This window comes from Convolutriloba macropyga, chromosome 5 (genome assembly GCF_964194025.1).
Source record: "Convolutriloba macropyga chromosome 5, txConMacr16.3, whole genome shotgun sequence".
Lineage (NCBI taxonomy): Eukaryota > Metazoa > Xenacoelomorpha > Acoela > Convolutidae > Convolutriloba > Convolutriloba macropyga.
The window spans coordinates 43,708,348-43,774,567 of NC_134472.1; the positions used below are offsets into that span (position 1 = coordinate 43,708,348).

The 66,220-nt window shown below is 33.9% G+C and overlaps 1 protein-coding gene across 2 annotated transcripts; it reads left to right on the forward strand.

Moving 5' to 3' along the window:
- The first annotated feature begins 42,075 nt into the window (after positions 1 to 42,075).
- On the forward strand, positions 42,076 to 54,879 carry LOC142340021 (neuronal acetylcholine receptor subunit beta-3-like). 2 transcript variants are annotated; one of them, XM_075390419.1, is made up of 5 exons: positions 42,076 to 42,229; positions 42,860 to 43,206; positions 49,395 to 49,595; positions 50,035 to 50,457; positions 54,296 to 54,879. In XM_075390419.1, the coding sequence occupies exons 2-5, from the start codon at positions 42,873 to 42,875 to the stop codon at positions 54,688 to 54,690; spliced, it is 1,353 nt and encodes a 450-aa protein (XP_075246534.1). In that variant the 5' UTR covers positions 42,076 to 42,229; positions 42,860 to 42,872; the 3' UTR covers positions 54,691 to 54,879. The 2 variants fall into 2 exon arrangements, with proteins under 2 accessions (XP_075246534.1, XP_075246533.1); XM_075390418.1 differs by lacking the exon at positions 42,076 to 42,229 and having other exon boundaries at positions 42,369 to 43,206.
- Positions 54,880 to 66,220: the final 11,341 nt, after the last annotated feature.

The window sequence follows — 66,220 nt, forward strand, 5'->3', positions numbered from 1 at the left end:
ATATAACCAATGCTTGTTGCAAGTCGTTGAACTCATAATGGGTAACAACACATATTTTTGTTTCTTTTGTGAAAATGGTATTCTAAAAAAATTGGTTTTACATTTTTTTAAACAAGTAAATTGAAAATATAACCCAGGGGTTAAATATTACAAGTTTAAAATTATATAAACAAAATCAGTACAATTTTAAAAATCTAAATTAGTGGTTCCGTTTTCTAAAGGTAAAGATAACTTTTGAAGCCACCAACGTTCCTTTCCAACGGTACAAGTTTGAATTGTTGGAGCAGATGCTTTTTAAACATGCTTTTAAATTTTGATTTTGATCCGATAGTCCGGACATCACGCGGAAGTTTATTCGTCTTTTGGATGCTTCTTTTTTGTATTGATCGACTGCTCGACCTTAAGAGAATTAGCTGTTCAGTTCTGTTGTTTTTTCTTACTAAGACATTACCACTTAGACAAAAACTCTCAGTGCCGTGTGTTTTCAATAAAGAAATATCATTCCTAAGTTTTGAAACACTCAACTGGCTTATTAAAAGTTCTGCAGGCAAAATGTCAGATTTTACTAAGAGATCTGTAGATCTCTCAAACTTTTTTCTCATATAGCAAACTTTAATACCCCAATTGATTTCTCGATTAATTCGCTGCATTGCAAAGAAATTCAAGTTCTGAAAAAATAGAGCACTGAAAGTTAAATGAGTAAGGACTAGGGATTTGAATAGCATCAATCGTGCTTCCAGAGGTAACTGATAACGTAAAAGGTATATGGATCTAATCTCTGTGGCCATATTTGATAGGACGTTGTTGAGCTGTACATGAAAATTTAGTATAGAATCAATTATTATACCCAAGTATCTGCAGTGACTTTGTGGTTTAATTTCTTGTCCCCGAAAAACTATTGGATCAAAATTTTCATGTTCCTTCGAGACGCAAAGAAGTTCAGTTTTACCTGTATTCATGGTTAATTTGTTGTGCTTTAGATAATTATCTGTTTTCTCCAGTATTTCAGAAACACATTTTTCCAGTTCGCTGACATTGTTTCTGCTAAAATGGAAACTTGTGTCATCAGCAAATTGAATTATGTCGAAGTTTCCTTGTACCTTTTCTCGAAAATCATTAATATAGAGAAGAAAAACTAGTGGACCTAAAACCGTTCCCTGTGGAACACCATGATCTGTTTCCAACCATTCTGAGTAAACATCATTTATCTTAACAAACTGCTGTCTGTTTTTAAGAAATGAAGCAAATAATTCAACTGCACTCTCTGAAAAACCGTAAGCTTCAATTTTTTTGAGAAAAATTTCGTGCGATCTTGAATTAAATGCTTTAGCTAGATAAAAAAAACAGCAACTGAAATTTTTAAGATATCATAGTTTTCTTGTAATGCTTCGATTAAGTGTAAAACAGCATCTGTAGAAGACTTATGTTTTTGAAATCCAAACTGTGTACCGTTCAAAATTTTTTCGTTTTGTATAAGTTCGTTAACCTGATTGAGAAGTATACGCTCAAAGAGTTTTGCAAACATTGGAGTAATTGAGATAGGCCTATAGTTCTCGCAAATTTTTACGTCCCCTTTTTTGTAGACCGGACTAATGAAAACAGTTTTTAAATTTTCCGGGAAAATATTTTGACTAATGCATGTGTTAAAAACAAATTGCAAATGGATTCCGATTGGAAGCTTTGCTGCCTTGATTGCCCAAGCATTAAAAACTCCTGGACCCGGAGACTTATTGTTGTCCAGTGAATCGATGGCATCATATAGTTCCTTTAGTGTAACTGTTCTGAAGCAAAACTTTTCCCTAACTTCTATGCGAGAAATTTTTGGAGCGCTCACATATTGTCCATTGTATAAGCCTTGTTTTTGAAAATTTCTATTGAGACAATTTGCAATATCAAGTTAATTTTCTACTTCTGTTTCGCCGTCGACTAGTTTGTCTATAACGAGACACTCCTTTTCTTTGCCAATTCTTTTTTTGATGAAACTCCATTGTTCTTTACTTGTTGGTAGTTCTTTGAAAAATTGTTTGCAAAATTTGTTTTGGGCTGTTTTTAAACGCCTATTAACTCAATTTCTCTGATATTTGAAAATGGTATGCACTTGCTCGGATGTGTTATTTTTCCAGATATTAAAATGTCTATGTTTTTTGGCGATTTCTTCTCTCAACACTTTTGTCAGCCAAGGTTTTTCAGCAATTTTTCTTTCCGGTTGAAAGCTTTTTATAAGTGGGGTGTGGAACTCTAGAGTAGTACTGAAAACGTTTATGAAAGCATTGTACAGGCTATTTCCATCTTCACATTGATATAAGTTAATCCAGTCCTGATTTGAAAGATCAAGACTAAATTTATTTGCATCGAACTTTCTTTTATTTCTACTGATAAAACTTTGCTTCCTGTTTTTAGGTTCAACAGGAAAATTGGTAGTGTATGAAACAATCAAGTGATCCATTTCAACTGATGGCGAAAAAATCTGAACATCTTGAATTTGGTTTTTGCTGGAAAACCCATGATCGATTAGTGTTACGCCTTGGCTGGTGGCTCGTGTTGGTTTTTCTGTGTTTGACAAGGTAAGGCTGGAATTACTCGCAAATTCATCCAATAAAGTGGATTCCATTTTGTTGAAATAATTGAGATTATAATCGCCAAAAAGCAAAACTTCGTCAGTGATTGAGTACGCCGAGGAAGTCTCTGATGTTAATTCGTCAATGAAATAGTTTCCCAAGTTTTTATTTGGACAATACGAAGCATTAATTAGGATTTTGCTAACCGATAGCCCAGATATTTCTACCCATAAGGACTCAAAAAAGCTTTCATTGAGTACATTTACATCATTTCGCTGTTTTGAAGATATGTCCCTAGGAACCCAGATGGCAACACCCCCACCCTTGTTTACTCCTGTCTTTGATGACCTCTATTTTGAATAAAATTTGTGTTTCGGACTCAAAAAATTCTCTGGATAAATATCTGTTTCATTCAACCAAGTTTCAGTTAAGACCACTATTGTGTTTTGAGTCAAATTTGTCAAAAAGTCAGTGAAAAAGTCATATTTGTTTTTTAAACTGCGTGCATTGAAAAGACAAATGTTTAGATTTTTGCAATCTTTTGTAACTATTTCTATCAGCATGTCCGATTCACGAATGTGAGAAAAAGGACCCGGATTTAGATGAATATCACCGCTTAGGAGCAAGCGCATGAAGGGTAAAAAAACTATTTTGCAAATACTCAAATACTCATTTAGTTACGATCCCAGTATTAGTTATTGTTCCGACCCTCATAATTATTTGTGTTCAATCATTTCGACCGATCGATATATTTGACATCGAAAGAGAGGAGTGCTATCACTAGAAGGCCCATGAAACGTAGATTATTTTCGATTAGAGGACTTTTCGAATTCAATTTCTTTCGAGCAGTAATCGAGTTTTGGGACTTTTGTGAACAGTGTTTGATTTTCCAGGGATTTTCCACGGCTTGATCTTTCAAGTTTTTTATTACCGTATTTTGTTTACATTTAATGCTTATATATTGACTGCCTATCTGCAACTGCAGTTGCTGCAGTTGGAATTTGTGTGAATGTTCAGTTGATTTCAATTTTTTCCCATTTCGCAGTTATTTTCAATCAGGCGATATTGCTTAAATTGTAAACTTATTAACCAAAGTTGTATTGGTTGCACTCGGATGAAAAACTTTTTTTGAATGGTTTATTAAAACGATTCGGGCTTCAATAAAACATTTTTTCTTACTGGCTATTTGACTTCAATTTGGTCTCAAATTTTTGCCTTTCTAACAGTCAATTTCCTACCGGAAAAATTTTCTCGAACTTATTACAATATGGAAGTATAATATATTAAAAATTTACTCCATGTTTAGTCTGTCGCATCAATCTATTAATTTATTTGAAGGGCAAAAGAATCAACTTCTATTCAACCAATAAATTGTTTTGGAAGATAGGGCGTCAGTTAAGAGAAATTTTCGACTAACGGTTCATTTGATTTTATTTCTAAAACAAATAAATTAGGCTGTGCAATCTTTTTTGGCATGTAGATCAAACGTTAAATTTAATTGTTCCGACCCCTCTTGAGTGGGGAGGAACCATATACTCAAATGGGAGTAGTGGATAAAACAAGGATACCAACCACCAGTAAAATTTGACCCTTTCTCCTAACGCTAATCGCGCATGTCGAATCGGGCCAAATTTTACTGCTTGTTGCTATCTGTGATATATATGATTACCTATATTTATCGAAATCTCTATGTGTTCTAATTTATCAGTTATCCTCCATTTTGATATTCATATCATACAATTTATAACTAAGGTTATGACTTCTTATTATTCACGTATAAATATATTCCCGCTAGTCTATTAAATTATTTCATATTTTGTTCACAGTATTTTATTATAAGTAATCATAATCTCGATAAGCATTCTGAATACAAGTTATCATTGTAAACGCTCTTTGTTCTCAGAGACAATTTCTAGATTGGATTCGCACCGCGATTCCACTAAATAAAAGCAATAAGTTCCGCGTAAATTCGGATTCGCTCCGCGATTCCATTATAATTCTAAGGCAACGCATTCGTAGCGCTAAGACAACTCTAATTGCTAAACGCAGCTAAAACATGGCGCAGTCAGCAATAAAGGACAGCGGCAAATCCCCACTCGGAATTCAACCCTTCTGGGAAAAGGCAACTCTAGAGCCCCAACATCGATGGGAATACTGGAGGACGCAACTCAAACTCGCAATTCTTGCCCGTGAAGGCAGTGTAGTGGACATTCTCTTGGCTGACCCTCCAGAACATGTCATTTTGCCCCCCGAACCGCCATATGAAGATGCAGTCGAAAATCCTACAGCACAATCCGAACAAGATCGACGCACTCATAACGAACAGGCAAAGACTTCGTGGAAAAATCACTGCCAACGTGTTGCGGCGGTAGGCATCCTATGCGGAGATAAACCATGGCAACTTTGCGATCAAAAAGCATCTTCATTGATGTATTTGAGTTTGGGAACGGAAGGGCGACGAGTATTCAACTCTAAAAACTCGACTGTTAATCTTGACGAAATTTCAACACGGAATCTTTGGGATGTCCTGAATAAAACATTTATTCGAATCCATAAAATAACGTTTGACCGATATCTCTTTCTTACACGGAAACAGCAAAAGGGGGAACCGATCGAAAAACTCTACGGTCACCTTAAAGAACTCTCTGAGAATTGTGATCTCGGTGAAAAAGGGGATACAATTATCAGAAACGTTTTCATCGCAAATATGCAAAATGAAGACATCCAAAAAGAACTTCTCAAAGAAACGGTAGAACCTGATAAAGCTTTAGCAATAGCAATCAATATTGAAATGGGTACTCTTAATCAACTTAAAATGAACGCAAACAAAACTGAACTCAATTCAACAGTTAATCAAGTACAACGGATGCGCATCGCGAACACTACTCTTTTTTCTTCTATGAATACGGAAAAAGCCCACAACGTGTCACTTCTGTGGAATGAGTCGGACCCCAGAACACCGTAATAGATGTCCAGCACGCGGGAAGAAATACAACAACTGTGGTATTGAAAACCATTTCGCAAAGGTCTGCCGAAAACCTAAAGATCCCAACTCTTACCCAAAACCGAAGCCAAGAGTTAATAATGATGAAAAAGATGATCAAACTGAAGATGGTAATCAAATGTCGGCTGCTTTTGATCCTGATTTGGAATCAAACTACTCATCGGATGAAGATAATTGTGTAGCTTCAATATCTTCGGCAGACTCTACATTTTCTGTAGAAGCAATTAATCTCCCTGTAGTGTTTGGAAACACAGCAACAAACGTTCTGGTGGATTCGGGTAGTGTATGTACACTAATAAATGAATCAGTGGCGGATTCAATCATCTCCCAAGATCTAAATTCAAAGTGGATACGCGAAGCGAATCCCAAACAATTGAAAACCTTCTCTAACGAGCCCATTCAAACGCTAGGCATCCTTCAAACGTCTTTTCGAAGCAACAATTGGTATGCGAATCCTATAGAAAATCAAGTATTGACCAATGTTCATCGTCCTCTATTGGGTAGAGATCTCTTCCCTGCTCTTGGCCTTTCTATCCTACAATCTAATAATCAAAAGACAGTTAATCAGGTAGATGACGAATACTGCCCAATCAAAAAGCAAATCGCAACTGATTTTTCTGACCTAATCTCCCGAATTGGTAAGTCCAAAGTGCATACAGTTCGTTCAAAATTTCATCGAAATTATACCCCATCACACCAAAAAGGCCGTCGTGTCCCCATAAATTTATTAGACAAAGTATCTGATGAATTGTAAAAACTTTCAGAACACGGACATATCGAGAAATTGCAGGAATGCTCTGACAAGAACTTTATTTCTCCAATTGTAATCACAGTTAAAAAAAGACCAGTCAGTAAAGCTAGCTCTTGATTCTAAAGTTCTGAACAAAGCTATCCATAGAAATAATTACCAAATGCCCAACATAGATAGTCTTATTGATTCGATTTCACAACATATTAACGATTCTAATCATGGTGATAATGTTTATTTTTCGACGATTGATTTAAAATATGCATATAGTCAATTAAATTTGCATCCGGATACCGTACGCCATTGTAATTTTAATATTATTTGTGGCGACGCAACAGGTACGTATCGCTTTAAAACGGGATTTTATGGTCTTACGGATATGCCAGCAGAATTCGAGAAAGCGATGGATTACACACTAGTTGGTTTGTCTAATACTTACTGTTTTCTCGATGACATAATTGTAGTCAGCAAAGGCACTCAGGAATCTCACCTCAAATACGTTTACAAATGTTTGCAGAAACTCGATGCTGATAATCTCAGAATTAATTTAAGCAAATGTCACTTCGCAAAACACCAGATAAACTGGCTTGGTTTCACATTTTCGCAAAATGGTGTTGAACCTATAGAATCAAAGACAGCAGCAATTGCAGACATTAAAGCTCCCAAAACATTGAAACAATTAAGATCATTCCGTGGTAGCGTTCATCATTTAAGCAAATTCATTCCTAATCTTGCTAAAAATATGTCACCCCCTCCGGCCCTTACTAAAGAAAAATGAAAAATTTATTTGGACTGATAATCACCAAAAACATTTCGAGCTTATTAAAACCGTAATTTCAAATGCTACAGAAAACACTCATTTTAACCCAACACTGGAAACGCGAATCAAATGCGACGCATCTCGCCAAGGCTTAGGCGCTGCGCTTGAGCAATTGGATTGTGAAGGGTGGAAAACGGTGGCTTTTGCGTCTCGCTTTCTTAATAATAATGAAGAACGTTACAGTATAAATGAACTCGAATTGCTCGGTGTGGTTTGGGCCATCGAATATTTTAAATATTATCTTTTTGGAAAAAATTTAACAGTCTTGACAAATCATAGAGCACTTCTTTCGGTTTAAAATCTCCTCGTTCAAATAAATCCTATAATAGCCGATTAACACGATGGATGATCGTTTGTTACCTTTCGACTTTAATATAGAACATATTCCCGGTACTAGAATAGGTTTAGTTGATTATATTTCGCGCCAACCAAATAAAAGAGCAAAAAGCATCACTCAATATGATGAGGAATTCAGGGTAGCAACAATTTCCCGCATTCGCGACGCAATTACATCACTTTTCTGGCACCCACATAAAATTCCTCTCCATAAGCGGCACACTACCAGCATGCAAAAATTACAAGTAAACACGCCGCGCGTCCACTCTTGCAAACCCGCTAAAAGTAGCACGCATATTTCAAATGCCTCAAATAATTCATTCACTACACAAGCAACAGTAAACAATTACAATTCTAAATTCATTTCCGCTTTTAATTGTCACGCAAATTACTTGCTTCAAAATAATACTGCACCCGCAGCGCAAATCCACTCGCAAAATTTAAATTGTAATTCAACCACAAATCCCGATCAGAAAATACATCACATCACAATGTCTGCAAATGAGTCGCCGCAAAACAGCCCCACAGCATCCCCACAGACTCCCCGAGTGACGTTCCGCACTCATTCAACTCCCACAGCAACTACTACTACAAGTCGCAGTAACACCCAGGCCTCATCATCACCCGACAATCATGATATCGAACTTTCTCGGTAGGAGATTTTCGAAAACAACCTTAATCAGTTGTTTACCAAGTCTTTCCTTGCAGTCCTCACTAGCAATGATGCGGTGTTGAAAGAGATCCGGGATTGTGTCATTCAAGACGACGAGGCTCGATGTAAGGAAGTCAGTCCTTATGTCTACTCCTTTTGGAAAGACCTTCATGTAAAGTCTGGCTGTTTGTGTGTCGACCAACGCGTTGCCATTCTCAACTCCATTAAAGAAGCTGTATTGGAGTCAATACATATGACACATCTCGGTAGTTGGGGAATGATTTCTCTCTCTCAATATGCATGGTGGCCATACATGCACAGGGAAACTTTGGCCAAAACTTTAGATTGTGTTCCGTGTACGGATATTGGTAAGAATCTCAAACCTATTATCCCAAAGTCTAAATGGTATCCGCATAAGGCTTGTCAACAACCTAATGAAGAAACTGAGATTGACTTTGGGGGTCCAATACTAAACGATCAAGATAAAGATATATATTTCCTAACATGTATCGACCGTTATTCAAAGTATCCGACAGTTAGAACTTTTGAAAAAGCTAATGGCGCAAATGTAGTGAAATTCCTTCGAGACTATGCATATACTCACGGCATTCCACGAACCATAAACTTAGATCAAGCAACTTGCCTTGTTGGTAAACAAGTTACGAATTACTGTAATGAAAATAATTTTACCATTATTGATGCTCCGGTCGGCGACCATAGAGCTATTGGATTAGTGGAGCGAATGATTCCAACAATAAAACGCCGTTTATCTTGCATGAAAGCTGAAAATAAAGACACATTTTCAACGTCCCAAGCCATTAAACAAATAATTTCCGCTTTACGTTTAACAAGGCAGAAAACTACACAGATAACACCGTTTGAAGCTCATTTCGGTCGTCCTGCAAATACTCCCTTACGGAATATTAGTACTAATCCGTCAAGTCTTAATCTAACATATGAAAAAATAATTAATCACTATTTTGATGCTGATACAGCTCCCGCCGACGAATTCCTGGACGCAGCTAGATGGGTCAACTCGAACCAAAGTGACACCGAGATTGAAAAGAAAATGTGTCAGGCATCACTAGACGCGGGCTCTCGTTATCGAGATTCAGATGATAAGGAATCCCGATTCATTACCCACCCAAAACTCACAGACCCCATTCCCCGGACAGAGAAGTCTCTCAGCGTCAAATTAGCTCGGAAACTCCCGAACAAAAAGAGAGCAAAGAGCCAATTAGCTGGTCTCTATGAGGTCCTTAAACCAGGATCATTCGTAACGAAATAATCACCCACGACGACGATAATTAACGAACCTGGACGATCTCCAGTAAAAGTTCGCGATAGCGATTTAGCCAAATTTGGAACCAAAGCAGAGCGATCAACCAATCTCTGGATGTACGCGCAACGACGTCCCGCGCCGTATGAACAGACGAATGAAACAAAGATCGCGAAACACAGTAACGATTTGAAACGACAGAAGAGAGGAGAGATAAAGATTCGCCACCGCCAACGTGATACTACTTCTGTAGTCTCTTAAGTAAATTCAAATGTTTCGCGCGGCCTGACAGTCCGAAAACCCGTTAAGCCTCAACCTAAACGTCGTCGTCAAACAAACTTAACTGAGCCAAACGATACTGCAATGACCTCTCCACAACGATTAATTTTCATTGTACCTGCTCCGCCGGAGCCTTCTACACAAGACCATCAGGAACCACTCGAGTCTTCCACTTCTCAAGATCAGACTGAAGGTCGTAAAAGAAAACGGACTCAATTTTACGGCTTCACAGACGCAGATATCTCCCCGACAATTTCTTTGGCTTCAACTAGTTTGGCAAAACCAAAAAAAACGCAAAACCAAAAAGGAGAAGAAGACTGAAAATTCTGTAGTAGCTCTAATTCAGGATGCCGAACACTCAAGAGTCCCATCACCACCACGGCCGGATATCCAAATCGGACAGGCTTCACCACCAGATCCCCGAATCAGGTACTACGAGTATGAGCAGGAACGCGAGTTATCAGTCTGGGACGCTGAAAATGAAATTTAGCGAAACAATTAAAACTTTGCAAACTCTTTTAAACTCCTTCATGTCAATTTTATTATGTATTCGGTTTGCGAATCCAATGTTCAATGTGTATGTTAAACTTAATTTATTTCATTTGTTACTCATTTTCTCATTTCAATTTGTTCCTGTATTCTCTCCCCGAATCCACTTTCTAATGTGTGTGCTGTTAATGTATTTAATCCATTTCGGTTCATTTGCATGTTACAATTATATACTGTATTCGCTTTGCAAATCCACTGTTATTAGCTTTTTTGTTCATTTAATTTAACATTTGCGGCACCTTTCCATACATTGTTTTTCATTTCATCTCTTATTTATGTTGATTCTCAAATTGTAATAAATTTTCAATTCTTTCTGTCATGCGGGAAATGTGATACATATGATTACCTATATTTATCGAAATCTCTATGTGTACTAATTCATCAGTTATCCTCTATTTTAATATTCATATCATACAATTCATAACTAAGGTTATGACTTCTTATTATTCACGTATAAATATATTCCCGCCAGTCTACTAAATTATTTCATATTTTATTCACAGTATTTTATTATAAGTAATCATAATCTCGATAAGCATTCTGAATTCAAGTTATCATTGTAAACGCTCTTTATTCTCAGAGAAATATTCTAGATTGGATTCGCACCGCTATTCCACTAAATAAAAGTAATAAGTTCCGCGTAAATTCGGATTCGCTCCGCGATTCCGTTATAATTCTAAGGCAACGCATTCGTAGCGCTAAGACAACTCTAATTGCTAAACGCAGCTATAACACTATCCCTGTTTTATCCACTACTACATATTCACTCTAAAATTCATTCTAAAATAATAATAAGCTCGTTCACTCTAACATATTCACTCTAAGTCTAAAATTCATTCTAAAATAATAATAAGCTCGTTTGCAAATTCACTTATGTACATCACAAAATATTATTTCTTGTCTATACTACACTTTTATTTTAAGCCATTCAACATGTTCCTTGAATCTATCTTTGGTATGAGTATATCTATATCTATTAAGGTAGATGCACAATCTGCATCCTCCATTTCTAAACCTAAAGAAAGAAATATGCTCATAAACTTTACACATATTACAATCTAGATATTGATTTGGATTGGCATAATGGTCTCCCAAATGTTTAATATAATTTTTTACTTTAACTATATTTTTACATATATAACAACAATATTATAATTCTTTGCAATCATTACAACATTCTTTCCAAAGCTTATTTTTACATTTACCACACTTCATTTTTTCACTTTCAAAAAATTATTTTTCCAAAATTTTCCCTAATAAAATACACCATGTCTCACTCAACAAACAGTAATGTCACAAATGTGAACTTCTGCGACGTCTTTAATTTATCCTTTGAAACAAATAAGGGTTTATACAGACATCAATCATACGATCCCAAACATGAAGAACTATTGGAGAAAATGTTTGATTCTGATTCGGATGAGAATATAACTGACACTGAAACCTCAACTAAAACTGAAGCCTCCATTAAATATATAGAGAAAACGTATGATTCGGATGAAGACTTTATCTATGTCAAACCTTCTACTAAAACTGAAACTAAAGATATTATTAAAACTAAAACTAAACCCGACGACAATATCTACACAAGAATTAAGTTTGAATGTAAAGAATGTCATGAAGAATTTAGAAGTAAAGTAGCTCTAACTACTCATTCATATAGTCACAATCGCATGTATCTAGAAAACACAGAAGACTTTGATATAAACTCAAGTCAGGACTTGAGAGAATTTTATATTAAGGATAAAGGTGGGAATTACATTGAAGATAAAGACGAAGCAACTAATAGCTCAATAAAGGAAATTAAAATTTTTTATCAGTTTTGAAAAGTTAAGAGTTTTAAAAAAAGGCCACGGCCGAGTGTGAGTACAAGAAGAGAACCAAAGAAGAAGTTAAAATTACAAAAATAGTCTTCAACACCGACTATATTATTATTAAGGCTATATATGATTACGGTGACTTCAAACAATGGCTAGATTTCCAAAAGGAAATATATGAAGGTTATGGCTACGACTTCGAATTTCTGGGATTGAGAAGTATTCAGATAAATATTGAACCAACTAAAGCATCTATTGGTAGTTATATAGATTTACCCCCTGATCTCAAAAACTCTAAATCGATATCAAATGTACGTAGTTTGCTTACATTTGCTTACATACAACTGCTTGCTACTAACTATTACTGCTTGGCTACATCCTGCTATAGACCACGCAACACGCGAGAGTAAATATGAAAATAATCTTATTGAAGCACGACAACGAGATGAAGATGATTTTGCTTAAATAATAAGAATGCAGAAATTGTACAATATTAATATTTGGGTATACACACCTTGTGGTGGGGGCAAAGTAGAATTGTCTAAACCAGTGAATGATTTTGATAAAGATAGAAAAGATGTCAGAACATTGGTTTGGGGAGATGGTACTACAGAACACTGTGCTCTAATTAAAAAAATAGAAACCTTGTTAGATCGACCAAACAGAATGAATCACAAATTATATTACTGTGATAGATGTACATATTGGCATAAATGGCTAAAATGTATCATTGTAAAATTAAAATACTATATCCATATGAATACTTCGGTTTAGTCTCTAATAATAACGTTATAGGTAATCTAAATACAGAAGACTTCAAACTCTCACTATCTAATAAATTGCCAACACAAGAAGAAGTCGATAACTTTAATAAAGACAACAGGCATAAAACTGGTAAAGATCTAACTATAGAGTATTTACAGAATGATGTAGAAATATTAGACTACTGCATGAATGAAAATGTTAAATTAAGTATGAGAAAATTCGGACTCAACCCACTACATTACGTTAGTCTCCGGGGTTATAGTTTTGATCGTTGGTTAATGTCAAGCGGTGTTTCATTAGATACATTACAAGATAAACAAATGCTAGATGATTTTGTTGAAGCAAAGAGAGGTAGCATATTCGGTATAATGGGTGATAGGATAGTCAACAATAGTAATGGAAGTAAAATGGCGAAGCATCGGCGAAGCCGTTTCACGGATGACCAGAGGTCAATCAGGGAACCTGCTTCGCAGATCTGGTACATAGACGCGAATAACCTGTACGGCTATGCAATGATGCAAAAGCTACCTTTTTAAGGATTTCGAGTTTACTACTACATCTCTAGATTATATTTTAAATACTCCAGATGATAGTGATCACGGTTACTATATAATTTGTGATATTGATTATAATAATAGTTGTAAAGTTAGAACAGAGCAACTAGCACTAATGCCCAATAAGGGAAATAATAAATGATAGTGAATTGGGATACCGAGAAAGAGAGAAAAGTAAAACAAAAACAGAGAAATTAATCTTAGACCAAAACAACAAAACAGAATACATGGTCCGTTATAGGATGTTAAAGTTCTATGTTAAGATGGGAGTAAAAGTAACAAAAATACTTAGAGTAATTAAATTTAAACAAGATTATATATGTTCAGATTATATACAAAACAATACAAATAAAAGACCACAGCTAAAACTGAGATAGAGAAGGATTTAAGGAAATTAATGAACAATTCCCTATAGGGAAGAACGTGCATGAATCCTCTACACTTTTTTCAAAGTAAGTTCTTACATGATGAAGAAAAGATAATGAAAAGTATAAGTAAACCAACATTTAAGAATATAACTAGATATAAGGATTATAGCCAAATTGAATATATAAAGAAAAAAATAGAATATGATTCTCCAGTATATGTAGGTGTAACTATCTTAGAATTAAGTAAATTACACATGTATGATGTATTCTATAATATTCTTTATCCATCTCTCAAAGATCTACAAATCCATTATATGGATACTGATAGTTTTGTATTAAGTTTTAGCTAGGGTAATGTCGACAATGAACCTATGGACCTATCCAATCTCGAACCTCCAATCAAAACTAATAATAAAGTCCCTGGTAAATTCAAACATGAAATGGGAAGTAGAATAATAGAAGAGTTTGTGGCCCTAACACCAAAGACATATAGTTTCAAAGACTAACCAAATAAAACTAAAGAGAAAGGAATAAAGAATTATAACAAGGCTAAACTTGAAGAATATTATAATGCACTAATGTATAATCCAGAGAGAACTGTAGATGAATGTAGAATACAAAAAGTTGGTGATAACATGACAACAACAAAACCAAGTAAGATTAGTCTAAACACATTTGCTGATAAAAAATTTTATGTAAATAACATTAAAAGCTATCCTCATGATGAAAATCTATATCTATTCAAAAGAGATCTGGTAAATAACAAAGACCTACTTATAAATAATATTAAAGAGCTTAGCATTTAATAATGATGATAGAAAGTTAATCCTTGCTAAAATTACACTATATAATGATTTATTATAATTATAAAAAATGAATGAGCTAGAAACACTTATAAAATTAAATAATCTAGAAAAACAAAACAGAAAAAATAGACTAGAAGAAAAATTAAGACAACAAGAACATTATGGTGACATGGAAGATTTATTTGATCCTTTAATTAAAACTTTAAATACAAACAGCTAAGCATGGCAGACTCATCAAAACCAAACATTAGAAGCATTAGCCTATAACACAAATGTTTTAAAAAATTTTGACCCCCAACAACAAAACAACTCTCTTGATGATCGAGCTGTAACATTAAAAGATGATAGAGGTAAAACATTTCCTGTAGACAATGATATGATTGCTATTTTGATAGAAATGGGTAAACAAACAAATAATCAATTCCAACTAATATCAGTGGATGCTAATTCAAACAAATTTAAAATAAATGGTGTAGATGTATCTCTAGTCCCTGATGGTATAAAAATGAAAAGTAAAGTCTGTGATTTTTCTAAGGGCTTTGCTATATTTATTACTAAAAAAGATGTAACCGAAAGAGACATAAAAGGTGATGAAGACAAAATAAAACAATTTCTAAGGATATCGGTTATAAACAAAGAGGAGATACTAAAAGTAATAGATCAAAACTTATAAGTAGGATGTTTTCTAGTATCGGCGAAGCCGTTTCATGGATCGGTGAACCCCCTTCTCATGTTATATCAATACCAACCTCCAGTGAAGAATATTTATATAATCGTGATACTAGTGACTATGAACAAGGGGAAGAAGAAGAAGAAGAAGAAGAAGAAGAAGAAGAAACTGATTATGCGACTGAAAAACAAATAGAAGCTAGTGGTCTTACTAAGTTGCCATTCAAATGGTTTAGTAGAAAGATTAGAATTACTAATACTAGAAACAAAAGCTGGTCATAATGGATTATATGATGAAATGCTAGATATATCTAAGCAACTATTATCTATGAATATTATTAATCAAGAGCAACTAGATAATTTTGTTTTTAACTATGGTAAATAAAATGATGATAGAAAAACAACAACAACAACTCTTAGCTAAAGAAGCATTCAGTCCTCAAATAACAAAGTTTAGAAGGGAAAGAATAATACCATTAAATAAAGATGAAGCCTGGTCAGCTGATTTAATTGATAGGTCATCTCTAAGTAAATACACTAATAATTATAAGTTTATATTAACTGTTATAGATATATTCACAAAGTATGCATGGGCTATTCCATTTAAGAATAAATCTGGTTTATCTATAACTAAAGGTTTTAAAATAATCCTATCAGAAGGTCCACAGGGTGGCTCTGAAAGTCGAAAACCAGAAAAGTTATGGGTAGATAGAGGTAGTGAGTTTTAAAATAAAACATTTAAATATTTACTTAAAGAATATGAAACAAAACTTTATTCTACCTATAATGATTTAAAGGCTGTGTTCATAGAGAGATTCAGTAGAAAATTTTTACATATAATTAAAAAACCAATGTTCATCAATGGTGATGGTAATTGGGTAAATATACTAAATGATGCAGTCATAACATATAACAATAACATTCATTCAACAATTAATATGACACCAGTTGATGCTTCTAATAATCCTGATACAGTTAGATATATTGCATCTACTTCTACTATGATTAAAACAAAACTTAAAGTTGGTGATTATGTTAGAAATGCAGATAAACATAATATCTTCTCTATGGGATACACTTCTAATTGGAATAGAGAACTATTTAAAGTTCATGAAGTTTTAAAAATACAACCACTAACATATAAAACAGAAGATATTAATGGTGAGATAATAGAAGGTAAATACTATGAACAGGAACTACTACAATCCGAGTTTGATTTTGAATCCAATAATAAAGTTTTAGAATCATTAAATGTTTCTTAATATAAATAATGACAAGAAACAGATTCAATCAGGCTAAATACCAATCGGGGAACCCGCTTCTCGGATCAACATCAACAAACAACTTAACACTAAGTAAGGCTCGTGGGTTATCCCTAGAAGATAATGATAATATTGATATGATGGATACCTATAAAATTACAAATGTATATCCTCCGATAGATGAACAAGATGTTGTTAATAAAGAGTATAGTGACAATAACTTATTTCTTCTAATAATAAAATAGATATTTTAAGTAAAAACATAACTGAGCTAAGAAAAGGTGAATTTGATAAAGTCTCAACTAAAATATTACAACTAAATGAAACACGAGTTAATGATGAACTAATTATTGAGTTTATTGAATCAGCTAATGAAGTCACAAATACTGTTAACTTTTTAAATAAAGTTGCTGCTGATACTATCTCTAAATATAATCAAGTAAAACAAGAATTTGTTAATAATAAAATTATTCAAAATATTACTAACATACACTTAGATGATATGTTTACTAACGGTCTAAGAGAAGTGAAAGTATACAATAAATCTCTTAGAAAAGTTATAGTACAATATATAATTGCTATACTTTTACAAAGTACGTTATTTAATAATAAAGAGAAAGCAAGAGTTGAGATGCATTATGGTTTTAAACAAGAAGATATAATGAACATAAGATATAATGAAAGAAATAGAAAGAATTTTTACTAATGAAAATAAGCAAAGCTATGACGGAGTCCATGACCCATCCAACAGTACCGAGTGAGAGATTACTATATCTATATGTCTTCAGTATCAGAGCGGCTGATAAACGAAAAGATTCAAGCTAATAATAAATTTAGCAACAATACTAACATTATAAAAGATATTAGAAATTAATATGAAACTGAAACTAATAACTATAATAAGAAGTTAAGTAGATATAAATATTATATTAACGTAGCTGAGATAACAGAAATAATATTATCATCAATATCAACAACGGCAACAACAACATCAGTTGCATTAACAGGTATAGGGTTACCTTATTGTATAACAACAGCTTTTGCTACAGCAACTGTTTGTGGTTCATTATCAAAAACAATTAAAACTAAAATAAGAAATAAAATTATAAAGTATTCACAAATGTATATTTTAAGTAAACAGTTTAGCGACAAGTTAATAAACTATATACTAAATCAATGAAAAATAATAAAATAGATAATGATGAATATAATGAATTAGTCAAGGTAAATGAAGAATATAAGAAGAACAATAAAAATAAGTTAAGTGTTTTCTAGATTAAAACTATTAGTGTTTAGTAATAACAATGTTTTTAGTAATAATAATATTAGTATTAATATTTATAGATAGATATAGAGTTTGAACTGAAACTATAGTATTAGTCTTAATCTTAGCCTTAGCCATAACTAAATTATCTTTTCTTTGTACCTAAGTATAACCCTGTTCCTTTTTGTACTACCTTTATACCTTCACCAGTAGTTGCAAATTTAATTAGATCAGGTGTGGCTGATAAAGCAGCTCTGGGGTTTCTAGATGCAGCTGCACTTCCTATTTTAGATGCTATTTCTAATGCTCTTACAGGATTATTAGAAACTTTCTTTCCGAAGTTAACTGTAGCTCTACGAACAGTTTTAAAGAAATCTTTCAAACCCTCTGCTTCTATTTTTGCATCACTGACAGTCATTGACTTTCTTCTCTTATATTTAACACAATTACCTTTTAATATTTTAGTGCCTTTTGAAATAATAATCCTCTTATGTTATTAGTACCACTATAATGTCTACCACCAACACAATATGAATTTGTTTTAAATTTCTGTAAAAGACTCATTTCTTTATATAAAAAATAATGGAAGTTAAAAAGTATAATCCTTCTGTTGTTAAACCTAACCCTAAGACTACGGGCTCCACCCGCGAGCGAAGCTCGAAGACTAAGCCTAAGACAAAGCTTGAAGCCAAGGGCCTATCTCAAGAGAATAAAAAGAAATTAGATATTATTTATGCTAAGAGTTTTGTTAAGACATGTAAGAAATAGTTTAGAGCTATTGGGCTTCGCCCATCAGGGAAACTGCTTCGCAGATTTTTCACCATAACAATGTCTATGGGGCTTTGCCCATCTTTCATCTTATAACAATGACCATCAGGAAGTGCTTCGCAGATAACAATGACCATGACTATAACTAGTCCTAAGATATAATAGACCTTCGGTCATTAGTCTCTACGAGACTATATCAACCATCTTATTACCATCACTATTAACACTAATAATTTTTCTAGTTAATACTTATGCATGACATATAACATCTGCAACTGCAGCACTAAATTTAAAATGAAGTTGTTTTGGTTGTGGACCTATATGATCACTTTGATATCTAGTATCGAATACATATATTCTATAATTACTTTTGAATGTTCTATGATTTATATATGGTTTTATATTATGTGGTAGCCCATTATAATCTTTATTAAACTTAACAATTTCTTTAAAAGCCTCATTATAATTATTGGTACCATAATTAATATTCATTCTATCCTCGGGATAAAACTCAATACCAATCTTACAATAACATTCAGTAACATTCATTATATCAAATGTACTTGCATCATGAGTTTGTTCATTAACATTATTATTTTCAAAACCAACAATTATGTATTGTGGTCTTTCCAAACCACTTTCCATACCTAGATCATACTAGAAGTTAGTAGCATTGAGTACATTCTTATAAAATGTCTTTCTTTCATAATAACTAAAGTCTACTTTATTCTTTTTACTTAAACCCTTTTCAACAAGAAAATTTTATTGTCATTACTAGGATCAATACTGGGCACACACCATGATATATCTTCAATATCTATGTTACCATCATTACCAACTGCATCAGCACCAGCATTAACTCTATATAGAGCTCTATCATTATTATGTCTTTTTAATATTAGTTTAAATCCTAAACCATATATAATCTTTTCTAAATCATTTACGAAACCAAAAAAATCACTCGTCTTAATCATCATATACATATGACCTCGTTCTGCAGCAATAAGGTCTCCTTTAAGTTGACTATCTCTATTACCTTGATTTCTAACAAAACCGCTCTCATATTCGTCATCAGTACTGGTTAATAACTTATATATCAATAGATTAGGATGACAATGATCTATATATTCAATAGTCCTACCACCACTAGTTTCAAGCTTAACTGAACTAAATAATGCAATCTTACCATAATTAACTAATCTGATATTAGCATTATTAGCAAATATACCACCAGCATCATCTAATACAACAAACTCTATCTCTAGATACGAATCACACAAATTTAAATAATTCCCTTCTCTATTGAGAATGATATTAATATTAGTATTAACCGTATTCATTGTTGCTAGATTATTAGTTTTATTTTTAATAATCTTACTTTTGTGTATATCCTTAATATAACCATAAGTTGTATCCAAATTAAAGTTCATTTTTATAATACAAAAATTTAACTTTAACTATAACTATAAGCAAAGCTATAATTATAACTATAAATATAATCTAATATTTGACTCTAAAAAAATGACTGATAACTTAATTCTATATGAACTACAAAAGATACATGAAACTCTAACTAAAACTAAAGAAGAGCATACACTTAACTTTAGAATGATAAAGCCAACAGAAAAGTTTAACTTTAGTGAACCTATACTTAACTCATCAAAATTAGGTTTAATTAGATTATCTGTTTATAATTCGGTGTTTAATGTGAATAGAAGGAACAATCAATTCTTATATGATACCCAAGGTGAAACATGGTCAGATACCGTATTTTAGCTGTTATACCAGGTGCATATGTATTAGTCGAAATAGCAGAATTATTAAAAGAAGAAGCTAATGGTAATGTTATAAAAGAACCTAATAAGAATACAATGAAAAGTATAATGGAAATATAACAAGGTGCAATTAACTTTGACATAGAAAATTCAATAGCCCCATTACTGGGCTTTAGAAAAATAATATATGAACAAGGTAAATATACATCTCAGAAAATTGTTGATATTATGGGTTTTAGTACTATTAACATTCATTGTATTGTGATATCTGTTGTTAAAGATAATGGGAATAACACAGACATACTATATACTTTTACTCTATCAGAAACACCAAGTAACTAATATTTTGTATCGAAAGGTAACTAAAGATACAAAAGAATATATAGAGTTTCATAATAAAGATGAGCATGGAAGACCTATAGACTTTAATGGAGATGTATTGAGTTTTACATTACATCTGACATAGTCAGCTGACCAAAGGTCCATCTGGTGTAACCAGCAACTTCGTTGATCTAGTCTAAATTATAGATCTAACTCTAGATATTGATATAAACTTAAACTAAACTAAAAAAACTCTTCGACCCCAATTAATTCTTAGTTTACCAATATTATATTTATTTTTGGCTATATCGAGGACAAAATAATTATAAGGCTCTTTCCATACCTTATTACATATAATAGCAAAATCGTTATAACTAAGTTCAACATTATTAAAGAAATCTTGATATATAGATGATTTTACCTCTTTGTTCAAAAAAAAATAAATAGATTAAAATTCTCTCTAACACTCTGTCTATCTATTGTGAATAGATTTTGATTAAGATATAACATATTGCAATTATTATGTCTACCTCTACAAAAGTATTCATTAATATCTGGTTCTCTGGCTTTAACATCATCGAATGTCATTAGTTTCTTTAAGTCTTTGGGTAGTTGATCGGAAAAGGGTAAATATTTTATATCTTTAACAAACTCAACATCTGCTTTATCGTTTATTCTCTCTACACCTTCATATTGGTCACCAGTAGGACCAATAATGTATAGCTGATCAAAGTATATTCTAGCCAGAATTAGTTTTTTAATAAGAATATCTTGCCGCATTCACTAGGACCAGATATTATACATCTAATGTTCTCTGGGAGTGTAGCTTCTGTAATTATATTATCATCATTTTGCCATGATTGTAGATCTTCATTTATATTTCCAGAGATATTGTTACTAGGATCAATGTAACTGCTTGGTTTACCACAGACGGAGTCTGCTCGCGGATATTCTTTGTTGTTAGGTTTAACCCTTTGATGTTTATCATCAAATAGATATATAAAATTATCAATAACATTATCGTTATCATTAACATTATCATTATCCTTAACATTATCGTTATCATTAACATTATCATTATCTTTATCATTAACATTATGATTAGCATTATCATTATCAATAATATTATCATTATCATTATCATTATTAGTAACGCTACTTCGTAGATCATTATCATTATCATTAACATTTTCTTTAACACTATCATTATCTTTATCATTATCATTATCATTATCATTTACATTATCATTATCATTAACAGTATCATTAACATTGTCATTAACTTTACTACAACCTAAACAAAAACACTCATTATAAATTCCTGGAAATTTACATTGATTAACTAGAATATTCAAAGGATTATTAATTCTAAATCCTCTATCAATGAGATAGATCATATATAAACAATAAGCCCCACAATAAGATTCATCATATTGTTCTTTCATTAGAGCCTAGATCAACATATTCTTCTAAAAATAATGGTGGGGTCTCAACACCAAAACTATCAAAGTAATACACAGGACCACCTTCTCTTCTTATATCTAAAACCCAATGTGTACCATCAGTTGGATGTAGATTGACAATAATGTTGACGTTAGGTTCGCTTGTGTTATCTGGAGTTTAATCTCTCATAACAATTTTAATTGGTGTTAGACTTATGTTTTATCCTATATCTTTTATTCTGATATCACTCATAGCATTATTATCAATATTCAATTTATTATTGAATTCCTCAAAAGTTAGGAGAAGCATTTTAATAGGTATAAAAATGGAGGCAGGTAGCGCAGTTATAATTTTTAATTTCTTAATTGGAATTTGTTATATAATATATGATTCAATACCAAGTAAATATTGAAAACTAGAAGAAAGGTTTGGTGGATTCATAAATAGGAGTCTAGTTAGATTTGAATATGAAAGGTCACCATTACATACTATTGTTTATGGTGGAACTGGAACAGGTAAAACAAATTTTATTAGACAATATTTAAAATTGTACTTAGATCCGCGAAGCAGTTACACCGATCAAAACCAAAATCAAAACCAAGACCAAGACCAAGATCAGGGAAGTAATTTGGTAAACCACGAACAAAGTTCGTTCTCTGATCAAGCTAAAAATATAATCATATTATGTAAAGATGATAGAGATTGGATAGAACCTGAGACTGGTGAGTTTTATATTGGATTTAATACATGCGATATAAATATGATCACATCAAGAAATAAGTCTAAATTCAAAGATGGTGTAATAGTACTTGATGATATGGGTGATAAGTTAAATCAAGATATAGCTTATTATTTCACAGAAGGCAGACATTATAGTATTCAAATGATTTTAATGTGTCATAAACCAGCTCAAATAATTAATACAGCAAGAATGAGTTGTGATATTATTTATTTAACTACTTATAATGGAGTTGATCTATTTAAAAATTTTAATGAAATATATAAATGTGAACATAACTTCAATAAAATAATTAGTGAGTTAAATAGTAACTATTATATTTGTGCAGATGGAATGTCAGATGAACTTCGTTATGGTCTAATTAAATTTAATAGGAATGAGAATACTTTTATTATTAATGATAAGAATAGAACTATGATATATGACTCAAGAGTTGGTTTTCTTGATTTAAAAGCTCTTAGATTTTAAAAGATAGAAATTAGAAATTGAAGATAAAAATAAACTGATAGCATATATGAAAACAATCTTGATATATGCTACAGACAGAAATACTATTGATCATGATAATTATCAATTCTATTTTAATAAACTTCTCACGTTAAAAGGTATTAAAATACAGAATGATGTTTTAACACAAGCTGATGGTTTTAGGTTAGCATCAACTATTTTAGGAATTATAGGTACATATTTTATTATATATAATTATATGAGTCCTGATACAACAGTAAAAACTGCTGTACTTGTGGCAACGAGTGCAAGTAATATATTAAATAGAGCAAGTACATTGGTTAATGGGACTTCGTCCATCAGTGGAACTGCATCGCAGATGTTTCAACATTTTGGATATGGGGAAGAAAAGCAAAGAAAACAGTTTATCGAAAAGCTACAAGGAGAATATATAAATAAAGAGACTTGAATTTTAAATAAAGAGGGACGAAGGTATTTAGGGACTATATGGAAAAAAAAGAATTTAGAGAAGAAACTATAAATTTTGTTAGAGATAGAAAAGAATTAGACCTTAAAGAGATTTTAGATAGAAGATATAAATCTAATTCACTCAATACGACAGGGAAGTTATATTTAGCTAGGTGTATCCTATCTAAAGACAATACTAAAGATGTAATTAAAATCTTGGCTAAATATGTTGGGTATAATTGAAATTTGACCAATTAAAAATGGTTATAAAATGTTTAGAGTGTAAACATAAATGTGGACTCCCTTTTAAGTTAGCTTTTAATTATTCAATATATCATGATGACAAAATTAGTAAATGTGCATGTGGTGATAAAACATTAAATGGTATTTGTATGAAAACTGATTGTTCTTTTAAAGATGAATCTGGATATTACTCAAGCTCTAGTATTAACTCTAACTCTAACTCTAACTGTAACTCTAACTCTAACTCTAACTCTAGCTCTAACTCTAACTCTAGCTATAACTCTAGCATTAACTCTAACTCTAGCATTAACTATAACTCTAACTCTAACTCTAACTCTAGCAATAACTCTAACTCTAACTCTAATTCTAGCATTAGCTGGGACTCTAACTCTTACTATAACTCGAACTCTAACTCTAACTTTAACACCAAAGTCTTAACTAGAAATTGTAATAAATGTAATTCTGTAAAACCGCTAACTGATTTTGATGATAATAAGTATACTTGTAGAAATTGTACTTCAGCTAAAATTAATTGTCTATATTGTCCTTCTGTTGTGAGATATGATGGGATAAGAGCTCATGTAAAGAAACAACATCCAGATGTAGAATTAACTCGAGGATTTAGTAGAAATTGAAATGAAAGATCTGTTATTACCCAAACTGCGGAAAGTTGTTCGCGTAAATATTACAATTTTGTATCATTTCTTGTTAATAACGAAATAAATTTAGAAAAAATCAAAGAGAATATAAATTTATTGAAGGTTATAGATAATTTAAAATAAAAAATATAGAAAAGTAAAAAAAATATATTTTTAAAAAATTTAGATAATTTTTAAAATCATTCAAAAAAGAGGGAAATCACTCTTTAGGCGAGATAAAAAGTGATTTTGTACTGGGGCATCACTCCGATAGGGGCGATTTCGCTCTTAAAGAGTGATTCGCAAAATATTAGAAAAATTTAAAAATTTAAAAGAGTTAAGCTGGTTTTTTTTGTTCAAGTTATCCACGAAGTGGTGACACCAATTTCCGCAAGTTGGTTTTACGTGCTTTTTACACGGTCTCACTAGTTTTATACTAGTATCTGGGGACGTCCACTGGAGTCGGTGGGGATCTGCGAAGCAGTTTCACTGATAGAACCCAAACTATTCTTCTGATAACAGTAAATTACCAGGTTAACTCGACACTATTGGTTTGCACTAAGTGAGACAAGAAATGATAGATTTTGAGTGAATATAAAGATAAAATGTAAAGGTAAATACAAAGCAGCGGAATTCACTCTACTTTACTCAGGAGTTTAAACCTCGATAACTCCCTGTAAAAAAAATTTAAAAAATTTTAATTCCATATTTGGCGCAGGACGAGCTTTCTAATGATACCAGTCTCAACTCTTTACGATGAATATATCGATCGGCGATAATTGTCTGAAGAAAAAACCCATTAGTAATGGATAAAACAGGGATACCAACCACCAGTGAAATTTGAACTTTCTCCTAACGCTATTCGCGCATGTCGAATTGGGCCAAATTTTACTGCTTGTTGCTATCCCTGTTTTGTCCAGTAAATGCAGAAAAATATCCTGCTTGTTACTATCCTGTTTTATCCAGTAAAGTACAAGCAGTAAAATGTGGCCCGATTCGACATGCACGATTAGCGTTAGGAGAAAGGGTCAAATTTTACTGGTGGTTGGCATCCCTGTTTTATCCGCTACTAATGACTTTTTTCTTCAGACAATTATCGCCGATCCATATATTCATCGTAGAGTTGAGACTGGTATCATTAGAAAGCGCGTCCTGCGCCGAATATGGAATTAAAATTTTTTAAGTTTTTTTACAGGGAGTTATTGAGGTTTAAACTTCTGAGTAAAGTAGAGTGAATTCTGTTGCTTTTATTCACATTTTCCGTAATTTTTGTCTAAATTTTCGTCAATTTTGCTAATATTTGTTAAGATTTTTAAGAAAAGTGTTGTTGATTTTATTTTCAAAGGCACAGAAGTATTGTTGATAACTTTGATTTATTTTTTTGTCAAAAATTCCGGCTAAGTATTTTACAGTTCGGCCTTTTTCATCAAAAACAGCACGAAATAAGCTCATTTAGTCCACTTTGATTGAATTTGCCAAAAATACATCCCCAAACAACAGTAATACAATCCTTGTAGACTCAAAGAGGGGCTATCTCAACTACTGTTGAGAGTGCTCAACTTCTGTTGAGAGTGCTCTGTTATTAAAATTTGCCGTTTTTGGCTAACTTTACTCGTTGTTTATCAAAAACGCAGAATTTCTTTTTTGATTTTTACCTAACAACTTATCTAAATCTAAAATACTCGAAAAATTAAGTGTATCTAACAGACAAACAGCATTAGCAGGTCTAGTTTTGGACCAATCTTGGTGTGTTACAATTCGAAAAGAATTTGGATTGTAATCGGACCGTCTTTTTAAAAAAAATTAGATCTTTTTTATATTAATTAAAGAACAAAATATATCAAATAAAAACTCAGGAGTGATAGGTCCAATGTGATTCCTAAGCATCTCTAATCGAAAGCAATTATGTTTTTTACTTGAAAGCTTATGGTCGTTTTGACTTCTGAAATAATTGATTTTTTAAAAGAATAAAGGCTTAATGAACTTTTCCTCAACTTCTTCTAAATTTGTTCAACTTGTAGCTAAGTGTCAGCAAAAAAGATTGCTTCTTCCTGCTACTGATTTAAAAATTATTCTGTTTTGCAGTTTTGAAGCCTCATGTTATTGTTTTCTGGCGTTGATATTACTAGATACAGGTTTTCTTATTTTTAGATTTTTGCCTATTTTTCAAGTTTTCTAGTTTTGTCACATTATCACATTATTGACAGTTCTCATATCACAGTTCAACATAAAGCAAAATTGAACATATTACAATCCTGAAAGATCTATTATCGTTTTACGGCTTCGACATTTCTTTCTTGACAAATTCATTTGATTTGTTTTTAACTGTCGTTTTTACTTTGCGTTTTAGTCGTATGGAATTTAATTTCCTGTATAAAGACAGGTTTCATTGGCGTCTCATGGAAAAATAGATGAGGCCATATTCTTATATTAGTAGATAGCTGATGGTCTTCATGACTTTGAAAAAAATTGTTTTCCAAAATAAACAAAAACTTTTTAATTTCGCAATTTTGTTCTTTTATGTGGTCTTTTTGTTACCTAGTCACGTTAATTACAGGTCAAATATGACATTATTATCAAGGGAAGGTGTCACAACGGATTAGTCTTACAATTTCTAATTTTTTAAAGGAAATCGTGATGGCCTTAATGGCTTCGACGCCGGTTTTTTAATAAAAAGTAATATAATTTGATTTTGTCATAATTGATGTTTTTATTGTAGACGCAACTCATATTCTGGATAATTGCAGGTCTCAAGGGCTTGCTTTGGACAAGTAATGGAGCCTGTTTAATTATTTCTTTCTGTAATAAATGGCTTTCATGACTTTGGAATTATTTTTCTTTCAAAAAAAATCAGAAGTTTTACATAATTTTGCTCTTTTTTTTTGTCTACTTGTTGCCTAGTCCTATCAAAGAAAAGCCACATACTAAACTATCGTTGTTTGAATAAGGCGCAGTCGAACATATTTTGAGGATCAAAATATGGCTTTACGGCTTTGACAGCGTTTTGTAGCAATTCTAATTGAATGTTTGTTTGTTTTCTCTTTGTTGTTCTTTTTAGCCGCATAAAAAATTGAATAAGTACAGGTCTTAAAGCCCCTCTATAGAAGCATTGATTATCATAATTGTTTGGGATATTTTATTTGATTTCTATTGGTTTTCATTACTTGGAAGTTAATCGTTTTTCAAAAAAAGCGATCTTTTTAACTTTACTGTTTTTGTTCTTTTTGTCTTACTGTTACCAAACCTTTTTATGGAATGGTCCCAAATTTTTTCTGGTGATTTATAAGATATTTTGTTAAGTTAAGTTTTATCTGACGGTCTGTTGACTTCGTTATTAATTTTTGTTTTTTAAAACGGACTAAACACTTTTGATGTAATTAATATTTGTTGTTGTTGTTTGATTTCGCTGTTCGTCTTAACTCGCTTTCTTAATATTGGCATATCTCATCAATCTATTGCATCATTTTTTACTCCACTTGGTTTTTTGGGATTCCCAAAAACATTTTTTTGGTTGTTCTATCTGTTCCTCATTTGGTAGACAATTATGCCAAAATTATGGATGAGCGGGGTCGGAACCTTATGTGCGATCGCTCATTACCGAGCCTCCTTGTTGATGTTAATCCTCAAAAGATGAGTTAGGTGCTAATGAATATCTTCCATAACTGCCAGAACCCAGTGTTTCATATTTTCAAAATAATAGTGGAAAATTATCACATTCTGATCCTTAGCGCTTGAGTTCTGATTATTATAGGTTGATAAATTAAAGACTTCTTGAGTGAAAAACATCAATTTTCGCTGTCTTATTGTAATGCTTTCTGGGTATTGTTCGTGTACTGACTGTTTTTTGATTAATTTCGATATCTTTTGAAGCGTTAATTTTTATTTTCCCAGAATGAGCCGTAAATTTTATTTTTCCTCATAGCCATATCCAAAATTATCACTATCTCTCTACACAGGTGTACACTGAAGCAAATTTTCGAATTAAAGAAACCAGTTGGATGACGAATTCTAACGTAATGGGTTGAAGCATTTGAGCATTTTTTAAACCTCAGATATCATTGAAGGGCTCAATAGATGTTATTTTCAACATCATTAGTTCATTATATTTTAAAAGATATGTTATTTTAAATTATATTAGACGAAAAGATGATACCAACTCGAATAAATCAAACTTCTGCTCTATATTTCTGGAAAACATTCTTTTTCAAAACTGATTGTTGCATGAACTATAAGGTAGAAATACGGTTGGTCGTCTTCATCTAATGTACCGCAGGCCACTAATAAGAAGACGGAAAAAAACACTAATAATTTTTCCTCGTTAATTGAAGATTTTCGTTGCCATCAATTGCTTGTTTTCATACGCGCATATGTTCATTTCTCTTGGATATTTACAGATTACCTAATATAATAGCTGCTGGTTTCACGTTAGTTTTTAATTAGAAAAATGAGGTTTTAATTTTTTTCAGTACTTATTATTGTGGTGTTAAGAACGATTATTTTAAATCGCACCTTGTCCTTCTCTACTGCACCGTTTCCTTCCTTCTAAATTGAAAAACAAATTGTGCAAAAACTCAGGACTCAATTAATTATCTTGTACAGAACGTTTTCTACATAACATTTTTAAACGAGTTATTGTCTGTATCAAAATGAATTCAAATTTCACTCCCCGTGTTATAGTTGTCTATTACAATATGAATTCAAATTTCACTCTCTGTGTTTTAGTTGAAAAAAAATGAGTAAACTCGGGCAAAAAGCAAGATTCAATTGAATATCTTGCACAGAACGTTTTCTATTTAACATTTTTAAACGAGTTATTGTCTATTACAATATGAACTCAAATTTCACTCTCTGTGTTGTAGTTGACAAAAATTGAGTGAAATTGGTTAAAAATTCAGACTTAATTGATTATCTTGTACAGAATTTTTTCTACATGTTATTTTAAAACGAGTTATCGTCCATTAAAAAATGAATTCAAATTTCATTCTGTTTTGTAGTGGACAAGAATTGAGTAAAATGGGGCAAAAACGCAAGACTCAATTGATTATTTTGTACAGAACGTTTTCTACATAACATTTTTTGAAACGAGCTATTGTCTATCACAACGTGAATTCAAATTTCATTCTGCGTGTTATAGTTGACAAAAATTGAGTGAATTTGGGCAAAAACTCAAGACTCAGTTGATGAACTTGTACAGAACGTTTTCTACATAACATTTTTAAACGAGATACTGTCTATTACAATATGAAATCGAATTTCACTCTGTTTTGTAGTTGACAAAAATTAGGTAAAATTGGGCAAAAACGCAGGACTCAATTGATAATCTTGTACAGGACGTTTTCTACATAACATTTTTAAAAAGTTATTGTCTATTACAATATGAAATCAAATTTTACTCTCTGTGTTGTAGTTGATAATAATTGAGTAAAATTGGGCTAATACTAATGACTCAATTGATTATTTTGTTCAGAACGTTTTTTATATGACATTTTTAAACGAATTATTGTCTATTACAATATGAATTCAACTATCACTGTCTGTGTTGTAGTTGAAAAAAACTGGGTAAAATTGGGCAAAAACGCAAGACTAAATTGGTTATCTTGTACAGAACGTTTTCTATTTAACATTGTTTAACGAATTATTGGCTATTACAATTCGAATTCAAATTTCACTCTCTGTGTTCTAGTTGAAACGAATTGAGTAAAATTGTGCAAAAATGCAAGATTCAATTGATTATCTTGTACAGAAAATTTTATACTTAACTTTTTTAAACGATTTATTGTCAATTACAATATGAACTCAAATTTCACTCTGTGTTGTAGTTGACAAAAATTGAGCGAAATTGGTTGAAAACTGAAGACTTAATTGATTATCTTGTACAGAAAGTTTTCTACATATTATTTTAAAACGAGTTATCATCCATTAAAAAATGAATTCAAATTTCACTCTTTTTTGTAGTGGACAAGAATTGAGTAAAATGGGGCAAAAACGCAAGACTCAATTGATTATTTTGTACAGAACGTTTTCTACATAACATTTTTAAACGAGCTATTGTCTATCACAAAGTGAATTCAAATTTCATTCTGCGTGTTATAGTTGACAAAAGTTGAGTGAATTTGGACAAAAACTCAAGACTCAATTGATTATCTTGTACAGAACTTTTTCCACATAACATTTTTAAACGAGTTATTGTCTATTACAATATGAGTTCAAATTTCTTTCTCTGTGTTGTAGTTGACAAGAATTGAGTGAAGTTGGGGTACGATTTCATTGGTCACTAAAACTTCGAGGCAGAGTGCTTAATTTGAAAGTTGAACACTGACTTAAAGAATTCAAAGCAGTCTATTTTTGTCGTAAACTTAGTGTCGGCTGCTTCGCTATCAGAGAGGGAGAAGTTTGATTCATTTCAACCACTGTTTATTTTTAAGAAAACTTTACTTTCACTAATCGGATCTTTTCTGTTTGTGCCCCCAGCTTAGTGAGCGCATATTACTTGCATCCCCCCACGACGCACGTGCCATATTTTTACATAATAATTTACTATGTAATGACACGTGCTCTGTAATTGGGGGGCACATAACGTACTGGAGGGGGGCACAAACGGAAAAGATCCCACTAATCTGCAAAATTGTTCTCTTAAATTCAAGTGAAATTCAACAGTTTCATGTCAGGGCACGAAGTACCTCGGGCGAATAAGATTTTGTTCTAACATATAATGTGCGTTTGCGCATTACCGAGCCTCCTTCTTGCCCTAGATTGTCAAACCAGTGTCTGCAGTTGTTATTAGATGGTAGCAGCTTGAATTTTTTTGATACGGGCTATATATTTCAGCTCTGTGGGAATCTTGTGAAGTCACACTATTAAAGTCGATAAGATTGAAGAATCTGAATCAAGTCAACTGGAACTGCAAAACAATTAATGATTTTCTGAAGATAATAAAATTTCCTTGAAGGAATACGTAGTGATTTTATTACAACAAACCGATATCTCATTGGAACCAAGTGAAAATGGCCTATGTAATTCAGCAGGAGCTGTGGTAGAAAGAATAATGTTCTGATGTTAACATGTATTACTGCTAAGAAACACGACATTGATTGATATGGGGCACAATGGGTTGAAGTTGATTTGTTGCCAAATAAATGTCATTATTGAGATTAGACTGCATTCCTGAAGGAAAGCTGGTCGGAGTTTTAAATATGCCAGTCATCCGTACTAGTAGAATCCTTAGGTTTAACTCTCAGATTAATTCTCTGAGTTCGTGCATCACAAGTAAACAATTATTGTTCCAGGCGCCAATTTAGGGTTGGTTTTTTATGCCAGATCCATTTTTTATTGAGGCGTCCGTCCTTTATCGATAACTTTCCAATAGATAAATTAAAGTGCTATCAATGAAAAACACTTCGAAAAATGAACTGATCTATGTGAGAAAAGAGCATCTTTAGAAAACAGTCGCGTGAACTGAATAGAAACATTTTACACTGCCTACGTAAGACCATGGCCAAATTCGCGTTCGAAACCGATATCTCTTCAATTTAAGATAAACACATTCTTTTTTTCCAGCCCGGTAACTATGATTTTAGATCAAATTAATCTTTTCTTAAACAAATGTTCAAAATATTCTTTGAGCCTGGACGCAGTTTAAGCTTGTCATCCGTTGGGTAATTGGAAGGGTAACACCCACTGCGGTAATTTTCAAAGTGGTTTATTACAACGAAAAAATTGAGTTATATAATCGTCGATCAATGATTGCCTATTTTAAAATGGTAAACCCCTGAATGGTAAACCTGTATATATTAAAGAGCGCCTCCCGCATGATTTTGAATTTCAGAAGCGTGTTACACAATTTGGGTTTGGTAATCAAAACCTACCACTGCAGAGTAAAACTGTTTTTAGAAACCGATAATGGGCGTTTGAAACAACCTGTTGAGAGTATTAAAACCAGTTTAAAATCTTAAATCCCGCGCAGTAAAAAGTCTCCTTTTCAGCGTAACCAACTTAAAAACACGATACGAACTCTAATTTGAAATCAAAGGTGGAACAAACGACCCGGAAACGTAATTCATTTTGATAACCGTGATGAAGTCTATCATCTTGGAGAAACACCTGGTTGGAAAAAATTAATGACAACCGCACTCCACCAAACTGATGATGGTCCAATCATTGAAAAAACCCGTCTTGAAACACTAGAAGCAGTGTTTCTATTGTTTTTGTTCTCTTTTCTCACGACAACGTTCTTATCAAGTAATTGGAAAATCACCAATTACTTGGAAATGAGAAAGCCAGTAAATTAACTTTTGTTAGTAAGCGAGGAATCCTTCAGATCCAATCAAGACCACCTTTGGGCACAAAAAAAATTAATATAAACCGAACCACAGAAACCTGGCTCACTATTAACGATCCCCTAGATATATAATTTATATCAGGGTACCAACCAGTGATAGTAGAAAACAGAAGCGACAAAAAGCAAGAGGCGCGGGTTTTTGTCTGTGAGAAGACTGTAAAATTCATTTTGTTTCATCTGCTTATTACAAGAAAAAGCGGAGAAAACCGAACAACGTTTTACTTTCTATACAAACAACCCTCCGCGGGTATTAATTAAAACATTACTTGAAAATTTTGACAATCTGTTGTTAAAAACAAATGGAGTGAAAAATTGAATATATTTTGTTGGGATTTCAACATAGATATCTCTGACACGCAACAACCTTTTAGGTTATAACAACATTTTAGCAGTATACCAACATTTTAAGTTTATTTGATTTTAAAATACAAATTAACGAGCCCAGAAGACTAAACAAATTGACAGGAGAATGATCAAATTTTATCAAAAAGATAGATTACTGTAGAAACACTGAATTGATTTTTCTCGGTCATTGCGCTCTGCTAAGTGAATTGAGTTAGTCAGTTGTATCCTCTATAATAAGTTTTTGTAGACGCAATTTTGAAATTTTTTTTAAGGGAACAAAATTAGTTTTCTCTATCTTTTCCCAGGAATGAATTAATTTCAATTATTTTACAAACATTTTGCTGATAAATGACCAGTTATACAGAAAAATTGTAACGAACGATTGGTTGACAAGAAAACTTTAGAAACAGAATAGATCGTGCTTACAGAAATCTGTTTCAAAAAATCACGGAATTTCTCTTTCTCTTTTGACAACACTTTTTTATCAAGTAACTGGACAATAATCAGTTACTTAGATCTGGAAAAATCATTAGGTTTTCTTTTGTCTCTAAACGTGCAAGCTATGTGATTCACTCTATACCGTCTTTTCGCACAAATAGAACCACAAGAAGCCAAACCAGCTTTTGTTGCGTTATGCTAAGACTGGCTCACTGATTACTATCTGTTAGATACATAATCTATATTGGGGTACCAACCACTGATTGTAGAGAACATAAACAACAAAAATGAGGAGTTATAATTTTCAGTGCGAGAAAACTGTAAAGTTCAATTTTTCTCTTGTTTTAGGAACTCGTTGAATCTGCTGATCACAATAGGAAACGGGAAAAAACGAACAACGTTTTCTTTTCTATGCAGAAACCCTCCTCGGGTATTAAAACATTCAATGAAATTTTTGAAAATCTAATGTTTAAAATAAATGGAATGAAAGATGAAACATTTATTGTCTTCGTTTCAACACAAATATCTCTGACAAGCAACATCAGCAATACAATAATATGATTAGTTTGTTTACTTTCAAAATAAAAAAACACCGAGACCAAAAGAGAAACCAAGTTGACACGCCAATGTATTGATCAAGTTTTATCAAAAAATTGATAGACTTGATTATACTGAAAAGGAGTTTCAGCAATCATTACGCTAGCTAATTTAAAGGAATTTTCCTTCTGTATCATTTTGAAGTGATGATAAGTGTTACAGACCCATTTATCAAATGTTTTTTTAGAAAAAAAGATGTCTCTATCTTCGCCAACATAATTGGGCGAAATGGACAAAAACGATATTGAAAGCTCTTGGCGTGAATTAATTTAATTGTTTTGCAAATTTCTGATGATAAACAGGGAGTTATAAGGAAAAATAGTAAAGAACGACCGGTTAACAAATAGATTGAAAGATCTTAAAAACAAAAGAGATCTTGCTTTTAGAAGGCTCATACTTAATCCTAGTAACGAAAATGAATTTGGATCACAAATAAAACTATGGTCATTAGTTATGTCTATCTAGATATACTGCAAGGTAATTCAAAGTCTTAAAAAAAATTTTGACAACAATAGCGGTCAGCAAAATAGATCGATGTTGAAACATTCAACATCTTTTTCTGATGGTATGGAAAAAAATTGAGTAGCGCAAAGCTTCGCGGAACCGGTTTACCATTTGTGAGACGGGTTAACCATTTAACGAACAGAATTTTTTTTATTTCCCACATGACACATGAGATCTTTAATACAATAATTTCTTTGAAACTTTTATTATTATATCATCAGCTATCATCTGGGAGCAACACCGGGTAGGGAAAAATTAGTGACAGCAGCACTCCTCCCAACTAATGATGGTGCACTTATTTTAATAATGCGTCTTGAAAAACTAGACGCAGTGTGTCTATTGGTTTTGTCTTTTTTACGACAACTTTTATATCAAGTATTTGGAAAATCACCAATTACTTGGATATGAGAAATCCATTGAAAAATCCTTTGTTTGTAAACGAGCAGTCCTTGAGTCTCAATCATGACCATCTTTGTGCACAAAAAGAATCACTATGAACCGAACCAGAGAAACCTCACTATCAACGGTCACGTAGATATATAATATATATATCAGGGTATCAACGACTTATAGTTGAAAACAGAAACAACAAAAAAGAGCAGGCGCAGTTTTTTTTGTGCGAGAAAATAAATTTCAACTGTTTTTTTCCTCTTAGAGGAACTCGCTGACACTCTGATTATTACCATAGAAAACGGATAGAAACGAAAAACGTTTTGTTTTTTTTTACATATGATCCTCCGCGATTACTAAAAATTCGTTGAGAATTTTGAAAACCTGATGTTTAAAATAAATAGATTGATAGATGAAGCATTTGTTGTCTTGATATCAACACATACATCCCTGACAAACAACATCAGCAATACAGCATTATGATTACTTCACTTGATTTTAAAATACATTACACCGAGCCCACAAGAGAAACCAACTTGACAAGCAAATGTTTTGATCAAGTTATATGAAAAAAATGATTAACATGATTATAATGAAATGGAGTTTTAGCAATACTTACGCTAGCTAATTAAAATGAGTGTGTCTTATGTATCCCGTCAAACTGATGGACAATTTTAACGCCGCATCTTCAATTGTTTTAAAACAGAACAACATATATCTCTATCTTCGCCAACATAGTTGAGCCAAATGGATAAAAAAAGGATATTGGAAGCTTTTGGCGTGAAATAAGTTTAATTATTTTGCAAATTTTTGATGATAAACTGGCAGCTATAAAGAAAAAATAATAAAGAACAACAAGTTGACAAATAGATTGAAAAATCTTAAAAACTAAACAGATCTTGCTTATAGAAGGCTCATACCTAATCCTAATAATGAAAATGAAAATGAAAACAAATAAAACTATTAGTTATGTCTATCTAGATATCCAGCAAATTACTTTAAAGTCTTTAAAGGAATTTGGGTCAAAACTATTAGCCAGCAAAATAAATCGATGCTGAAACAATCAACATCTTTTTTTATTGGCATAGGGAAAAAAATTCAGTAGCACAAAGTTTTACGGAAGAAAACAGGATTACCATTTGTGAGACAATTTTACCATTTGTTTACCAGTTTACCATTAACGAAAAGACTTTTTCTTACTTCCCGTTGACACACATGAGATCTTAAATACAAAAATTTTTTTGAAAACAAGAACTCAAGTCATGGTGGGATATATAACAAATTTTTGTTTTTATAGCATCAGCTATCATCTGGGAGCAACACCTGGTAGGAAAAATTAATGACAACAGCACTCCTCCCAACTAATTATTATTATTATTATTAAATTGACTTGGTACCCGCGATGCGGGAATCACTTTGTTAATTAAATACAAAAACAGAACCAAATAACAGGATACTGATAGTATTTAAAGTTCAAAGCCTTTAATTTCAACAGAGAGTTCAGTTGTTTCGGAAATAACATTGTCAGACATGTCCAGTCAAAGTTGAGATGTTTTTTCGCTGGGTGAGAACATTTGCATATTTCACAACTCTCAAGACAAAATACTCTTCCAATTTTACTAAGTTCGTCCAATTAAAATTGGTTCTCAAAAATTGTTTTGCTGCAACGGTTACTGCGTGGTCCCTTGAAAACTTTCTAATAATCATCAAAATTAAGGGCAGTATCACAGTTGTAAATTTTGTTCAGCATAAGAAGATCATTTCGAACCAAAAGAAAACTGATTGGCAACAAATTGTTGTAAATGAGGCTCTGATTGTAGTCACTATCTGTAAAAAAAATCTTATTCAAAGCCCACTTAAGCGCTCGTCTTTGCATTTTTTCTAGTTTTCAGCAGTTTGGCCTATCGAGAACCATATATTTGACGCGTAAAGGAGAATTGATAAAATGTAACTTTTGTATAAACTTAATTTTACTCTCGTATTTGTAGAAAAGGGAACGTTTTTCTTCAAGAAAAAAAAACTTTTGTTTCACCTTTGAAAGCCGCTGATTGATATGACTGCCCCCATTTCAAATTATTAGTAAAAACTATACCAAGATCATTCACCGAAGATTTGCATGTATTGTAAAAATGATTGTGCATTTATTGTAAAAATGCGTCTTGAAAAACTAGACGCAGTGTGTCTATTGATTTTGTCCTCTTTTTGACGACAATTTTTAAATCAAGTAATTGGAAAATCACCAATTACTTGGAAATGAGAAAGCCATTAAATAATCCTTTGTTTGTAAACGAGCAATCCTTGAGTCTCAATCATGACCATTTTCATGCACAAAGAGAATCACTATAAACCAAACCAGAGAAACCTGCCTCACTATCAACGATCCCGTAGATATAAAAAAAGAGGAGGCGTAGTTTTTTGTGCGAGAAGACTGTAAAGTGTGTATGCGCGTGTGGGCGTGTAGGAATGTGTGGGCGTGTGTTTGCGTGTGTGAGTGTGTTTGTGCGTGTGTGTGTGCGTGCGTTTTTATGTGTTTGTGTGCGTGTGAGTGTGTGTGGGCGTAATTGAGTGTACGTGTGTGTGTGTGCCTTGTGTGTGCATGTGTCGGTGCGTTTGTGTATGTTTGTGGTCACTCATGTATGTGTGTTTGTGGGCGCTCATTGGTGTATGTGTCTGCGTGTGTTCGTTCGTGTCTGTGTGTGCACATGTGTGTGTGCGTTTGTGTGTGTGTGTCTCTGTGTGTGTGCATATATATATATATATATATATATATATATATAATATATATGTGTGTGTGTGTGTGTGTGTGTTTGTGTGTGCGTGCGTGCGCCTGTGTGTTTTGTGTGTGTATGTCTGTGTGTATGTGTGTGTGTCTATGTGTGTGTGTGTGTAACCCGGCCGTTGAGCAGTATAAATGAGCTATATGGCACGCTTGGATACAGGTGGCCCTCCTTCTGTGCTTTCAGAGGGCACGTTTAAAGACAGGGTTCAAAAATGAATCGCGTTTGCTTTCAAAAACGACCCAAGTAGTTCCGACTAAATCTTTAAGAAACACCCCCTGCCCCCAGCACCCCACCCCACAGCCCACTGCTATCTTAACACAATACCCCGCCTTCAAATTGTTTTTGCCAAACAAGCCATAAAATTACAAAATGTTGTTGCCCTGGTCGGGACCTGGAAATATTAAACGACCGTCCTCGAGAGATTTAAGGTATGAAAAGACTGTCCTCGACAGATAGTGTGTATGAAAAGAATTTGTCTGGACTTAATGTGATGTCCTGGACTTTGGCTGGAACTAAAACAACCGCCCTAGATTTTGACTGGAACTAAAACATACGTCCTGGAATCTGGCCGGACAATAAAGGTGTTCTGGAATCTGGCCGGACAATAAAGGTGTTCTGGAATTTGACTGGACAATAAAGGTGTTCTGGAATCTGGCCGGACAATAAAGGTGTTCTGGAATCTGGCCGGACAATAAAGGTGTTCTGGAATTTGGCTGGACAATAAAGATGTTCTGGAAATTGGCTGGACAGTAAAACATGTCCCGGAATTACGCTCGCGACCGTTATAATGACTTGTTTTCAATTTCCTTCCCAATTAAGGACATGTAACGCAATTGGTCAAGCATTGGGTCAGATTGGAGAAGGGCACGAGATTGAACCCAGATGTTGTCGGAACTTTTTAGTTTGCCTCCTTTTTGCATATGAAAAAAAATTGGCTGGAGTTATGGAAATAATTAGCCTCGAATTTAACTAGGGTCCTCGACCGTGTACATTATTTCAATATTTACCCCCCCCCCCCACCTGGAGTTAATAGGCCTTTTCATAAATTCCAGGTCTCGACTAGGGTGTTGTAGCTGTCGTACAGAGCTGCAATTCGCAGGTACTTTTGGCAGGATACCAGCGCTTAGATGATAAGCTGGCAGGATACTAGTATTGTGCTGGCCGTTTGGGTGGTACTGGCCGTTTAATTTTGCGGGATACTGGCGGGATACAAAGAAGGACAAACAAACTCGCCTTCTTTCCCCGTAACTAAGCCAAAAAATAACAACGTGTCGTTCACCGAGTAGGTAGTGACACGTAACTTCTTTATTCAACGTTTCATACCAAACATGTATTTTCAAAAATTTCTAAAAAGTTTATAAATTTTCTCTTGACGGGTAATTTTTCTTCAGATCAGTAATGCAAAATAACTTTACTATTGAAATGTCACTGACAATTGCATTTATACCATGAGGCTATACTCCAGGTAAAGCTTTTGAAAGCTACAAGGCAACTGTTATAAGTGAGCTCAAATTGCTCAATTAATTTCGGTTAATGATAAATTGTTTTCAAGTAAGTTGGCATTGCTGTACAAAGAAGGCCACACAGAACCGCCACTTACTCGACAGGTCATCAAAAGTACCGATGGTCCTCGTCAAGTGATGCCAGTAGCAGTACTAAGAAATTTTAAACGAGAGATTGTCAGATGCTTAAGATGCAAAGGATTTGAAATTATCAGCCCCATATATTTACGAAACTATTTGTTGGTTATTGCTAATGTAATTCTCTCTAAAAGTATACTGATAACGTTATAATTCTTTTTACTCAGGATTTGTACTTCTGAAATGAAATTGGTTTTAAATTTTAATATGAAGTTCAATAATTTTCTTATTCTTACTCCTAGTCGTTTAGGGCTAAGTCCACTAACCGCGTTTGTACTTTTTAACTGACGGGATGATGTTCATTTTCCCTCAACTGACTTTATTTCTCTCTTTGTTATAAGAAATTTTAGACTATTTGTTTCGCATTCCGATCTAAGTATCTTTGTTAATTTTTTGAACAGTTCAAAAAAGTGCAACTCATTGATCGAATGCATTTTATACTTTTCTCGATTTTGCAGTCTTGATTCCGTTTTTCTTTTTTTGAAGACGATTCTGGCAATTTGTTTTATTTTTGCTTCTAGAGGTTGAAGTGTTGTCTTGCTACTGGTTCGATAGACAAAAACACCATAATTTAGTATTGGTAGTACGTAAACCTTATAGGTTACAAGAACCTGTGCAGTTGTTCAAAACGATCCCAACTTATAAAATAAACCAGAAAATTTGGACAGTTTTGCACATAGTTCGAGGATATGCCGATTAAAATTAAGTTTTTCATCGTTAAGTAGTCCTAAGTATTTTAAAGACGTTTTTTGACTGATCGCATCATTCTGCAACATTATCTCTTGTTGAGAAGATTTTCTGATTGCTTTCAAATTCACAAGGTGCGTTTTTTCTAAATTGAGTGTCAGTTTTTTTGTAAAAAATAGTCGGCTACAGATTTGATTGATTTCGAAACAGCGTCATCAGCAAACAAAATTGCAGTTGAGTCACTGCAGAACTCCTGAATATCATTTATATAAACTAGAAAGAGCAGTGGTCCTAGCACCGAGCCCTGCGGAACTCAATATTCTATTGGTAAGATTTCCGACCTAAACTCAACCGATTTGACGCATTGTTGTCTGTCACTCAGATAGGATTTCAGTAATTTTTGTACAGCTCCTCTCATTCCTATGTTTTCTAGCTTTTCCAGGAGCAAATTTTGTTCAATTATATCAAATGCTTTCTTCAGATCTATGAAGACAGCCTTCACTTCTTTAAATCCATTTTCCCAGTCTTCTCTGATTCCCTCGAGGAAACTAATGCATCAGTAGTCCCTCTTTTTTGTCGGAAACCAAATTGATTTTTATTAAGCAAATCATATTTCTCGAGGAATGTGGTCATTCGATCACAGAGTAATTTTTCTAGGATTTTTCCAATCGTTCTCTGCTTCGTAAGCATTCCCGCACTTATGTATTGGAATTACTACTGCTTCTTTAAATCATTTTGGGAAAGTTCCTTTTTCGACACACTTATTGACTTAGAAAAGCCAGTGTTGAAAATTACCGATCGTTGAAAATACGGCCCACTTCTAACAATATTTTATTGCGTTTGTTGCATAAAATTACTAAAAATACGCTACAGCTCGACCTAATGTTAGAAAAAATCGAGATTTTCAGTATTGCTGTGATGCAAATATCATTGCTTGAATATTGAAAATGAAAGTGAAGGAATGGTGACATTAGGTCGAAAGACAGTGGATCGAATACGAAAATCCAGACAATAATAGTTGGAAACTGAAATTTTCATATTGGAAAACCAGAGTCTTTTAAAATCTCGCTTGTAATGTACAGTGTTTAACGCATCGGTCCTGATAATTTGTTCGGTTGTTACAGATTCATATAAAGACCCACGGGCAGCCGAGGCATGGCCCAATGTTATGGACTGGCCCGATCTGCTATACCAAATTCATGAAACTATATCACTTTGGGCGTACGGTCCTTTTCGATTTTCTGTCCCGTCTCTGCAAGGCATGGTCAAATGCTTGATCCCAAATGCTCTGATTAAGCTTGCAAATAGCGCTTTAGAACAACCAATATGATCTATAGCAACATGTAAAATTCGATCTAAAGTCCTTTTTTCCAATTTTCGATTTATTCTCCTTTCGATCTATTGTGCAGTCACCGGAAAAGGTATATAGTCTACATACAAAACCGAATGAATATATAACGTGACTTTTGATTTCTCGGTTCCGGTCTGTATCTCAATAGACGCAACGGCTGTCATGTCCACGCGAACTTAAGGGTATACCTCTGGACGGGAGATCACCAAATTAGCCGATAGGGCGTTTAGTCAAGAATCAAACATTTTTTTTGAAAAATGAGAATTTATGCGGACAACAAGACCGCACACCAATTTGTAATGGTTGGCCGAACAAGTGATATTTATCCACCAGATTTGTCAACTGAACAAAAGTAAACAGGACTAGGACAGTAGATCGAAAGCAAAAAAAACGGTACAGTAAGTTGAAAGCAGTTCTTCATTGTGTAGAAGTGGTTAAAGAATATGCGATTGTTGTGCATAACTTAGTCGGTCTGGATAATTTGTTTGGTTCACATCGTCTCACGGGTCACTGAGGCATGGCCAAATTAGCTGTTTTTGTGTTTAAAAATAAGGATATAACGTCTTAACAGTTGTCTATTAGAAATTGTAGTTATATTCTGCTCACTTTCTATATACTGTCCCAATTCTCGCAAAATTTATCGTTTTCAATCTGTCCTTTCGATATAGTGCCCGGCCCCCAGAATAAACTGTTGTAAAAACATGCTTTTTTCCTGGTTGGCTGAAGCCCATGTAGGCCAACATTGTTAGCAAATCATACTGCTGTTTATTTGTAAATATGGTTGGGAGAAAGCAACAATTTATAGAACGCGTTCTAAAAGCACATAAATTATTGAATCCAGATTTCTCTTCTCTAGCGGACAATGAAACAAACTTCTGTGACCCCATTTGAAGGCTACGCTTGTATTTATTCAGCGTGTTTTGAGTCAAAGCATATTGTAGCTTGCTTTGTTATTTTAAGTTTGCTTTCGTTTCTATATGTGTAAAATTTGGTTCGGTATACAAAGCTTGCTAGTTTTTCGAGTTTCATCTGTTTGACAATTGAAATCAGTTTAACTGATCTAGTCACAATCTCTGTCCAATTATTCTAACTAATTTCTGTCAGTATCATTGATCACTGTCAGATTAGCTTGATTTGTAATGGACATAGTTTGCAAAGCTGCAAATCATTTTTAAATAATTAACTTCACGCTGTTATCGTTCGTATTTTAAACCCAGAAGTGATAATAAAATGAAACTTTTGTTTATTCTGTTGTCAATTTTACCCAATATTTTCTGTGATTCTGATGTTTATCACCCAAATCAAGCGAAAGGTGAGAAACAACTGCTGGAATACTTATTGGAAAGGGTTCCCAAACACAATGCACCTTTAGATACTAGAACATTTTTGGTTAATCTGGACCTGGAACAGATACTGGACACAGATGAAAAGAGTGGAACCTTGACTGTGAAGATGAGCACCATAGTCTCATATGAAACGAATGCATCTAAGTGGGATCCAGATGAGTTCTTCGGAACTGAGTCCGTGGAATTGGAACCAGGATCTGTCTGGTCACCAGATACAAGTAAGAATCTAGTTTAACTGTAACTCGAACTAATAGCCGGCCGCCTTAACAAACAAAAATCAATATATCAATTCAAAACGTTGAGTTCATTGGAAATATCGCAGAATCAATAAAACATTAGCCATTGTTTTAGTTATTCGTTATTACCTATTGGCAATCTTCTGATCAATATCATACACCTATCACATGTCTTCCAACTAAACTTGACACCCAAGACTTACCAACTAGCTTACGCAGATCTATTAAATGAAAGCGAAGCTATCAATGTTCTTACTTCAATTAGAGCTGAAGAGTTTTGGCAAATAATAAAAAGAACATCAGAAGACAAAATGAAAACAAGTTATTAGAGCATTTTAAATTGTGTTGCCAATTATAACATCCCGGGTCAACGATCATACAACTTTCTTTGATTTCGTACTATGTCATATAAGCTTCTTAGTAATCATACTAGGTCATATATTATGTGTATAAATTCTTTTTAGTCATACAAGGGCCCATATATGATTTCTTAGAAATTATACAGGGATCATACAAAAAAATTCAAAGACTAAAAACTGTATAATTTTGATTTCCTGTTGAAGTTGAAAAAATTTCTTGGAAATCATACAAGGTCGTATATGACACATAAAACATTGACTAGTGCGACAAATTCTCGTATAATGTAGTCAGAGGACTCACTTAATTACTATATCGCATTTGCAATCCATATTCGATACTTTGTGTGCGCTAAAAGAATAACTTCACAATTAAAACATAATCAGGAGACGAAATTGAGGTTACCCGTACCGAACCCCAAGTCTATATCAGTACTGGGCAAGTCTAAATCCAAGTCGCATTTCGTTTTTCAGTACTTGCCAATTTTTTTAAAAAAGTCTTACAAGTCTGACAAGTCTTGGTCAAGACTTGGGTAACACTTGCAAGTTGATTCTCAAGTCAAAACCAACTTTTTCAAAAATTTTCGCGTAAAAATTTCGGATTGAAAAAAATTTCGCAACGTGCCACGATTTTGGCATTACTTTTTAGGCACTTTACCAGGGTGCTAAAAAATGGTTTATTAGGTGTTTATTAGCACCCCAGGAGAGTCTATTGAGGATATTTCAGGTGTTCTGGGCCGTTTTGAGCCATTTTTCAGCCGTTTCAGCCCCTAAAATAGCCGAAATCACCAAGTTGATGTCTATGTACTTTTCAGACCAGCCAAATGTCGAACTTGAACCGAGGCAAAATTGTCAAAAGGGGTGCTACTGTGAGGGTTCCCATGATAGCCCGAGGTCCCGTGGTGTGGCCCCCAGTGGACCCTATTCTGGTGCAAAGTACAAATCAGCCCGGGCATTTTTTTCGGGCATTAAAACGTGGATTAAGACTCGGCAAGTCTTGGCCGACTTGGATTAAGACTTGGCAAGTCTTGGCCAAGACTTGAATTAAGACTTGGCAAGTCTTGGCCAAGACTTGGATTAAGACTTGTTAAGTCTTGGCCAAGTCTGACAAGTCTTAAATGTGTTATGATCATAACTGTGAATCAGTACTGATACCTAGACTTGCAATTAGACTTGCCCAGTACTGATATTGACTTGGCGTTAAGTACGGGTACATGCAATTTTTTTTCTTGATTATTTCTTATAAATGAGCATTTATAAGTATAAACTGGCTAAAGAGTATGTTAAAAATTTAGTTATCTTTGTGGACTTACTCTTTCATTTAGAACCCAACGTTGCCAAATATTTTGTACGTTAGGGTTTTTTGGCAGATCGCAAAGTGATGGCGGGAATCATATAGGTGATGCCCTACCGAATAAAAACAAATAAAACGTAAATTGTAAAAGATTTTCGAAAAACAGATGTATGATTCTTGGTATTCATAATAGGATCATATTTAATTTCTTTGGTTTCATACAAGGATCGTACTAAGAAATCAAGTATGGAGAGTATGAAATCATATATGATCCTTGTATGAAATCAAAGAAACTTCAACCCGGGATTTTGCTATCGCTGAAGCCCGATTTTTAGAGATTCCAACTAAACCCAAAGATTCCAACTCCCTTTTTGATTCCAACTAAACCCAAAGCAGAAGTATGAGCACTTTTCATCACTGAACTTCAAAATTTAGATGTATATTTTGTCCGTCCTTATCATTTTTTGAAAATGGTTGAATACTAATTATGTTGCCCATAGAGGGGTCTACCAACCTTTTGAAAACAAAGGTCGATTGAATTATCGTTTTTTCGTTCGCAAAAAGCCCCGAGGACTAGGAAGCAGAGACAAATTATCCTTATTGACTAGGAATTGTTTTTAAAGATAGATGAGAAACAAGATTGGGAAATTTGAATGGTTAAAACTTACAAATTTTGTTGGAGGTAGGAGTATATGCCAGATTGCCCCGTTTGTTAAAATGTTATTTACCAGTTATTAGATTTGGCGGAGAGAAGGAAACGGTGTAATTGAACAGCTCGTAAGAAACTAAATTAATCCTCGAAGAGACCTTTGGTTCTCAAGAAAAATTTGAGACTGGAAGAAACTTTTTTCAGTCTGATGCTTCATATTCGCTTGTAGTTGATACAGTTATTGTATTAAAACTTCTTAATGGGTCTGCCAAAAATGAAGTTCTACTAGCAATAAGGACACCTTGTTGAACTGATTGAATCGCTTTGAAATTATTATTTTTCCATCATTTCATTTTTTTAATCAAAAATGGGGGAATATATATGCGAGACTGGCTTTTTATTTCTTCAGTCAAATTTTAATTTTTTGCTTACGCACTGTAGAGAAGAATAAAGACACAGTTTTCTAGCCCTCAGAGTCTAGTTTTAGTTTTTATTAAAAAATATTTCAAAAAGTGGGACTTTCTAAAATTGGGAGGAGAAATTGAAATGGGAAAAACACTTCGCTTGGGGGGGGAGGGGACAGATCGACAGATCGCCCTTATAACTTAGGATTAAAACGAATGGAAAAATTTTAGCAAATTCAGTTGGGTTAAATGAAGATTTTCACCAGTAATTGTTTACAATTTCAATATTAACAATATAAACTATTTGACCAAAAATTCAAAAAAAAATCATTTCTTTTGTATTTTTCCCAAGATTTTATTTAAAAATATTTGAAAAATTGAGGTTTTCAGGCAATTGATCTCTCCAAATAGCAACAACGCACTTTGAAAATGTGAAACTAATAGCAGAAAGCTGTATTTTTGCTAAATTCTAGAATTCATTTGGCAGACAATTTTTCTGATTTCAGCGGAACTAACCAATTCAGATATATCATCGCTTTGGGAAGTGGAAAAACCAGTTTCATGAAATGAACATCAAATCAACCCAAAAAATAATGAAAAGCAATAATGGAAATCTTTTCTTATCTTTTTTATTTTTTAATTGTAACCTTTATATTGTCAGAGCAGATCTTCAACCTAATCTCTTCTAGAATAATGCTAGAAGAGTGAAATACTGATTAATGTGAGAGTGAGAGGGTTTCTGGATTGCCAGGTTAAAGAAATCAAATTAAATGTAATACAATTTTTTTGAAAGTTATAAGAAAACTAATTTTCACTCCTTTGGATTTTAAAGTTGTTCTTCGGACTCATCTGTTCCAGTCTTTGGGCGGTTCTGCAGATTGAAAAACTTTTTAGTTTCATTTTTTTAAACTCTTCAAATGAAGAACAAATTCTGTTTTAAAGAAGAGCATAGAATTTTCTTTTCAATTCAGTTCACCGAAAAATTCTTTAAAATTTTTTGTATTTCTTCAAAACTATCCTTACTTTATAAAGTGAATGATCTCAAAGATTTTCCTGATAACCAATGTTTCTTAACGTTATTTTATATGAGCCGTTAGACCGCAAAAACTGTCAGAAACCTTGAAAACTATATAAACTTTTTAATATTTGTTACGATTTATAGCTTCCAATTATGCCACAAGCATTGGCTTGTGGCACATTTGGAGGCTGTAATTCATAACAAATATTAAATAGTTTTTAAAGTTTTTCAAGGTTTCTGACAGTTTTTGCGGTTTGCTTTCTGTGTTTCTAATTCTGTCTGACGACATCATATAAAGACGACATCATTTCTGTGTTTCTAATTCTGTCTGATAACATCATATAAAAACCGTGTTTCCTATTTTGCTCATGGTACATCAAAATTGACAAAACTTTTCGAAAAGCTTCAAAAAGTTTTATTTTAATTTTTAGTTTCTATTTCACATTGACCGGAACAATTGCCTCAAGAAAACCACATTTAGTATTCCAGTAAAAACAATCAGAAATTAGACGCATATTGACGAACCTTGAGTAAATATGAGATGCCCAAAAGAAAATTTTAACACATTTTTTGTGTCTGTATTTGTAATTGTGTTTGTTTGTTTATGTGCTTGTGTTGGTGTATGTATGTGTGTGCTTGTGTGTAATGTTTGTAATATATGTGTGTAATAGAGAGAGAAAAAGATATCTATTTTAATGGAGTTGTGTCCTCCAAATGTTAGGTAAAGGTAGAGACAGGGGGCAAAAACTGTCAGCAAACATGAAAAGTAGAGAAATTACTTTTTATTTGCTACAAATTGCTGTTTTAAATAGGTCCGAAATTAAAACCGTTTGTTTTCAAATCTCGGTGACGTCAATTATGCAATTTTTAAATGAAAAATACATTTCATATTATGCTCATGATATATCAAAACTAACAAAAGTTTTCGGAAAAACTTCAAAAGTTTGCTTTTCAAGGGTTTGTGTCAAAATTACACCTAACGGTACGATTGCCTCAAAATTCCCACCGTTATTTTTTAGGAAAAAAAAAGACAAGAGAACTAAATGAACAGTGACTAACCTTGAGTTTTTACCTATTGCCAAAACGAAATTTTTTTTAAAAAAAGATGTTTTTTGGTGGTTTCTTGTGTGAATTGTGTTGTGTGCTGGTGTGTATGTTTTTTTCTTTAACTATGTGTGAAGTCTATAAGTGAGTCTGTGTGTGAATACTTTTCTTGGTAAAATGTGGCGAAGAGTTTTCTACCGAATAAACATGGCATACATTTTGGGTTCAAACAGTCCAAGTAATTTTCTCCAATGCATATAAGTTGCTTTCGGATACACAGAATGGTTTTTCTGACCAATTTGAAAAGTTAATTTTTCAATCTTGAGAGGTATGTTGGAACATTCTGTGCTATTCAACGACTCGCGCGAGCCGTCTTGTTAAGAATTATATAACACCTAAAGCAGAAAATATCATTAAACAGCTTAAATAGAATGAGAAGTTGAGAAAATTTTATCTTTTTCTGTAGCAAAAACGTTTCTCTTTTTCTTATAAATTTAATTCTGGTATCTTATCTAAATCGTGATAGAATTTTTAAAGAGTAAAAGTTTTAAAAAAATAATCAATCTCTAAAACTTCGAGGCCGATCAATATAAATATTTAGTTTACAATTAAGTCCTAGAAACTTACATGGTTGACATAGAAACATGCTTTTACCGCGCAAATGTCTTGATAAGTTTAGAGAAGGCTAGATAAGTTTTTTGCTCAATTAGTTGGCCTCCTGAGTCTCATTTTTCTTTCGCTGATCAGTTGTTCTTCTTAGTCGACCGCTCATTAGCAAAATCTCTCTTCTTACTCTTTTTAAAGTAATGACAAACCGTTGCTAATTCTACTCGTCGGTTATCTAAATACGTTAGAATATAAATCCCCCCTCGTGTCTTGTGCCCAGCACACGACTAAGATTTATGTTCTAACGTACGCATACGCTCGTTAATCTGTTCGAGAACAATCTCGACAACATTAAATGCGTCTATTTCTTATGTTCTTCGAAACCAAAAAATTGGGGCAAAAATTAAATGAGGCTTTTATTTTGTTTTTTCTTACTCAACATGGTGCAAATTTTATTAGAATAAAACACAGAATTAAAGTTGCTATGATTCAGCGCTGGAAAAAATGTGAGGTCAGTTCGGGTAAGCAATTACAACTAGCACACTTAACTTTGATTTTTTTACAAAAACCAAAACATTGTTCCGTGTTTTTTTTGTTTTCCTAATTTTTTATAGTAAACTTTTTAATGAGATCAATCAATAAGTTTCGTAATGTTTTGTGCGTTGAACAACATTAGAATATAGTTAGTAACGCTAATAAATAAGGAAGTGTGGAACTTGTTTAGTTCTCTACCCTAGTTTTGCAAATTTGTAACATATATTTGCATACATTTTACGTTCAAGTGCGACATTTTTATCAGCTATCCGAGAATCAGTTCGTCTCCTGTATAAACACAGGAGGCGTGATGTTCTTCACAGTGACGGCGCGATCACAACGCACAACCTTATGCTCACAGCCGAATTGTCCTGTGACTTTGATGTCTCTTTCTTCCCCTTTGACGAGCAGATATGCAATATTACAATTGCAGTCCCAGTTGGGTCACACAACATTTCACCCACAGGTAACCCCAGTGCGTTGTTTCTCATAACAAATGATAGTGTCCTGTAATATTTCCAACAAATTGTTCTCTTTTCCCATATTACATTTAGCGGAAATCCCGGCGGAAGTTACCGTTATAATGGAAAACATTCAATTGTAATTATTTGTGTTTAATTTAATGGTAATTGTTAATTTTAAAACTACTCGATATATTTAAACGACATCAAGGACTTCAGTTCAAAAAATTTGGGTTCTCTAGAATAGACTGAACTGGAATTGCAGTGCGGCCCTAACAGTTGTTGACAACCATATAGTCGAACTTGTACAACTATCTATCTAGGAGCGTGAAAAATAAATGAATCTAAGGGCGCTGAAGTTTTAGCATGAACAATTTGAACCAAATTATTTTTAGGCGCCTAAAAATATTTGCTGGTAAAGAAATGTTGGTTTAATTTATGAAGTGGAGACTCTGATGGAAGAGGCGATGCTGGAATTCTACTCTCCAAATGACCAATGGCGGCTGGTACGACCTGTTCCTCTGACAAGTGCAATGTTGAAAACAGCAGCTGGAAAGAGCAACAAGTTCATGAAAAACTGGGTTGTAATAGCAACTCTACAACTCAAACGACGTCCTTTGTTCTACCTCATTGTTGTCATTTTCCCCAATATCATGATATATCTACTCTCCACTCTTGTCTTTTTCCTCCCCCTGGGCTCGGGTGACAAGATAAACTACATAGTGACTATATTCCTGGCAGAGATTGTGAATGTGGGAGCTCTGGCCAGTTTCCTGCCTGCCTCGTCTCTTGGATTCCCCCTTCTGGCATACTTCGTACTCTCCGTCACAGTCCACTTGAGCTTACTCTGCGTCGCAACTGTGATAGGTAAATATCTTTTTACCCAGCCCTACATCTTTAATGGGTGAATGATTTGCAACCGGATGAATAATCCTGCTTTCTTGTTTTCAACTCATTTTTTGCGTACAATAAGAACTACCGGCCCTATTCAAGAAATTTTTGCAAAATTGTCAGTTGTACGTGAATAAAAACGACGAAAAACATGTTCTTATTTTCGGGGGTGCAGGCAATTCGTGATAAAATATTTGTATGTTGGGCAGATGACAACGTAAAGAAACTGTTGGTGTTTTTGCTTAAAAAAACCTGAGAAATTGTTGGTATAATTGGTTTAAAACTAGAAAAATCTTTTTGTATTTTATCTTCATTAGAAAAACTAAACTAGCTAACAACAAAGACCAATTTACCACTTTAATATTGTCGCATCTGTGTTCTAAGTGTAAAGAAAACGGTTGTTGTGAGTTTCACTTTACCAAAAGCGGTCTAAGTTGTTACGTTTTTGTCGGTTTGAGCGGCATATATATATATATATATATATATATATATATATATATATATATATATATATATATATATACATATATATATATATATATATTGCTTTTATCAGAACAATTTTATACGCATTTGAAATAGAGTACAATGAGAAATAGTAAATTGACATATCGATATCGGGGAATCAGTATTGGGCGTTGTTAACGAAATAATGAAATCATAAAGTTTACCCAAGTATAATTTCAATATTCATAGCTTCCAAAGGACTACTTTTGGAATGTAATTTTGATAATTTTTTATGATTAGTTAAATTTAAAAATTTTAAAGTTAAAAAAATTAAATACAGAGCACATTGATGGACAATCAAAATAACAGCCATTTTTCTTCTCACTTTCATCAGGTAATCACTACAAATCAGGTGCTAAGCAGATAGTTCTCTCCCAACTTTGATCCCTGGCGAAACCTCTCCCGAGTCGAAAACAGAGGTTAATCTTGTAAGATCTTGCAAGATTCTGGCAAGATTCTTACAAGACGTTGTTAAATCTTACAAGATTCTTACAAGATTAACTTTTTCTTACAAGATTCTTACAAGATTAATTTTTTTTCGTACAAGATTCTTACAAGATTAATTTTTTTTCTTACAAGAATCTTAGAAGATTAACTTTTTTGCAAGATTTTTTTTAATAGCCTGGAAACCTTTTTTTGCAATAGCCTAGAAACCTAGTTAAAAAGCGCCCAACAATAGCCGAAAAAGACCTATCCTACGTTGTAGGAACACACACCGACAAAAAACGAAACAAAAAGCAAATTTTTCAATGTTATAAAAAAAAGAAACAAAAGGAATTGAATCTGTGTTGACATAAAAATTGGCAAAGCTTATTTATTTACAAAGAAAATAATACTACTTTGACAAGAGACATTTTGAGTATCTAATCCTGTCTACTGAATTTAGTTGGAGGACAATTTTGAAAATAAGACCGCTCACCACAATTTTTTTCTCGAAAACTGAGTTTCTGTGCTAATAAACCAGTAAAACCACCTTTCAAACTGTTGAATCAAGCTTAGGAAGAAACAAATGTGTTTTTTTTGTTTGTTGAGAAACTTTTTGGAGTATCTAAGGTCGACCAAAATTGTTGATTTTAATTCTGAATTTATGAAAAGCAGCTGTCTCAAATGTTTTTTTTAATATGGGTTGAACTTCTTTACAGGATGGTGTTTTCAAATGTGCTTAGTTCCTCAATTTAGCTTGCTTGGGCTGTTTCCTATCGTAATGGCACGATTCTTCCAAAAAAGTTAATCTTGCAAGATTCTTACAAGATTCTTACAAGATTAACTCTGTCTTGCAAGATCTTACAAGATTTACTTCTGTTTTCGACTCGGGCTGTTACTCATAAGCTAAGAAGTAACCCTGTAATATATCTGGTTACATCTGGCCAAATAGATACGGATACTTTCAACCGATGAAAAGCAATCAAAAAGACGCTTCTTGCTACAAAAACCAACGATATCCAAAAACTGATCCAGATCGGCGCTTATTATGACGAAAACCGACTATCAACAAAATCGAGGGTAATGGGCATAGTTCTTACATAGTTTTTATTGCTTTTACTACAAATTGAAATGTTTTCAGATAATTTACTGTACACAAATGTTTAATAGTGCATTATTAGGCTGCGCAAAGGTTTCGCTGGACATAACTCCTTCAGTTTTCACTAAAAATATTTTGATAATTATTGTTCTGATCAGATGAGCACAGATGACAAAAAATGTATTCAGCTGGCCAATGGAAAATTTTGACCTGTCACTCTGAGAGATGCAGGTAGTGGCGTGGTGCACGGATCTAATCATAGAATCAGTATAATTCATTTAATGAGACCACTCTATTATTAGCGATTTTTTCAATTCAAAGAATTTGAATTGTATTGGGTCGCTGTCTTTTTTAAGATCTGCTCACACATTTATGATTTTTAAAGTCAAATTGGAGTAGAGATTATTTTGGTCACGCCGAAACAGGAAGTGGAGCAAAAAAGCGAGTAGTTTTGCGGCGTGAAATTTTTTAACTCTAATTTTAAAGGTGTTTGAACAAAAATTCGCTTTCTCGCTAGTGGTTTTTTTGTTCACATGCGGCATTTTGACATTGAGTTTCTTTTTTTACGACTCGAAGAGGAGTATTGGAGAAGTCCTTTTTTTTAATCAATTTTATTGGAGTGATTTTTGAAGCGGGAAATGAAACGCGTGAAAAAATTTGGAGTGATTTTGGTGCTGAACAAAACTGAAGAGCGGAGCGAAAAGAGAGTGGTTTTGTTCATACCGCTGTTTTTGAGAGAGCGAGAAATTGATGTGTGAAAAAAATTTCTCTAAGCGAGCGATATTTTTTTGTTCACGTGCGGCATTTTAAAGCAGTTTTTTTTCATTTATTTTGGTTAAGAGGTTTGGTTATGATTTTGTTTTAATTTTAGGCTGGTTTCAGTAGTGGTTTGAAGGTTTCTGGAAATTCATATGAATTTTATGATAATTCGGAGGTTTTTAATGTATTTTGCTGATTTTCGGGCTAATTTTTGATTTTTTTGACGATTATTTTGTTTTACTGGCTCAAATGGGTATTGAAGAAACCCCTTCTACTTAAGAAAATTTATGATAACAATTGGTTGCAGCTTTGTGGGTAAGAATCTTTTTTTGTTGAGAAATATGACAAAAAAATGGCGAAAATTGAACTATTTTTCTTAATTTTTTTTTGCAGTTTTTCGTTTTTTTTTCTGTTTTTAGCTAAGTTTCTTTGCCTATTATGACTTGCCTATTGTTTTGCGAGCATCTGGATACCTTATTGGCTGAAGGGAATTTTTCTTTGGATTTATATGTTTTTTGAAATATTAAAAAAATTACTTTTTCCAGTTTTTCAGTGAAAGTTGTTTTTAAGAGCTTTTTTTTCATATTTTAGCCTAAAGTATTTTCTTCAAAATTGACATAAGTGGTTTTTGTAAGTACTAGTTGTTTTGATGAAGTTATTCTGGCAGAGGTCGTTTTTTTCGGGATCTCAGTTTATAACAAAATTGGATCAGATTTTTTATCATATTTTAACAGATTTGATTTTTTTGTTTTTACTTTTTTGTTTCATGACTTTGTTTCATGATAATCATAAATTAGTGAAGGCACGTTTTGCTTGATGAGTAGTTGGATGGCGTTTAAATGGATTTTCACTTCGAGTCGTTTCCGGAATTCTTCCGGCTATGTTTTTTAAATTTTTTAAATCTATTTTTTAGAAATGGTTTTCCCAATTCACTCATAGTCCCTTCTAGGGTCTAGTTTTTTGTTTAGTCATGAAAATTCTTTGAAATGTACGTCAGGACATGTCCTGCAATGTTTCATTTTTCAGTTGTCAATACATACCACTTCGCCGCAGACAGGGAACCGAGCAAGCTGGTCGATTATGCACTCTCTTCTGAATTTCTGACTCGCCATTGTCTGAACAAACGACCAGTACAGACAGTGACGATCCCAACATCTGTCGTTGACGACAAACAAAACGCGGCTGACAATCAACGTGGACAAATGGAGCTAACAGATAAAGTTGATTCCGTCGAGAAGTGGTCCATGAAATCTCAGAAAATTGCAAATTTAGAGAGGGAAAATTGTGAATCTGACATTGATTGGGAAAAGGAAAAATGGGCGCAATTTGCGGAAATTTTAGACTCTCTTTTCTTTATTTTGCACGTTATAGGGATCATTGGAGCTCTTTTATGTTATTGTATATTGTTCTGGGGTGACTAGTTGATTCATAATTGGTCCTGATATTGGTAATAAATATTTTTTGAAGTGATTAGTCACATTCAATGCAACCCTTTAAAACCTCATTTTAATCATTAAATAATGTTATAGTTCGACCGCTGAAATTTTGGTAAAATGTATCAAATTGTCATAAATTTTGTATATTTGATCAACTGATGTGAACAAAGTAAATTTCCGTCCTTTATTTTTTTCTGCAATGACCAATGAACTCCACTGCTTCAGGAAATCTCGTACAAGATAAAATTTCCGGTATTTGGTGCTAATCATACCTAAACTCACCGTAGTATTTGCATGGTTTTACGGTGAAACATTTTAGCTTCAACTTAGCTGTGTTTAAATTAATCGGTACCTCTCAAACCCGAATTTCCAACCCCAAGACTGCAAGTGACCTTCCCAGCCGAGGATTTTGCCCCAAAAATAACGGGGAGAAGAGTGTACAAAACTTACACCCCTATTTCTCTGCATGATTAATGGTGGAAGAGTGTAATTATTAGAGTGCAATTTCAAAAAATAAAAGTGAAATGATAGAGTGAGCAATGATCCCCCATCTTCCCTATGTAAAACTTATTATTTTCATCTTGTGAATGAACAATTGCGCCAACTGACAATCAAAGTTTTACGCATCAATTGGATTACAATGGTAATTGTGTAAATAAGTAATTTTTTATCAGTTCACCCTGAAACACACTCTTTAGAAAGAGTCGAAAAAAGAATATAAATACAGTATAATTTTATAAAGATATAATCCCGGAGCTTGATGTCAGTGCGAATCAGAGCTGAATAATAGTCTGTTATTAGGTTTGCTCATTTCTATGTTCATGTCTAACTTTCCATTTTACAGTCTGCTGATTGTACTTTTTATGAGTCATTATTCTTGTCTTTGTCTGTGCTTGGATAAATTGCCGACTGTCGATCTCCGTGTCAAAATTAAATGCGGACAGCCCTCAAACGACAAATTAGACTGCCGGCTGCCGCCAAGCTGGTCAGCGTTATTTGCCGACTGCCAATCTTGTCAGAACTAATTGGGAAATGCCGCCCTCCTTGCCATAAATGATTACCGACATCGTTTCAATTGGCGTACCTTCTGAGGCGGTGAACTCGATTCGAACTCAATTTACTCATGCTTTAATCGAACAAATATACCAGTCATTTATTTTATGGTTTTTCAAAGCCTCCTTTACATCGGTGCTACTTTTTTCATCTCATTAAAGTTTCCATCATTTTCACTGGAAGCAGGTCCTGTTCCTCATGACAGCATGTCGTTCAGAGTAGTGTTTATATTTCACGCTTCCTCTAAAGGGGCTCAAAGTTTTTTTGAGTACTGTGCACAATTAGTTTTTCCTCAAACGGCACAGTAGAATTTTCTAAGTATAGTGCATAATTTTAGTTGAAACATTTAAGCTTCAACTTAGTTGTGTTTAAATTAATCGGTACCTCTCAAACCCGAACTTCCGAACCCAGGCATGCAAATGACTTTCCCTGGCCAAGGATTTTGCCCAAAACTAACGGGGAGAAGATTAAGCAAAAATTACACCACTATTTCTCTGCTTAATTAATGGTGGAAGATTGTAATTATTAGAGTGCAATTTCAAAAAATAAAAGTGAAATGACAGAGTGAGGAATGATCCCCAATCTTCCCTATTTAAAACGTGTGATTTTCATTTTGTGAATTAACAATTGCGCCAACTGACAATTGAAGTTTTACGTATCAATTGAATTACAATGGTAATTGTGTAAGTAAAAAATTTTTATCAGTCCACCCTGAAACACACTCTTTGGAAAGAGTCGAAAAAAGAGTATTAATACAGATTAATTTTTTAAAGTTATAATCCCAGAGCTTGATGTCAGTGCGAATCAGAGCTGAACTATAGTCTGTTATTAGGTATGTTCATTTCTATGTTCTTGTCTAAATTTTCATTTCACAGTCTGCTGATTTTACTTATTATGAGTCTTTATTTTTGTGTTTGTCTGTGCTTGGATTAATTGCCGACTGCCAATCTTGTCAGAACTAATTGCCAAATGCCACCCTCCTTGCCATAAATAATTACCGACTTCCTTTCAATTGGCGTGCCTTCTGACGCAGTGAACTCGATTCGAACTCAATTCACTCATGCTTTACTCGAATAAACATACCAGTCATTTATTTTATGGTTTTTCAAAGCCTCCCTTACATCAGTGCTACTTTGTACATCTCATAAAAGTTTCCGTCATTTGCACTGGAAGCAGGTGCTGTTCCTCATGGCAGCATTTCGTTCTGAGTAGTGTTCAAAATTCACGCTTCCACAAAGGGGGCTCAAATTTGTTTTGAGTACTGTGCACAATTAATTTTTCCTCAAACGGCACAGGAGAATTTTCTGAGTATAGTGCATACTTTTAGTTGAAAAATTTAAGCGTCAACTTAGTTGTGTTTAAATTAATCGGTACCTCTCAAACCCGAACTTGCAACCCCAAGCATGCAAGTGATATTCCCCGGCCGAGGATTTTGCCCAAAAGTAACGGTGAGAAGAGTGTACAAAAATTACACCCCTAATTCTCCGCTTAATTAATGATGGAAGGTTGTAATTATTAGAGTGCAATTTCAAAAAATAAAAGTGGAATGATAGAGTGAGGAATGATCCCCCATCTTCCCTATGTTAAACTTGTTATTTTCATCTTGTGAATAAACAATTGCGCCAACTGACAATTAAAGTTTTACGTATCAATTGGATTACAATGGTAATTGTGTAAGTAAGTAATTTTTTATCAGTCCACTCTGAAACACACTCTTTGGAAAGAGTCCAAAAAAGAATGTGAATACAGATTAATTTTTTAAAGTTATAATCCCAGAGCTTGATGTCAGTGCGAATCAGAGCTGAATAATAGTCTGTTATTAGGTATTTTCATTTCTATTTTCTTGTCTAAATTTTCATTTTACAGTCTGCTGATTTTACTTATTATGAGTCTTTATTTTTGTGTTTGTCTGTGCTTGGATTAATTGCCGACTGCCGATCTCCGTGTCAAAATTAAATGCGGACAGCCCTCAAACGACAGATTAAACTGCCGACTGCAGCCAAGCTGGTCAGCGTTAATTGCCGACTGCCAATCTTGTCAGAACTAATTGCCAAATGCAGCCCTCCTTGCCATAAATAATTACCGACTTCCTTTCAATTGGCGTGCCTTTTGACGCAGTGAACTCGATTGGAACTCAATTTACTCATGCTTTACTCGAATAAACATACCAGTCATTTATTTTATGGTTTTTCAAAGCCTCCCTTACATCAGTGCTACTTTGTACATCTCATAAAAGTTTCCTTCATTTGCACTGGAAGCAGGTGCTGTTCCTCATGGCAGCATGTCGTTCTGAGTATTGTTCATAATTCACGCTTCCTCAAACGGGGCTGAAAGTTTTTTCGAGTACTGTGCACGGTTTTTTTTCTCAAATGGCACAGGAGGTTTTTCTGAGTATTATGCATAATTCCTGCTACCACCAACTGGTGGGAGGCTGCAGCCTGAGGGTCCCACTTAGCACCTGGAGGTTGGGTGATTAGCCCAGCTTCGATTTAAATTTTCGCCGATTTCATGTTTGTTTGGATTGGACTGTTTCATTAAATACTAAACGAAATCTCTGAGATAGAGAAAGCAGGAGCCAAAAAACAGTTCTATTTAGAAAATGATTAAAAACGGTTCTGGTTTTAAATCAGCACAAAGCAGAACACAAATTCACATAAATGCATATTTACTAACAGAAGTGCACACAATCATACCGACAAACGCCAGGCGAATAGTTTTAAAATGAAGTGGGGACAGACGTTCGAATAGACATCCAGCGGCTCCGACTCCACTGGAACCACCAGCTCAACACTAATGAACATTTCATTAGATATTTTGCAGAACTTCAATAAGATAAGAAAGAGCAGAATCACGACGACAACAAAGAGCAGGACAACAACAATAACAAAGAGAAGATCACAACGATGAGAAGTTTGACAGTCAGCAACCAATTCACAAAAACAAAACGCACACAATCCGAAATACATTTGTTTTAAGACTGGTGTGTACTAATTATTAAAATAACTAATTCTGACACAATCCCCATATCCTACCCCCAACTGCTGCCCCGACCAGTAATCTTACCTCCCCTCTCCTGCTCCCGACTCCATTCGCGGGCTCTCATTCCGCTGCCTGATGCCCCTGACAGTAATTTGTCCCACCCCCCCCCCCATTCATATTATTACTCCACCGACTACTGCCCCGACCCCGAAATGCATGCTGCATTCACTCATGTCATGATGTGAGGTGGTCGCCATCTTTACAACGAACATCTTGATCTCTTTTCGAACTTTTCGATAGCTAGTTTCCACTATGTTTTTATCTGTAGCTGATTTTAGATAAGGCTGACGTGCACTCTGTCTAGAGCCAGCAAAGTCAGTCGACAGCAAAGTCATGACTGCCGGACGAAAGATTTGGCCAGAAATCAAGCAGTCGGATATAGTTCTGAACAATCGGAATTGAGTTTTTGTTACTTCATTTGCATTGAATCATTCATTTTTACAATGCATTTTAACTTATGCTGAAAAACACTGTGGGTCAATTCCGGACTTTTACTCTTTTTCCGGAAAAATAGGAGTGGAACACGCATTACACCCTAACCGTGCTAATTAGGGCTGTGTTAAGGGTGAAACTTCGTCCCGGTTTGCAACACATCACATAAGCAGCTATTCTCTACTATGTGCTGTTGTGTTTATAGAGAAAAGGATTCAAAAAAAGTTAACATGACCTAAGGAAATCGTGGAATACGTTGATAATTCAACACGTTGATAATTCAACAAGGTGTACACCCGTATTCCACCGTTATTAAGCGAGAATAAAGGTGTAAAGCCAATTTCACTCTTAATTAGTAGGAATAAGAGTGTAAGAGCGTAATTTTGAGAAAATTGAACTATTTTGTACACTCATTACACTCTTTAATACACCCTTATTACACTTTTAAAAATACACTCTAATTACACGGTTTATTCCACTCTTTACTACACTCTCTTCCATGGATGAACCCTCATGCGAATTAGAAAAGACGAGTTAGAAAGCCTATATTTTAAATTTCTATGTTTATATACTAAAATTTTTATATTTAAATCATTTTTTCCATATGATGGAGCAATTTTTCCAATTTTTCAAAAAAAAAACTCAGTTGGATGCAAGTGAAACTGGAAAGTGTTGAAAGGAGACAAAAGTAGTGAAAATATCAAAAAATTTACTTTTTCAATCATTTTTTCTATATGATGGATAGAAACCCCAACCTAGGTTTTTTATACTCTCCCAGTAATGTACTTTCACATTATACTTGCTACTTTTCCCAGTATGATCAGCTGTTTGAGCTCCTCGTTCAGAAATCCTTATGAAAATACCCATCCAGAGCATTTCTGCCTATGAAAATACCCAGGCAGACCAATAATGCTTATGATCCAGACACTGCCTCGTTCAAGTTTTCAGTGCGTTCATGTGATCGTTCAAAAACACTTATGAAAAGACTCGTTCAGACCAAAATCCGATATGATGCAGACTTTGGCTCGTTCAATTTATGAAAAGACTCACAAAGACCAAACAAGTTTATGACACAGACTTTGCCTCTATCAAGTAGTGAAAAGACTCAGGTGGACCAAAAAGAACTTATAACTTTGCCTCATTATTTACTTTTTGCCCTTTTTGGAGACCTTCTCAAATGTATTGTAGATTAAATATGACTTAATGAGTGTGCTATAAAGAGCCTAGATTTTTTCTTGGGCTGCCAGAAAAAAATCGCACAAAATTTCTAGTCGTCTTGGACAGTAAAGAGAGATCGAGAAAGTACAGACTGCGCTGGCTTTGCATCCTTTATTTTCTTTTCGAGGGCCAGTTTTATGTCGCTTTGCTTGATTTTGTTTGAAAATTATAAATTACTGGCAGAATAATCGGAGCATGCTTGACGTTTCTAAGGATTTCTTCTAAACTACTGTTTCAATTTAGACGGGCATATTCGCCTTTTGTTAAATGTATGTTCTTCTTGCCTACAGTTCTCAATTCGTTACCTAAATCTTCCTGCTCAAAAAGTTATTAGGCATTTTTTTTCATTTGTGGTATTGCTACTTGCAGACTGTGTTATTTAGGCAATTTTTGATCCATTAATTTCTGGAATCTTCAATTTTTGGAGTTTAATATGTCTACCTTTTTAAAAATTTATGAAACTCTTGTGTGAATTTTTTCTTTGACAATTCACACTAAACAACCTGCTGGACTATGCGGCGAGGTGGAAAACTGTTCCTACTTCGTGGAAAAAGTTTACAGCATCCAGAAAGTACAGACTGCTCTGGCTTTGCATCCTGATTTTTTTCCGAGGGCCAATTTTTCGTCGCTCTGCTGGTTTTTGTTTGAAAATTATAAATTACTAGCAGAAAAATTGGAGCATGCTTCACGTTTCTAACGATTTCTTCTAAACTAGTGTGTCATTTTAGACGGGCATAGTCGTCTTATGGTGAGGGTAATTTCTTCTTGTCTACAGTATTTAATTCGATACTTAAATCTTTCCTGAGTTTTGATGTAATTTTTCTTCTAATATGGGAGTATTTTAACTTGACAATTGTGTTATTTAGGCTTTGTTTGGCTCCATGAAAATTTTGGAATACGTTGTTTCTGGGAATTCAATAGTTTCTCCTTTTTAGCAAAATCATGAAATTCTTGTTTGAGTTAGTTTCTTGTTAAAAGACACGAATCAACCTGGTCTCAATGACGAGGTGGGATTTTTTTCCACTTCGCAATAGAGGCTTTGGGTGTTCGGTAACTACAAATTGGACTTGAATTTCGTTCAAAAACATCTACGTGGCGCCGTATTTAGTCGTTTTGCGCAATTTGCGGGAAATTGGGGCCTCCCAATAGTCCAAAAATGGGGGTACGCTTCATGTTTTGAACAATTTATCTAAATGTACTGTACTAAATTGTTTTTTTTTGGTTTCTCAAATTGGCCTTATCAAAAAGTTATTAACGTTTAAAGTTGAAAAAAGTCAAATTTTTGGGCTATTCGGGATAACCCATATTTCGATACAACAAAACACGCGGTTTACCCAACAAATGTTTGTGTTTTAGAATTCTCAGTTAGTGGGGAGTATCTCCATATATATTTTATATAAAATTTTATGTAGTTCAGATGTTGAACTTTGGCTCTGAACAACGGTCACCTTGTTTTTTTGGGCATTTGGTACCTATTTTTTACTATAATTTCTTCTAGAGTGGACCGATTGTGCTCATTTTGTAATATGATGCGTATCTTAAGCAGTGCTACAAGCTGTATCAAGGGGTTTACTTTTGTTTCGCCGTTTTAGAGAAGCTGACCAGTAAACTTGCCCTCGAATTTAGCCCCAGAGGCGGTTGACATCGTCCGAGACACCACTGTGAAGCTTTGAATTTTGTCTCTTCGGTCGACCAAAATTAGTGTTTTGAATAGCCCGTCTAAAGTAGACTCCGAATATGTATACTTTATATAGCGTTTTTTGATGTTTTGGTGTTCAATTTTAGCTCTGAATGTGGTGTATCTCTCCTCTACTGTCATTTGATACGGTACCTTGTTTTTGCTATAACTCCTTCAAGAATACACCGATTGGGCTCATTTTTTATTATGATGCGTATCTCAAGCAGTGCTACAAACTATATTGTAAATGCAAATTTTTTTATTCATCCGTTCCCGATAAATTGGCCAGAGAAATTTGCCCCAGTTCGACCTCCTGAGGACAGGAACAGACCATGAATGCAGCCAAACATCATTATTTTGTTCTTACCCATTGTTTTTATTGTTCAAAACAATTATCTAAATTTTCCCTGGTAAATCTTTAACCTGACTGGATTACTTGCCGTAAGTTTTTTTTGAAGTCTAGAGATTTAAATTAGTGATCGAGCACATGAGTCTTTGCAAAAATGGTCATCTGCTCATCGGCTTTGATTTTCTAAGTACTTAACATAAACAAGTGACGTTATATATGGTTTTAAAGCTCATTTAACGGTCCATCTAATGAGCTATGTTTCGTTTTCATTGGTTCATATTTCAGAAGTTATTAACGACTTTTGACATCAGACCTCCGAAAATGGCCACGTGCTCAGTGCTCGATCTTTAATTTTTCTTCAATCGGAGAGTTTATGTTGATAACCGGTTAATATGAGTTGCGGTATTATTGCATCAAAATTTTAAAATATTCGTGAACGCTCTGGGTGCACACTTCACGAAACTATAATCGAACGAGCGTTTGGTACCAATTGAAAAAAGGCCTAGTGACTGAATGCTCATCGGCTTTGATTTTCTAAGTAATTAACAGAAACAAGAAACAAGTAATGGTATATAATGGATGGTTTTAAAGACTGTTTTACGGATAATATAATGAGCTAAGTCTCGTTTTGATTGATTCAGCGTTTTCGAAGTTATTAACGATTTCCGACATCAAACCTCAGAAAATGACCACATGCTCACTGTTCGATCTTTCATTTTTTTCAATCAGAGTGTTTATGTTGATAATCGGTTAACATGAGTTGCAATATGATTGCATCAAACGTTTAAAAAGTTGGTGAATGTTTTTGGTGAACCCTTCGCGAAACTATATCGAGCGTTTGGTACCAATTGAAAAAAGGGCGTGATGACTGAATGCTCGTCGGCTTTGATAATCTGAGTACTTAACAGAAAAAAGTGATGGTATATATGTATTTAAAGCCTGTTTCACGAATAATCAAATGAGCTGCGATTTCATCGCACCAAATTTTTAAAACTTTGGTGAATGGGTTTCGTGCACACTTTGCGAAACTATAACCGAACGAACGTTTGATACCAATTGAAAAAAGGGCTTATTGACTGAATGCTCACTGGCTTTGATCTCCTAAGTTCTTAGCAGAAACAAGTCGTGGTATATATGATTTTGAAGCTTAGCTCATGGCAAATCTAATGAGTTAAAGTTCGTTTTCATTGGTTGACCATTTTGGAAGTAATTGATAATTGAACGTCTAAAACTTGGAACCGCGCGGGCGCTGACAGCTCAATAGCGTATTATTTATTTGAAAGCTAATTTGATGAAACCACCGGTTGATATGAGTGTCAATTTTATCTAGGGAGAAAGGTGCATATTGGAGTAGAGTATGAGAGAGAAAAAGTTTTCGATCTAGCTGTTCTGGGAAACAAGTAGCTGAGACGTTGTCAAATTTTGCGCTATATTCACTATGTAGTATTTCAACATACATTGATTTTCAACCTAGTCAAGGACTTACTCAAATGAATAGAAGGCCTAACGAGGATTGTCAGCATCCATTGAGAGCTTCAAAGTGAAAGAATTTTTAACCCAGCTGCCCTACGCAAAAATTAGTTGTTACGTTGTCAAATTTCGCGGTTAAAAACTCGCTATATATAGTGTTTCAACATAAATTGTTTTCAACCTAGTCAAGGACCTATTCAAATGAGTTGAGGGCCTAAGGAGGAGTATCAGCATCCGGATAGAGCCTCAAAATGAAAGAAGTTTTACCCTAGCTGCCCTACGAAAAAAGTAGTTGGTACGTTGTCAAATTTCGCGCTTAAAAACTTGCTATATAGTGTTTCAAAAGAAATTGTTTTTCAACCTGGTCAAGGACTTGTTCAAATGGCTTGATGGCCTACGGAGGAGTGTCGGCATCCGAATAGAGCCTAAATGCGAAAGAATTTTAAACCTAGCTGCCCTACGCAAAAAGTAGTTTATATTTTTTCAAATTTCGTGCTTAAAAACTCGCTATATATAGTGTTTCAACATAAATTGTTTTCAACCTAGTCATGGACTTATTCGAATGACTTGATGGCCTACGGAGGAGTGTCAGCATCCGGATAGAGCCTAAAAATGAAAAAAAATTTCAACCTAGCTGCCCTACGCAAAAAGTAGTTTATATGTTTTCAAATTTCGCGCTTAAAAACTCGCTATATATAGTGTTTCAACATAAATTGTTTTCAACCTGGTCAAGGACTTATTCAAATGAGTTGAGGGCCTAAGGATCAGTGTCAGCATTTCGATAGAGCCCCAAAGTGAAAGAAATTATAACCTAGCTGCCGTATGAAAAAAGTAGTTGATACGTTGTCAAATTTCGCGCTTAAAAACTCGCTATATAGTGTTTCAACATAAATTGTTTTCAACCTAGTCATGGACTTATTCAAATGACTTGATGGCCTACGGAGGAGTGTCAGCATCCGATTAGAACGCAAAAGTGAAGGAAATTTTAAACTAGCTGCCCTACGAAAAACGCGCTTAACCTTTAAACCATTAAATCTTTTTAATACACTCTTCCACTCTTTTTCTTAAAATTACACTTGAATTACACTTTTTCCACCCTTTTTCACTCTTTTCCCCGTTAATTTTCGGTAAAATCCTCAGCCCGGGCATTGGGTGAATGGGGTGAAATTTAGTGAAAATCATTAACAAATTTGAGCAAAATTGAATACTCGATTCAATCTGTGGTATTCACAGCATTCCTCCCTCCTTTCCAGTTTCTGTTCAGTGAACTGCAAGTGAACAATTCAAAAATAAATTACCATTTCGTTAATAACTTAAATTTAAAACATTTTTGAGGGTTTTTTATACACAACCGCTAAACTAAGGGGTGCAGTTTTTTTAAGATCGCCGCTGATTGAATTTTTAGTTAAATCACTGCATTCCGGCTTACCATAAATTTTTATACTTTTTACGTTTTAAGTTTTTTCGAAACGGTAAAACTAGGAAAAATAACCTACACTCAATTATTGTGCACTTTGAAAGTCACTTTTTCCCGGTTTCACCGCAGTCACCGGATGTAAATATTTTGCCCTGGATAGATATGACTTTATAAACAACGTCAAATAAGCACATCAAAGTAAATTCGGTTGACGATTCAATGCAGCCGTTCAATTAAGAGTCAAATTTGCATTAAAAAAAAATAAAACGACGAATCACAGAAACAAGACATTTCGAAAAATAGAGCGAAGTCGAAAAACCGTAGCAAGTGTACTCTGGAGAATCATTGACAATTTTATTTTCAAAAGAAATTATCAGAGGACCAAAGAAAAAACCTAAAGAGCTATAAAAAATAAATTTATTGATACAGAAAACTATCTGTGTACTTCACAGCGAAAAAAAAACCAATCAGAGAATTGCAAAACCCCGATGAAATGAACGTACGAGTAAACCCCCACAAAATAAACATCTAATTCTAGATAGGAAAAAATCCGCCGAGAAAATGAACGCCCATGTAAATACCCCCCCATGCGAATAAACACCCTTTTTAAAATTGGATTTCAGTCGCGATAATTTGTGCGGTTGTGATTTTCATACCAAGTCCCAGGGGCCGCGACGAGATAACCATGGCCCGCGAGGCATGGGAAAATGCACAGCTCTTAAACAGTCAAGTGGCGGTTTATTTCAGCTGGGAGTTTGTCCATAGAATGTTTATTTCCGAAACCAAGCCTTATCAGAATCCCAATTGAGAGCAAAAGCGGGCTAAGATCGATCGGTCCAAAAAAACAAGAAAATATTGT

Excerpts from the sequence above, each read along its gene's own strand:
- LOC142340021 (XM_075390419.1), top strand. The coding sequence starts at position 42,873 with ATGAAACTTTTGTTTATTCTGTTGTCAATTTTACCCAATATTTTCTGT. Across the intron at positions 43,207-49,394 it reads TGTCTGGTCACCAGATACAA|CTATCCGAGAATCAGTTCGT; the intron begins GTAAGAATCTAG and ends CATTTTTATCAG. Across the intron at positions 50,458-54,295 it reads CTGCGTCGCAACTGTGATAG|TTGTCAATACATACCACTTC; the intron begins GTAAATATCTTT and ends TTCATTTTTCAG.